The following is a 60,948-nucleotide window of genomic DNA, read 5'->3' on the forward strand; positions in this document are numbered from 1 at the left end:
TGTACAACTAAGATGTTCAATGTAACTGTAATTTCTGTATATTCGTTTTACATACCTAGTTAAATTGTTTTAAAATGTTTTTAGCAGGTGTTGCAACCAGAGCAATTGCTACCCCTATTATTTTTGGCTTGCAGCATTCGAAATTTGAGTTTCATTTTAGAAAACAGTTATATAAAGGGACTGAACACTCAGTTTACAGCGGTGCAATTACAACCGACATCGATTGAGTTTACTGATTAATGTCAGAGCCGTTAATAACGTCTGCTATTTAAACCAGCCCAGATCAACATAGTATAATTTTTATTTTCGAAAAGAAAACCTTTGAAAAACAAACTTCTATCAAAGAAGCTCACGAAACAACTCAAAAGCAAAGGCAAGTGGGCAAAAGGGAATGCAAACTTATAAGTCCCTTTTTGGCAGCTGCCTTGGCTACCAGAGTATTTATTTGGCCGGGACTTCAGAAAAAAGTTCATTAAAATTATGCCCTTTTCTAATTCTGAATTGGTCGCTAGAAAGCAGGACGCGTTTGAGGAATAGGAGGACCACAGGACAGGCACTTGTTTAGGCTTCCTCGTTTTTTGCTTTTGATAATAATCACTGGACTGTTAATTTATTTCCATTACAAATTTTGTTTGGTGTTCGTGCTTTGCTTTTCTTTCCATTTGAAGAAACTTTGCGCATGCAAATCAAAGAAGAAAAGTTTTGATATGTCAAAAAATGGTTAATTTCGTCCTGGCGAAGCTGATATATCTTTGTATTTTTTGCAGAAATCTATTATACGAGTAAATCATATAAACCTTAGAAACTGTATGGAGTTCCCTTAAAAGACACATAGTTTTTGACCATTTCTTTAAATGTGTACCATGATTAACAAGAAGATACAAGGGCCGGTAGGTATCATAACTATATTATAATATATCTCAAGACTTTTTTGTTTCTAAAGCACTGTCAAAGTGTATAAAACTTGTTTAACTTCTAGGTGGGCTGCAGCTGGGTGGGTGTGGCAAGCGCTGCCACCCTTATTTAGCGGAAAGGGTTAACCAGCTGCTTAAACCTTATTGGTTGGTTGGTCACTGCCCACTGGGCAAGGGTTGAGTTAAAAAGGGTTAAATTAAAACAATGGGCTCCTCCCACCTATACAAAAATTGAAACGAGCTGCATCCCTCCTACTCTTTTACACCATTGATATTGTCAATGAATATCTATATATATTTATGTAATATGTTAAGGGAAATACCCCTTGCAAAAAGGCATTAGCAAGTATCACCCTTTGTTATAAAATGATAGGGGCGTGATCAAGTGTACACATACATATATAGTTAAGTTGGTACAAAAGCGCTCACTGTCATTGCTAATATAAAATACATTATTTAATTTGGAAAGTGAATAGAAATATAAAGGATCTGTTTAGTTTAAGAATAGTCTGAAAAAAAAACGCTGTTGCTGAAGCAGTTTTGTTTCATTAATACTGGTTGTGAGAGTTTGCGAACAGAAAAGAAGCTCACTACCTAACCGAACCATCTAACAAAGAGAAATTATTGCTGTTTTTCAAGGGTTGCATCGGTCCAAAAAATTTATGGCTCCCGTGTGTACGTCCCCACGCTCTTCGGCTTATCTGACATGAACTTAATAAGAAAAATCTGCAATTTGCGTATTTCGTGTGCGTGCCACACTCTGTCCTTGTTTTCGCCTGTGAGCACTTTTTGAAAATGTAAACTTCATAAGAGTTGGGTCAATCCCCTCAATTGGTAACGCTTAATGATTCGAGATTTGCAAACCTTTTCTTCCTATACAGATAACCTTACAATTTTAGTGGAAGACTCATAACGATAACATATTTTAAAATAATAAAAAATATTTCTTTCATTAGCATCACCATGCGTGATGATACAGACATAACAGTCTTTTCGTCACGCAATTGTTAGCTTTCTCGTTCTTGTAAATTCTCAGAAATAAAAAATATTTCGATATTAAATTGCTTTGAATAACTGTTCATAAACATATACAAATTTATTTATGTATATTTGAAGCAGTTCTTGATACTCATAAGTCAGTGCAATTAAAATTTTCCATTTCACTCAACCGAAAACCCAAAAAGTTTTACCTTCTACAGTATCTCTTTTTTTCTTTTCTTTCCCTGATTTGTTTATTTGAAGTTTATCAAAACAAGACCGAAAATTTGCTCCTCTGTGATTTGTTTCAAAGACCTTCCGCATATCCATTACCCCGCAGACCGTTCATTTACACTGAATTAAGTTTATCATAAACATGGCTACCCAGTCCGGAGCAAATGAAAGCTGTCGAAAAAGAAGAAAAATTAAAGCGCCTGTCACTTGCAATTATTTTGCCCACAGGCAGATATCCGCTTCAGTTACACCCGGAAATGGAAATAATCAGAACTGATCAACCATTGGCTTGGTTGAGTTGAGAGCAAAGAAATCGAGGTAGTTAATCTGTAATTAATAGTATACTGCAAGTTTCCTTGTCATTAATTTATAAAAAGCCAGTATATAACTATATTTCTCATATGTGGGCGAATTGGACAAGCATGCAAGAATATGACAAAAATCAGTTATTGATTTCTAATTTTACGAGTGATTTATATTCCTCATGATGCCATAGAAGCACAACATGGTTTTTGGCATATCACCAGTACAAAAATATATTCGGCATTTATAACTCTTTGCCTTTTTTTTTAATAATAGATTTTTGACGCTAACCAAAGAGGGTTGCACCCATCGAAAGATTTGAACAACATAAAAGGTCGACCCAATCAATGACCACAATTTATACACAGCCGCTCACCTTTTTTGCTTTACAAACTTTAGAGTTGCTGTAATTTGCATTTGATTTGTATAACCCAAGCCCAAGCCTAACAAAAAAAACTTTTACGTGTAAGGTGTGATTTTGACATGTGGAAAGGTTCGGCTAAGCCTGTAAATGATGTATATGTAGTTTGGTACGGTATGCACATCTCCTTAAATATTTTAGGAAGTTTGGAGAATAAGCCTTAAAGTGTCCGTTCTTATCTAATATAAGGCGCAGTTATGAAAATATCGATACAATTTAATTTTCGTATATGTTTGCAGAGCGTATTTTAATTCAAAATGTTTCTTTTCTAGGTTATTAAAAAGGGAAACTTTTAATTCTTTTTGCCACGAATTCCTTTGAGTTTAATCGATTTTCGAAATTGTTTTAGTGTGTGTCCAAATGATAAAATACTAAATTACACATTAGCATACATTTAAACGTCTAGGTCAAATTTTCGTTGAGCATGAGTACCTGTTTGGAGCGCTACTTTTGCCCCAATAAACCTGTCTGCAGCTCAGGCAGGAGAGCCACCTTTTTTTATCCAGGAGGTGGGTCCTACTCCGGCTACTGGCTATGCAACAAGCACCATGGCTGGGGCGTAAAAAAGACGGCCAAACGAAGTTCACAATATTTTATGGGAAAGAAGCAGCCTGAAGGGCAGCTAGTCTACGAGGGTCACTGGGTGATGAACAAGCGGCAGGGAGTCGGATCGATGCTACGCAAACGTGGGACTGATGTACATCTGATATATTCAGGAAGGTGGTACGACGACATGAAGTGTGGCGAGGGCAAGCAGTTTTATCCCGACGGTTGCGTCTACTTCGGAAAATGGCTGAGAAACCGAAGACACGGTCTGGGTATTCAATGGTACAAAGATGGGAGCATCTATGCGGGCGAGTGGGAGACTGATTTTCGACACGGGCTGGGGGTCATGTTTTACGGTTCGTATATTAAAGGAGTTTAACATATACTTCCCCTATAACATGTATTGTAAAAACCAGCAAATGGAAACCGTTATGAAGGACACTTTGCACGTGGATACAAAAACGGTGAGGGAGTGTTCTATCACATGCTAACTGGTCAAATCCAAAAAGGTATGTGGGAAAACGACAATGTGAAGACATCGGTGATGCAGGATGAACCAAAACTAAGATGTAATGTGGCAGTTACCCCATACCCCATCCCAAGAAATTATCTTAAGTACCCCAATGAAATAATGCGAGAACTTTTTCAGAGATATAAAGTTTTAGGCGATAAGCCCCACCGCAGATTCAACGATAAAGTCAGTCTTGACTTCATTCACCACCACCGCCAGTACGCCTCCTTCGAAGAGCGGTTCGCATCGCCAACAATCGTGGATCTCTACCCTAATGCCCAGTTTGCTTGCACTTGCGACTGTGAGCAGATTGCCAGGAATGAAACCAATGTTAGCCAAATCTAGTTTGTGTGACTTAAATGATATTGGGAAAAACAATTAAATCTCTTACATTTTTTGGTGCAACTAGAACGCCATTTCTAACAAGTAAGCGCTTTATATAAATTGCTTATTAATTATTAACATTATGTCTTCTGCCGTATACATAAGGTGCGCTGTTCCATCAAAGTTTAAAAGTAGCTACTTTAGAACTTTAAGCCGACAGAGTAAGGCTTTTCTCTAATGGCCGCTGAAATACCTGCGTATCCCCATCACCCCCATCCTATCTAAGGAAACGGACTTGCCACGCCCTAAACGAACCATCCACCAACCATCCACCAAAAAGACACCCACGTTTTCTACTTAATGATAAAAGAAAGGACATTAACGGGCCTCGGCGCATCTCCACGTTTTGAGCGTCTTTCAAGTGAAAAGCAAAGAATTAAAAAAAATTAACAAAAAAGGTCGGAAGAGAAAAGCAATGGAAAAAAGGAAGCAACCAAAAATGGGGCCGCGCACAATGAAAGAAAAGAAAAAGATTTAAAACCACCTCCCAGCGCAAGCTCTACGTAATGCTTCTCCTGCTAGCTCCTCATTTATCAAGTTCCTTTTATTTTGGTGCGCGGGCGTAGTTAAAAATTAATAAATGAAATTAATGCCGGCGACACTTTGCAAGGCATTGGCCAGTACGGACGTGTAAGATGTTGCCAAGGTTTTCCTTTGACTTCCTCTGTTTACATCAAAAACATTTTCATTTGAAATATTAAGCGCCTAAAAGTCGATAATGCTTTTTTCTTGCCAGTGACAGCTGCGTCGCATGAATTTAATTAGAGCCAGCTGAATTTCACCAGGGGGGCAACACTTTTTTTTTGGGGTGATGGTGGTTCTCAAGTCCATCCAACGCAATTAACTGCCCACTCCTCACAATGAAAGTAAAAACTTTTAACGAAAAAATCTCTGTAAATTCATCTTTGTCGCTGCCGGTGATTAATCAAAGAAAGAACGCTGCTCGCCTGACCCATTGAACAGGTGCAGAGCTGAAAAAGTGTATAAATGTGCCCTTTAAACTGTCCCCGCGGTGCCGTTAGGAGGTGAACACACATTTTAAAAGTGTAAGCCCAATATGCAAAACCTGGTTTGGTAGTGGATTAAAAAGTTTTGCTGTGTTTTCCAGGAACGCCAGAAGAAAATGGACCTGTGTCAGAAAAAATGGGGAACCAAAAAGTAAGACACCATACCGAATAACAATTATTTTTGCACTGGACTAATATATTTTACAGCCCGAGCTTGCAACGTCGTTTTTCTAGGGCTTACATTATAAAAATGCGAAAAAAATACCGACCCAAAAATCGAAACCAAACTAAAGGTGCAGTTGGGGGATTACGTCACAAGCATTTTGTGGTATACCAATCCGAAATCGGACATTATTAAGAAAACTTATGGGCTTTCAGTTGCTGGATTTAAGCCATTTTCTTAACAAACAATTTTTCGTATTTTTGCCACGGGTAAGGGGATGACAATTAAATTCCAAGGAATCAAATAGATAGTTGGGCTTCTCTGGTCTCCAAAACTATTCTTTGTTTTGCTGTAAGTTGTTTCTTCGCCAAACAACACACAAAAATCATCTAAAATATGGAACAAATTGCATAAAATTATAAAGAAAAAAGCCTGAATCAGATGACATTTTTCGCAAAAAATGATGATACCAAAAATGCAAAAATTGGCTAAAAATTATTAACCGTTCAAAAAGTGTTTGGGCTCGTTAACTTTATTCATAAGGTGCTCAAAACTATGTTTGGTTTCGTTGTAAGTCACTTTTTGGCCTTATCACAAACGAAAAATCTTGTTTTGAATGTTTTTGTTGTTTATTTTACAAAAAAAATTTTCTTTAAAAAGGGTGTAAAATTTTTTTTTTTGAAAATAAATAAATTGCAATCTTATAGAGTTTATAAAATGCTGTCATCGGGGTTTCGAGAAGAGCCCGGGTGTTCAAATATAGCTGGACCGGAACCCGATAATGGTTTTGACGACGGATATGTAATGGGATTAACTACAGTCCTTCCAGGGGGAAACATTTCATCAAAGGTCGCCGTCGCTAGGATTTCATTCGCGACATCCAAAAACTTTTTAGAAAGACCGTATTCTAAGCCTGGCACAATTTCGTTTATATATAATTCCTGATTGTTGTTGATCAGACTGTTTCCCACATCTCCCAAAATCCGATCGCCATTAAAAAGGTTTTCTAGGTTCAATTTAAAGTCCTTGAAATCAATGCGCATGGTCATCTTGGTAAATTTGACATAGTCTTTACCATTTCGCAGATAGCGAGCGCCGCGCATTTTAACAAATGCTTTTGCATTTTCTGGTTTGGAAAGAATACAATTGGTTTTTATCATTATCTTTATAGTCAGGACCTACCACAATGTCCCTGCATGTTTCCCCTTCCCTTTATATCTAGCAGTAGCAAATTCAGGTGCAATGAGTACTTTCCTCTAAAGTCAATGCGTGGCAGGGTAATCCAAAGATCGTAAGATATATCTAACGGCTTGGCTCTTTATGCAAAATATAAATAACTCAGTAACGTTATCTCTATACATATTTGCACGTACATACATTAGACGGTCGATTATAAAGTTACTCCCTCCGTCGGCCTCAAGATCCGTAAAAACTGCTTGAAAGTGACTACTGCGTCCTAGCTCGATATTATCTAGCGACAATGGCTCTAATGGAGGAGTTTTATAGCCATCTCCCAGATTTCCATGAACGAGAAGTGGCTTTATTTTGTAGACAGCGTTAATGATGCAGCGCTCCAATTCAGGATCATCGCGGGCGCATGGTCTGATTGTGGACGCTACCAGGAAAGTTATTAGGTTTTTTTCAGTATATATGCGAGTCCCACAACGATGTTAAAGGCCTCGATCGCCATTCTTAGCAGTTGATCACTTACGCAACTTCGCACGAGTAGGGGTAGCAAGCGCCAATAACCATAACAGTGCCAAGCCAAGACCTTCGCAATACCAATGGGAAAGCATGCTTAAAGTATTGATTTATTAACAAATGTTTTACGATAAGATTTTTGTCAATGTGGGCTTGCGATGAACTGCAGTGTTTGCACTCGAGCGATCAACTAACGAATCATCAGACAGCAGAGTGTGTTTTTGAAAGAATTAAGCAAGCTTAACTAAAGTCTCTCTCGCGACATTTTTGTAGCTTTTAACGAGCAGCTCGCACTTGCTCACACACGCGAAGACTTTGTGGTATCCATTGAAAATTAGGAAGCATACATACCGCTCAGGGGCACGTGAGTTGTCGCCTTGCATGTAAAGTCAAATTTATGTATTTTTAAGTGAATTAAAACAATTCTGAATATATGGTTGTAATGCTCAATAATAAATGCAAGTTAGCCAGCAGCGGAAATTTGAATAATAAATTTGACTACCCTCCTGTCGGGGCACAACTTGGCACTTAGATTGTTAGACACACTCCAGGATAAAACAAAACTAGATTGAGAATATTTTCAACACCAATAAAAAAAAGAATTGTTTATATTTTTTGATGCAAATTCTCGAAATGCTAACGAAGCAAACAAGCTAAGCACAAAAAACACCTCGGGCTGTGGTGTATATTCCACCACCAACTGTGGAGCCAAAAAAGAAATACTTTTCCAAAAGACAGAGAAGTGGAAAATGAGAATTTATCCAAGCAACAGTACTTTTTATTGATTTGATCAAGTTAACTAACTAATTAACTTGATTTACAAAACAGTAAAATTAGAAATGGTGTCAGTGCGCAAAGTGCCCCGTAGTGTTAAATCAAAACGAAGACCCCTAGGGTTAACTTACATATTTTTGGTACAAAGTGATTGCCCTGCTCCGATACTTGGGATACTTTAAATTGACTCCGTGGCATTCCGTGCAGGCTCTTACATTTATATGAAGAAGGAACACGTTCGACATAACTGAAATGTGTGTAAGCTTTGGGGTATAGTGAGGGGAAGGGGAGTGTTAAGCCCCTAAGGTTTCCAATCTTAGCAAAAATGTTATAGTTGGCCCACAACCTCTCAGGTGAAAGCAAAAGTTGACCGATCATAAAACCTGCAACGCATTTAAATGATGGGTCAGAAGAAAAACCGCCCATCAACACAAGCAGCTTCAATTCAATCTCCGTCAACCCCCAAAACTTACCAACAACTTTTTTATTTATGCCGTTTTTAAGAAGATAGGAACACATCAAATTTGTAACAAATTACATTTGATGCATGTAATAAAAATCCCGCACAGCTGGCAAAACAGAAATTCTCTCCTACATCAATAGGCGTTCACACCGCATTTTGGCCTAATTAAGTTTTCAAGTGCAATAAAATGATGGCTGGACTCTGACGGTCAGGATGCTGAAGGTGAAGAAAGCAGTGGAAATGGGGAGACAAACGCCCTATTGCGTGCGGGCATCAAATTTGCGCTCAAGTACATAAAACACAAGTTAAAAACTTTAATGGATTTACCACGACATGAGAAAAAGCGATGATGGAGATGATGATGGTGAGCTTACACGAACACGTGTACCCAAAAATAATAAAATTCCTTTCATTTCTAAATTGGTTAAAATTTGCATTTCGCTCAATCGTGCAATATAAATTTAAAATTTACTATTTTTGGGTTTTCAATCATTTTTCGCAAACTTCTATTATGCCTCCATTAAAGTTTTTACCCCATCCCCTTATGGTAAATGTTTTCCTATACGTGAGTCAAAGGAAAAAGATCAGTGGCTACATCGAGCTCTAGTTATTTGCTGCAAAACGTTTGTTGATCAAATATAAGTATATTTGTTGGTTGCAACTCCAACCATAACCATGGGTTAACATGTTTTCGAATAAACTGGTTTTACATTTTTGAAAACCGGCTTTTTTATTTACAATTACATTTTTCGTATTTTACATGGTTGTGGTCTCTGAAACAGTTGTGTCACAGTTCTTTTTTGTAAATGGAGTCTATACGAATATACCAAAATTTTTGCGCAAGTAGCTTAGACATTTTATTTTTTATATTAACAGAAAAATAGTACAAATATTAAATATTCTTAATGCGCCGATTCATTAGTTTTGGCAGAAAACTCAGTCGTTTTTAGCATTTACGCTGTAAGAGACTCTGTTTTGTACTCAAAATGTTAGAATACAGCGATTTGCTAACATAAATGTTAAGATTTCTAACAGCGATAACGATAGCCCTGTTCCGCATTTCTGTTACAGCCATGTATTGAACCATGGTGTAATAACATAATGTTAAGACTAACATAAATGTTAAGATTTCTAACAGCGATAACGATAGCCCTGTTCCGCATTTCTGTTAAAGCCATGTATTGAACCATGGTGGGGAAAGTCGATGACCGAAATGTGCGCTCTAATATCTAGCCATAAAAAAGCTAAAATGGCAGCCACACTGGTCGCTGTTGGCAACAAAAATCAAAATACAAGCATAAATTAGAAGATATTAATTTATTAACGATAAGTTATTGTGAGGAAGCACTTGTCGAATTCAAAAATGTAACTCGCCAACTTTGCGTGATTGTAACTTCAATTTGGAGTCATGTAAGTAATTCAAACTAACATTTGTGAAAACATTAATTGTTTAATAATTGTGCGTAGGGGAAAGCATAGAACCGCGCAGCAGGATGCCATATTTGTTGCATTTATGGAGCGGCATCCAATCATATCGAAAAATTACCTAAAAGGGGACAAGCAGGCTGCGGAGGCCGCCTGGAAAAGATTGTCGAAAGAGCTCAACAGTGTAGGTCCCCCTGTCAAAGAGGCCTGCGAGTGGAAGCGAGTAAGTCTTTCGGAATCCTATGTACATATAAAAGCCGTCTTCTTAAGTGGCGAGTCCACAGGTGTGGAAGGATTGGAAGAGCTGCATTCGAAAAAAGATTACCAACAACCGTCTAGAGGACTCCAAGGTCACTGGCAAAGGATCTTTGTACCAAGACACTCTCACACCTCTAGAGGATGCAGTGGCTGTGATCTGTGACTTGTACGATATGGCAGACACCATCGTTGAAGCCCGCCCCAAGGCCCAAGTCGAGTTGCCTCAAGGCCAGTCTCGGCAAAGCATAAAATCTGACCACGATGACGCCACATTGTCAGATAATGGTACAAACCAAGGCATTAAAAGTAACACAAGTTTTATTTAACACTTTTATGATTCTAGAGGAATATGAGGATCAGGAAGACGAAGATTTCGAAAGCCCTATCAATAATAGGAATCTGGGTGTAAAGTTAGAGCCACGCCTAATCCCTAATACTCCCCGTATTTCTCCTAAAAAACGAAAGCTGGAGGATGAAGATTCTTTGGAAACGGAGCACCACAACCCTGTTCCGGTATTAATGGACATAGTTAAGGAACTGCGCGATTTAAACAGACAAACCCGCTTAAACGCCCAGCGAACTGAAAATAATACGACGGCATTATTAGCTCTGGGCACTCAAATATCGGAGTTAATGCAACAACAGTTGAAAGAACGCAAGCGCCTGAATACCGTAATGGAAAAGTTTGTGCTCAAAATGGAATCCACAGAGTAGCGCCACACATAAACAAGGTTTTCAATTAAACGACTCGTTTTTAAGGCAAGTTGTATTTAAATATTTTTGTTTGTATGTAGGGTTTAATGTTCTCCCACTGCATATTAATAGATACCGAATGTCACCAAGTCGGATCCGAGCTTGGCGAGCAACTAGGGGCTCAATAAGTGCGCCATTCCTTTCTGAAGGCCTTGATGGAGGCCCACCTTTACCAATCCAGTCCACATCTGAAAAGGGAAGTGCGGCGCAGGCCTGCGCGAACATTGCACCTTAACCTTTATGCCCGCTCAGATTGGAGACCGCGACCACCAGCAGCTTCCAGTAGCTCCGCGTGGCTCCCACAACGTTGCCCAGTTGAGCTGGTAGACATTGTACACATTGTGCGTCCCTACGGCCTATACTTAGCGTTATCACAAGCCCAAAGGAATATAAAAGTAAATGTAAACGTAACTTAAAATGTATTCATTTTAACTATTCATATAAAATTTAAATTTTAGACTTCGGAGAAATGCGGTTATCCTAATTAGTTAAAATTAGTTTTAACGATCCAAACATTTTCCAACTGCATAACTTACTACATAAATTATATTTAACTTCCACAGACCACCGCAAGGATCTATTTTTTTACAATATTGCTTCGATGTTAACGAATCTAGAATGCAGTTAATTTTGTGTTTTGCATCTCAAAGTAGTTTTCGATAGTTTAAAAATAAATAAATGTGCTTTTAAATAGATAGAAGCATGTCAACGAAAATTTTTTAAACACTGTGCAACGCAAGCCAGTTATTTTGCACAAGAATTTACCCAGACCCAACAAACCATATCTTATCACTTTTTACTGATAAGCAGGTTTATTCGAAGCTTGGGCAAGCTCTAACAAGGTAGAAGAGTTGACGTTCAGTACGAAAAGGCGAGCAGGTGAAAAGGTACGATTTTAAAGTGCGTTAAAAAGAACAGTGCCCGTTTTTAAAACATTATTCATCGATCTTTTGTTATTTAGTGCATCTTCGGTATTCTGTGCTTAAAAGTAAGAAGAAAAATACCAAAGAATTAAGGGTTTTTTTTATAAGCATTCGTGTTTTTAAAAATGTTGAACTTGTTATCTAATCAAAGCGCCTTAAATAGGTTGACTTAAAAAACTGGGGCGTTGGTCCTCAACGTTTATTTGTGTATTTTACACCTGACTCATGTTCCTATGTATTGCCAACCGCAAAGTATCGCTGCTATCAGTTGTGTGGTATTACCAATCTTTATGGGACAAACTACGACAGTACTCCCGAAATCGTATATAAACTGATAATTCTCCCGTATATAGTAATACTAAAGTTTACATGACTCATTTGTGTTTAAATTGCCGTTTTCATAAATTGAGATAGCAGGCTCTTTATACAAATTTAAATTTTATATACATCATTTCAATTAAATTAATCTAAACGTTGGATTTTCGTTGCCTAAAAAAAAACTGTTAACAAGTGGTCTAAACACAGATAATAGCTCAAAGTGATGTGGATAATGAAAATAAATTAAAGAAAAAGTTAAAATGGATGTCAGTAAATGATTAATATCTATTGACAAAGTCATCTTTATAACTAAAGCCATCTTTGCATTTCCAAACAAACTCTGTGGATCGAACAACACTATTAAATGATTCCGACTGATTTCAAAATATATATAAAGTATACTTGACTCATGAGTTGCTCCTATCGCGCTTTATTTTTATTCTGATAACACCATATTTGTGAGCGGTGTTACCTTCGTAAAACCGCCGCTCTGCGTGGTCTTGTAAATGCGGAGATGGCCAAATATATAAGCATTTCAAAAACACATCTGTGGGCAGCTATTAATGAAAATAAATATTTCTTTAGTCAATGGCCAAGTATTCGGCTAACTACAGTAAAAAATGGCATGAAAACGGTACATTTTCTCGATATCTAGGTAGATATAGTGAGACATCCAGAGCTAATACCCCTGACCATTGATAAGGCACTTGCGATAGGAAAGCAGTGTGTGTGAGTATTGCCTGCCTATATCAGAGTTACATATGACGATAGTACCAATAAGCTAGAAAAGTTTCGTGTCATGGTCAATTCATAGTTTGAGGTTTATAGGCTGCGTATTCAACTTTCCTATTACTCTATTCAAGGCATACAACGAAAACGAAATACCATGAAAACGAAAAACTTTCTGGCAACAGCCGTCTGCTTGTGCGCGTCCCTTTTCCTGGGCGTTGCACAGGCGCAGGAGAACACGATGCTGCAAATTCCACCATCACTGGTTGAGTGTTACAACACATCATTCTTTATGAATCGGGACAATCGTCTTCCGGCCAACATGGACACGCTCATTTCGCTAATCGAGAAGGTGGAGAACAGCTACGCCAGCTCTTCAGGTGTGCAAGCCGACATCCGCACCGTGGCGGTATCCTTGCTGCACCGTTTCCGCCAAGATGGTATTAAGAAGGCCAATGGAATCAACGCCGGAAACGGAGTGCTTCCGTACAGCCCAACCGGCTTCCAATTTCCAAAGTTCAAAATACTGCTATCGCGCTTAATTCCCGGAAACGCCAACAGCTTCCCCAACAGTTCCCTGACCAGGGTGGAGCGATGCTCGCTGCATTTTATGCTGTCGAGCACCTTCGACACTAACCCTCGCGGCGACGAGAACACTGTGTGCAACCAACTCTCTCAGTACAGAGCGCAGCGCCTGCCGCGATCCTTGAAGAAGGGTTTTGATAACAATTTCGTTGGGGACGTCGAATGGCTAGGGGCCAGTCCGAAGAGGGGACGGTCTTCCGCGGGACTGGAGATGGACTCCGACTGGGCCTATGCCGGCACGGAAGTGATAAGTCAGTGCCCCGTTGAGGATGGCCTCGTTCGTACCCGCTGGGGCACGGTTTCGGCCGGCACCGTTATTGCCGGAATAGCAGCTGGCGTCCAGCAGCAGACTGTCCAGTTGAATACCCTGTTGGCCCTGGCGTCCCAGCGGAACGCGGGCCCTCGTGCCAGACAGTCCCAGACAGGCAACTCCATTGACAATCGGTGGGCGGCTACTTTGGCCGGAGACCTGGCAGAAGTTGCGTTGGTCCAGGTCCCAGGGTCGAGCGGCAATGTAGCTTCTGTCGGAGCCACGGGTGGATGGAATGACACAGTTTTACCCCACTGGTACTTCTTATCGCAAGGCTACAATCTTGAGGCGACCGATGCGGAAATCCGTGGCGGCCTAGATGGCTTGATTCTTGCCAAGAATGTGGCCGCCTGGAGGACTCAGGCATCCAGCCTTAAGCTTTCCCAGTTGCTTCGCATGTACTACTCCACAAATGGAGTCCTCAGTTCGGGGATCAATGCCTGCAGTAGGCAAAGCCAGTTTACAAACGTTGCGCCATCTCAGGAAATGGAGGCTCAGGCTAGCGCCTTTGCTCAAGTGTTGGACCGCGAGATGCAGCTACGGGTCACCCTCACTCCGTCCACTATTGCCCAATTTGCTGGTAACGCCAGCCTATCGTTGGTGACCTATGTGCGTAAGTAATTATTACTTTTTTCAATGTCGATTTCATCGCGGAACCACCTTGAATTTATTCAGAGCCCATGTTTTTTTTAAAGATTCGAATTTCACTGCAATTAATTAACTCGAAATTGTTTGCAAAAATACTGAAAGCCACTTAAATGCAATGTCGGTTTTCGTGTGCATTACGATTTTCGTTTCTCTTGACTTTTCCTGAACAGCACAATCGTTAAATGATGTCTCTTGCACGGCGACTAGCAACCTTGACTTGACGGACGTCATTACACCAATGACCAACCTCTATATTTTCCTGGATACGTCGTGGCAGTACAGCACAGTTGTGGACTATGTCGTGTAAGATGTCTTGCCAACTGTTAATATACATCTTAGTTTAATTTAACTTTTTTCAGTTATGTCATCCAGCAATTAAATGTCCACCCCTATGCCAGCACTGTCACCATACTTTCGGCACAAGACGGATCGGTTATTGTGAACACCACAAACTATATTACTGATGTCTATCAGCAATGGAATGTGACGACGCAGGCGACATGTAAAGCTTAAACTCTATAATAATTACCCTAATTTAAATACTCTTTCTACAGATGCACAGGGGTTCAGTCTTCCTACTGTGCTGCGGACCATTCAGAATCTAACACAAAACTTAATGAATGAAGAAAAAACAAATTCGAGTTTGAGCGGCCATTCTCTGGTGGCTTTAATAATCCCAAACCAACAAACAGTTAATGATGGCGACTCGAGCTACGCCACTACAGAAATTCAGTACATCCAAGAACAAATTCCTGACCTGCGCTTCATATACTATGGCGGTGGAAGCATTCAGCGGTTCTCGAGCTTTGTCCGAGATCCCTCCCAGGATCTTTTCTCCCTGACTTTGGGCAGTACAGCGGCGACATCTGCTGGACCCGTAGCAAAACGAATAATCCAAAGTAGTTGAACCTTAATTCTTCACCTTAAATTTGTGGATAATTTGTATTTTCTTTTGCAGTTCCGCGTCGCATTATTAACCCACGATGTGGATCGAACTGGTACACGAGTAGCTGGGGCACTGACCAAACGGCCCAATATGTGGGACCTGGCAAGGTCAACTTTTACCGAGTCTCTGCCAATTATTTCTTCGGAACTGGCGCCAATCGGTATTTAACCATTCAGTCCCAAAATGGAGGAAGTTACACCATATGTTCTTCTCGTACATATGCATGGCCGCAACAGAACTCAACTACCAGCTCCACATCAACCTCAGTTGATCAGAGTTGTTCGCAAATAACTGGAAGTAGTTATAGTTACGACCTTTCGAGTGCCTGCGACGGCTACTACACTATCACCCAGTGTCCAGACTTGTATTTGTCAGTCCAAGCTACCTCTAACACCACATCCTGCACACAAAACGAGTGCCAAACGCCGGACCAATGGCGTTACATTATGTCCATGGTCAATATGGGATGCTATAGCGGTGTCTCGGGCCTGGCAGCCAGCCTGCTTACAATTGTATTAACCTTGTTGGTTCATAGTCTAATTCAGTGACAGGTGTATTTACTATGATAGCAGAAGAGGTTCAGCAGCAGAGTTCAAAGCCAATCTTCCCGTCCCCATAACATAAACTGATACTTTGCGGTTTTTATTTAATCCTATATTTTTTCCTAAATAAGATCTATGTTCCAGTGCAACAATCGTGAATAAAGTTCCCCACTAGAACACCACTGGCTCTTTTTTATTCAAAGTGTGGTTTCCGATATGTTCAACATGCACTTCAAACACACACTAAAGTACACATTTCTATTACGTTTAGCAATTATGGACTATTTTCCGTTTCAACCATGGAATGATCGGTTCAACCTAACTACAGCTATGACTCATATATATGTGTTTGTCGATACTTACTGGCCGTACAACTTGGTTGTTGATTACGTTGCGTGAGTACTTTTAAAGAACTACTTTATAAGTAGTATTATTAAAAAAAATATAAACAAGCGCAAACTTTTTTGCAGTTATGTTCTCCAGGGCCTAAATATACATCCCCACGCTAGTACGGTGACTCTTTTTGCAGCTTTTGATACGTCAGTGATTGTGAATACCACAGACTACATTATAAACGTCTACGAGAATTGGAATTCGACATCACACTATTGGTGTAATAATGTAGTGAAAGAATGAAATCCTTTTTACTAAATGTATCCGTTACAGACCCAGCTGGTTTTAATTTGCCGCTTATTTTAAGTACTGCGAGCTCTAAAATGGAAGAGCTGCTCAACGCAGACCAGGCTAGCGACAACCTTGGAGGAAAATCGTTCGTTGTGCTTCTAATACCAAGTCCCTTATCTTACGTAGATGAGAAAGACTACGACTATTGCCAGGAATTCATGGAGCGATTACGTTGGCGTCTTCCCAACTTGCAGTTTATTTACTACGGCGGTGGGGCACTGGTAAGATTCCACGATTTTGTGCAAGACCCGAGCAAAGATTTGTACCTTCTAAACGTTGAAAAAACACCAGAGAGCTGTGGTGACCCCGTCATTACACGGATTCGGCAAGGTAAGCCTTCTAGTACCTGCAAAACATTTAATTTATGATACGAACAACTTTCAGTACCCCGACGTATTTCAAATCCACGTTGTTACTTAGACGGTCATATTAGCGAGCTTGGAACCAACTCCCTAGAACAATATATCCGTTTGGGAAGCGTTAATTTCTACAGACTGGATTCACTTTACCTACCAGCTAGGCAGAGCATGCGCCACCTTAAAATCTTACCTATTAGTCACATTACATTTACTGTATGCACATCTCGAAGCATAGAACTCCCATTTAGAAACTTTAGTGCACCAATAAGGGCGGAAGAAACATGCGAGTCCACAGCACTGGGATCATTCAGCTATGACCTCACTGATGCGTGTACTGGCTACGATTTCGAGCCTTGCCCTCCTTTATTTTTTTCAGTGCAGGCTCAAAGCTTTGGCGATATTTCGTGCACAGTTGAGGCTTGCCAAAGACCAGATGAGGCACAGTATATTATTAGCTTAACTAATCTCGGATGTAACGATGCTTCGGTTACCACATATCATCTCGCATTGGCTTTTCCTACAATTCTCCTCTTACAATTTTTTCAAAAAATTAATGTCATTTTTCTTTAAATTTTTAATATTTTAATACATAATTTATATATAACATAAATATTATATATAACTAAACATGTTTTTAATAATATTTTTTTGAAGTACACATTTATAGATTTGAAACTATACAAAAAAAAAAAAATTGCTTTGTCAAGATGAATTTTATATATATATCGTGGCTGCTATAACTAAAATCCATAAATATAGATAATAATCAGTGAAATAATTCTGCACAATAGTAATGTAATATGTAATAGTAATGTATAAGTATATACATGTAAAAATGTTTGAGTCCTTGCTAGCACTGCTTACAAACTGGCTCTGTCTGCTAGACCGTGGAGTAAAATATATAAATATAAAACAATTTAAGCCCTTGGAACACCATTAAGAATATATATTCTTGATCAGGGTCACATAACGAAGTGAGTGTCTGTGTTCCCTATTTTCCATAAATTATAAATAGAGTTTTCGTCGCAAAACCCGGACGGACACTATAAGCGGAGTCGTTATAACAGAATTCTATTGTATTCTTAAACAGCATTGCTAATCGATATAATCTGATCTCTAATATCGCTCTAGCTGCCTTTTTGTATGCCGAACGTATAATCTTCTAGTTCTTGCCAAATTAAGAGGTTAATTAATGGGATGCCAATGTACATTTAAATGACATTTTCCAGGTTCACTTTAAAGCAATTGCCCCTTTCTGTCCCTTTAAACGTCAATATTGTGGAAACTAAAGGAACTGAAGAGGCATCTAAATAGTAAAGAGAGGGTATTTCACAGTCGTGGGATTTTTAATTAATTTAATTAATTAATTATATTTTGTGTTTAATTAATTATATTTTGTGTTATACAAGTTTCTTAAAGCGACATATAACTGTTGGGTCTTTTTCTCTACATATGTTTTGACATCATCTTCTCTACACACTGGTAGGCGATATATTTCTGATTCGTGAGTAAGCTCTTATTTAAGTTTGCTAAACTCCAAAAATTTGGTAGGTGTTAATACTAACAGCCAAATTAAATTAATTGGTGTGTGTCTTATTAAAGTTTGCTTCTTGGTGAAATGTATACTGTTTTTTTAGAAGTTAAATATTTAAGATTTTTTGTGGTTTAGTGAGCATGTAAGAAATAAATTTGAAATATCTATAGCGTACCAGGAAATCGATTTTTTTTTATAAAAAGCGAGGAAAGAAGTCACTGCAATTTGTTTAATGTTAAAGCATAACAATACTCTGCCAAAATCCTTCTATTGTTATATTTTAATAATCTTAATTCGTTGAATCACCTCTTTACCCTCTCACTTTTAAATTCCAAGGTTAACATGGAAAAACACAAAAATTACTTTTTTCCTGTGGCTGTCTTTTCCGCAAACCAAATTTAAAGTACAAAAGCCGCTCCTTTTGTTTAGTCACAAAAGTTGAAGGTGTTTTTTTTTTGGCGCTTTCTAAATCAAGTGAACGGATGAACAGACAGCAAGGGTGAGGGGATGGTTTTGACTAGAGCTTTGAAAAGTAAAAACGTCAAATCAAAACTCCAGCTCATTTGAGACATCAGTCCAAAGTAAGAGTACGAGTATAACAAGTAAGCAAAGGATATGTCGGGATATAACTTGCACAATAAGACATGCGCTTTTAAATAAAATACTCTATATCTTCTGAAATAAAAGTTCCTGGTTTTTTCACTTTTTTTTTTATTAAAATTCATTTGCATTTGTCACCCCCTGCCTTATTGGTCCAGGGAACTGACAATCTTGTAAATGATCGATAAGTGGTGTGGGGCCAGGGAAATCTTGCTCCATTTTAGGACTTAATAAACCTTAAAAAAGGTTGAGTTTTGTATCATATAATCTAAAGAAAACACATATGAATTTTTAAGGCTAATTTTAAAATAATAACGCGTGTAACCTTAATTGTATTTTAATTTCTCGTAGGCAATAGGACTTCAATTTTTTTCCAATTTATATAGTAGGGGAATGTTGTCAGGGTTGGACCGTTGTCAGGCTTGGGCCATCTCAATATTTTGAATATTCGTTCTAGTACCATCTGTTAGTGGGTGTCTAGAAACTTCTATCGGTCACTCGAAACTTTCCACGTGACTACTTATTTCGGGATTTAATTTTTCTACGTGTCGTTGTTCTGTGAAAAAAAAGTGCTCGAAAAAGTTTTTTTAACCTGGCCGAAAATGTGGAATAACACAAGATTACAACACGTCATCCGCAAAGTGAGCATAAAAATACGTTATATAGGTGTTATACTACAAAATACTAAGATATAGTTTCATTGATAGATATAGTTTGGCTATATCATACCATAATAGATTAATACCGCATGTCGTCAGGGTTGGGCCACTTTTGTAGTCAGGCTTGGGCCATCATAATTTTTACATTTTATTCGTGTATTTTCGATTTTTGTTGTAATATTTAAGTTCTTTGTAGCAAAAATATGCAAAATAAATTAAATAGATTTCCTTAAAAAAATATTTTGATGGATTGAAAGAAGATGAATCATTTTTATCTTTTTCTTTAGTGTTTCTCGCTACAAACGAAAAACAACTCTGAATAATTTGATAATTTTACTGTAAAATCCCAAATAATTAAATAAATGAACAAAATAATGTCAGAATTACCTGAATTGAATTTTATTCCACCACGTTACGATATTGTCAACGATTTTCAGAAGGTGGCCCAACCCTGACTACATGGCCCAACGCTGACTACATTTTTTTTTTTTTCAAACGCCTATAACTTTTTTTGTTTTTGTTTTTTTATTTTCTATTTTTGGTGAACACTTTGTCTTGCTTGTACCTTTCCAAAAATGTATAAACTTATTCTAAATTGTCATTCGTTCAGAACTTATGGACATAGGTCAAAATATGGCCCAACCCTGACAACATTCCCCTACCTATTTATTTTCCCTATAATTTTAATGACGGTGAAGCAAATTTGTGTACTGCCTGACGCAAAACTGTTCAGTTCCTTGAGTGAGTTCGTATAGTTTCTTAAAATCAAAAATTAAAATTAATTTTGGAATAAATAAATTTATATTGAAACACTTTTTCTTGGTAAGAGTAACCTTTCGATTTTGGTCCAGCCTGTCTTCTTTATGTCTTGTATCAAAACAAAAAGTTTGCTTGTTTTTTTAAGTACAATGTTCTGGCACCCTTTGGAGGATGTCTTTAAATCTGCCGACAAGTTTGCATTCTACCCTAGCTTCCCAGTTCTGCAGTCCAACTTAATCAAATCTGTCAGAAAAACCGCAGCCTTACTCAACTCATTTAATTTTGGCGACTGACAAACGCTGCCCCAAGATACTGGAGCTCTAGTTTCTGTATGCACTCGACTTCCGTATTTAAGCATCCGAGCATGTGCTCAACAAAGCTACCGGCTGTGACCGCAAAGCAGTGCCCGGACCAACTTATTATTTGGAGTAGAGAATGTGTCTAAGAAAATATTATTGCTGACTGTGCATCCAAGCACCGAAAGTTGGTGAAATACTTAAATAACATAAGGTATAGAAATGGGGTCTGAGTCGCATATCAGTGTCCTGACAGCCGAGCTCAGGACATGCTAAGGACAAAACCAGGGTGACCGCAAATCAAACCGGCTGCTAAAGTTTTTGGCCCAAGGCAATACGTAACATGTGATAAGTTTATTGTCTTGCCGTATGACGAAGACATAAAGAGGAGTGAAAAAAGGGCCGAGAACCAATATCACATTTCATAAGGGAAAATATGCTTTCTTTGTAAATAAATTAAGTTGTCTCGCCCACAAATATTAATTGCTTATTAGCATATGCGTCTGGCGTGACCAGAGAAACCCAAAATCCCTCGTCGAGTTAATGTGGGTTTGGGCTTAGCCCGAATAAATGGTCAGCGGTATTTTGTACTCTCTCGAAGAAATCAAATGTTTTATCAAATCATGTTCTGAATTCAAGCTCTTCTAATTTAAGCTCAAATAATCAAAGTTGAGAATTTCCTACGAACAAATAATTTAATTCAGTGGGATACGTACATTACAAAAAATAGAACAAACCGTGCGAGTAGCGGGTATAAAAACATGAACAATGCACCAAAATTTGACTACATGAATCGGGGGTTGTTCTTATTGGAGACTTTAATTATTCTTGTTTTTGCTTTGTTTATCAGGAATTGTTCTTCGTCTTTTTTAGATGTTTAAAATGTAGGCTATCGATTTTTCAGCCTTTATTTCATTAATACGAAAACCTTGACTGAATAAAAAACGCATCTTATCGGGAAGAAAAACATTTAACAGTTAATACTATAAAGATAACATATAAGACGATAAGACGTCTAAGCAGCTGTATACTTAGTTCATTTTTTTCATATGTATATAGTGTATTATGTGTGTATGCTGCAGGTCTATTGTATTGGGGTGTAAGTTATGGGAATAACTCAACTGGACTAAGTTGAACATTTGTCTCATTAGTAATAAGCGCTCGTGTGTGTTTTTTTTTAATATGGAGATACTGCGTAACAGTCTTCTGTAAGCTAAAAACGAAGCACGTGAGGAGAACCCTTAGAACCCCAGGCCCCTATCCTAGAGTTTTAATTGCAGATACCTAGGAAACCGCAAGCTAACAATCCATTAACTTTTTTCCACTCAACAGGAAAACTAAAGGAAATGGGAGCTGAAGGCAGTTGCCTGGCATGCAAAAACCAAAATAACTTTCCTCACTTTTTATGCTTTGCCTTTAATTTGCAGCTGTAGAGGGCTCTTCATCATCAGCAGCAGTAACAAACAGACCTGCGAATTATGAAGGATAAGGGAGAACGGAACGGGCTAAGGCAAACATACGCGTATATTTCAATGTACTTATAATAAGTTTTTTGCTCGCTGCTTTTACTCGAGGCAACTTCAGTTTTTCACTAAAAGAGCTTTAAAAAGAAATTTCTGTTCGTTTTTGTTAACTGTTTTCAAAAATCAAGAAACCTTTCTTACCTTTAATTACGAAATTTGAATATGCTTGAAAAATAAATTGACCCACAACCAGGACTTTCTTAGCCTACATCATCTGCGTCAGCTCTATGCACAAATAGGCAATCCTGTCACGGTTAACAACCCCAGTTTAACCCTTCCCGTTTTGTCGCCTCACTCACCTTTAAAATTTGGAAGTTACAGTAAACAGCTGTTGTTCAGTAGTCCGTGCTCTAAAAGTAAGCTAGGTTCATGAAGATGGGAGCTTGAATTCGAAATATAGGCATACCAAAGCAATAAGGGATTGCTTGATTATGAGGGTTACAAAACCGGAACAGGATGCTGTGTGCGTGCCTCTAGGCAACACGATATCGTGAACCCAATTTTCAATTTGGCGATTAGCATCTAATAAAACTTTTGCACGCACATGTCTTTGACCACAAGACATTTGAAAACGTGTGCCTAGCCTGGTGTGATTAATAAAGTGTTGACCAAGCCATAATTAATGCGAATCCTTGACTTTAAAAGGAAAGTGACCGGGAGAAAACCCTTTCTGGGAAACATATGTGCAACTTTCTAAAGAACACTGGGATGTGAGAAGTTGGTTTTGGGGCTTGAGGTCCGCATGCCAAGCCATGTGCTAAGTGGCATGTGGTCAAACGGCCACAAGCTTTGGGTCTATGGTCAAGAATAGTTTCAATTTACGCCTTATGAGCAAACATTCATCAAATGTGTTCCACAAATTTTAAATGACAAAAGCCCTTGTGCACACCCGCGCAACTCCTTCACCACAGCTGCAAGTTCAACCCTTATCGATGTAGAAATGGGTTAACTGTCCGGTTTGTGAGTCGAGTGTCCGGTTTTGGAATAATTAATCACACACTCGCATGCGATTTGTAAAGTTAATTACCATGGCGAAAGATCATATCAGGGGATAGGGATCTTTCACTGTGTGTAGAAATCGTAAGTGGTTGGGTGTGAGAGGACCATGTTTGTCTAAGTGCTCGGCATGTCTCCAATTACTGACAGTTTAGCACATATTCCAACTGGACGCTGCTAGAGCATTTATTATTCATGCCCTACCCATTTTCCATCTCCGCTTTGACTTCAACTCAACTGAGTAAACATTAGCCAGTAAAAGCATCGTTGGATGTGTTTCGAGACTCGCATTTGTCTTGGGTTGATTCTACTGCAGTGTTGCTGACGGAGTTTTCCGTGCAATACCACTAGTTGTCTTCCTGCACTCGCTTTGGTCCGAAGAGGTTTTGCTTAATAATGTTCATCAAAAATTCATGGCTAGATACCACATTGCAGCGCTTAGGTGGCAAACAAAGTTTAAAGCACATCGTTTTATAAAGGTTTTTTTAAGTGCAGTGCTTGGTTGATTTGCTTTTGTTCAAGTGTAAACTAAAAATTTACAATTTGAAGTATAATTTTTAACTTATGTTGGTGGTTTAATTAGAGATTTCTAACTTATGAAAGTGTTAACAACTTACTTTTAACAAGGTGCTAAGCTGTGGTTAAAAAATGAAATTGAATTACTAAATGAACAACACCATAACTGTTTTACAATTTACTATTACACCTTTATGGAACAATAAAAAACTAAAATAATAGTTAGGGTGATTACAAAACATTTTTTCTCATTAGACTTGAACTTCTAATAGCGACACGCAATGTTGATCCATAAAGACGTAAAAAAGAAAAAACAAAAAATTTCACACGAAAATTCATAAATTAGTAAAAATGATTGTTTGCTTACAAACGGATATTAGACATTGATGGTGAAAAGGACGCGGCTCACACGCGACACTGACCCCTTTGTTAATTAAATTTCAGAGACAGGGAATAGACACTTCGTGTGTATGCCATGCTTATGTGCAAACAAGAAAACAACTTGGGTTGGAGGAGGATTTTATATGAATAGTATCGTCTGTTCCGATAATCAAGGCCTCCGGTATGAATGTAGGAAAGTAGATACTGTCAAACTGATACTCTTGGATCTGAGTTACTGAATCGTCAAAACAACAAAAAATTGCCCCATAAATTTTCACCCAAAACGGGGAAAAAAGGGGTTGTCGATGACACAGCCTTAGCGGATAGTGTCACCCTTGCAGCCCTTCTAACAGAAGATATATATTCAAATAGCTAACCCGGTAGGACATGGATCTCCTGCATATGATGTTTATCTTGTTGTCTATTAGTACACATAAATTATTAACGCGCATCCGGAATGTGCATGTAGTTTATTAGCACTTGAAGACTTCTACTCCAACACGATTGCGTGTGCCCTTTTGATGTCCTTTGCATGTTTGGGTCTCTTGCCAAAATTATTTAGTTTCACCATTTGTATTAATTTACATACGGCACGCATTCTCGTACTTCTTCAGAAGGTTTAGTGGAATGACACTCTCAATATATACATATATATACACATATATCTATAAGAGTGCGGTTAAATGTTGGGTCGCTTTCAATTAGTTGGTCAAAACGGCTATATAAGGGCTAATGTTAAAAAGGGGTCTATGCGCTGGAACACTTAAAGCAATTACATTTAAACACGCGCTGAGGAATAAGTGTGCATTTGCCTCGCTAGCGTCGATTTAGTTTAGAATCATGCACTACTATGTCAATCACCTTAAGCTAAAGCCAATGAAACCAAACAGAGAGAAATAAAATATTATGAGATAAAAGATAGCTATGCTGCTTCCTTTGATGCGGGCGGCAGGGCAACCCCAAAACCAAAATTGAATCAACGTTGGACAGAAGACTAGGTGTGGGGCGAAGTTCCGACAAGGCAGAAGGACATCGAAAACACGGAGGGCTGGACACCGACTGAGGCAGAGTCCTGTCAATAAATCAACTTATCACCGGCGGATATTAGAATGAAAAATCCAAAGGACCTCACATCCGGGCCCCTCGGGGGACCTTCTTCTCAAACACATTCGAATAATGCAGTTTTGGATTTTTAACTTCTGGGGTCTTATTAAAAGGTGTTCGCGCTTATCAAAGAGAGGGTGGTACATTGAGATGGTCTTCGTAAAGCGAAGTATTCAAGTACTTACACTCTAAACTTTATGTGTCACTTCTTTGAAATGGTTTTCTTTTTGCATCTTAAAGGCCTTTCCACCCCCTTTTCCTTTTGAGAATGGAAGTCCTTGAAAAAGCAAACCAGAAACTCACCGCTCAGCCAGATAGCTAACCTTTTATTTACCTTCGTTTACTTCGATCTGCTATTCAGTTTTTCTTTTTACTTTGTTGTTTCATGCTATGAAGCATCCTTTAAAGTGACTAGGTGCACGTAAATATTTTCTTTGGACAAACTTCACACTTTGGTAGAGCTAAAAGCACGATTAAATTTATTCACGTGAGAACCGGACTTAAAATTTAAAACTGAAATATCCTATTTATAATAAGATGCAGCCATTTTGTTTTTAAAAGCAAATCTGCGTATTTACGAGTAATCTTCGGAGTCGAAAGCCACTTAATTATGCTTATTTGTTCTTTATTTGCGTCTTTATAAACTACAGATATTGTATATGTTCCTTGAAAAGACCAGGGTCGGAAAACTGCATTATATAGCTGTCACAGGAAAGAACTTCAATCGAAGAAAATTTATACAAAAATCTTGTTATGTATTCTTATCTAACAACTTTTTAGATACATATTTCCCATTTTTGAACGGTAAACAAAAATATGTGCTAACATTAGTGTAACTATTATCGGTAGAATATCATACCTCTTAGTATGTTTAATTTCTGAAATATGGTTATTCTTCTTTATTTGTTATTTGGGTCTCTCGAACAATTGATAAAAAGCACTGCCGAGAAACCTAAATCCTAATGTTATTCTATCCCGATAACATAAAAAATATGGAATAAATTTTAACTATGGTAATACCAATAGATAAAACCCAAACAGAAATTCACAAAAATTTTATTCCTCATTTTAAAAATAAAGGAATGATTAAGGTGGTAAGGCAAAAATGGACGATGTTTGATTAATTTTTGACCAATTTTTGGATTTTTCGTAACATTATCATTTTTTGCGAAAAATTATCTTGCTTTAAGAAGACGAAAGATTGCAGTTCGCAGTGAGTACATGAATTAGACAATATATAATTAAGTTATTTATTTTAAGAGGAGGCTAGGTCTTTTTAAAAAGGAATCAAGAGCAACAGTTAAAAATCTTAACCCTGACACATGAAAGAAATTCAAAAAGTAAATTTTGTCAAATACTGAACTTACAGTACATGAAAATCAATTAAAAGTATAATTTAAAACAACTAGGGAAAAATATATATTAATACAATATAAAATATATATATAGAATAGTTGTAAGAATGCTTGTGGGATAAAAAACAACGACGTTATAATTTTTTTTTCACATATTTATTGATCTTATCTATGGTAGCTATATGATAGAGTTATTAGATTTTGATCAAATTGAATTAGAAATTCGAAAGTAGATAAAAAACACCATCTGCAAAAATAAAGTCAAATGATTAAAAACAACGGAGAAATAATTTTTTTTTCAATCTCCTGTATAGGAGCTATTCGATATAGTCGGTCGATCCGGCCCGTTCCGACTTATGTACTGCGTGCAATAACAACACACCTTTTGGGAAAGTTTCATCAAGATAGCTTTAAAACTGAGAGGCTAGTTTGCGCGGAAACGGACGGACGGTTAGATGGACAGACGTACAAACGTATTCCGATTCTACTCGTGAAGCTGATCAAGAATATACTTGTATATACTTTATGGGGTCTGAGGTGTCTCCTTCACTGCGTTGCAAACTTCTGACGGAAATTATAATACCCCTTTGCTCTGCAAGGGTATAAAAATAAAATAACTGTAAACTTACTTTTTGTCCTTTTTTCTATCCTTTTTATAATATTTACATCCTTTTTTTCCTGTTTTTTTTTATTCTCAATCTGTCCTTTTTTTTCGAAAAAATTTTGGCATCACTGGCTGCTCGCAGGCAGCTAGCTTTCAACCCCCGTTTATGCTTAGCTTCTTACTCTCTCGAGAGAGCACATCCTCTTTCGAGAGATCAGAAGTGTGACCAACGCTAACAATATAATCTAATAATATAAAATAATGATATCAATAATATAAGTTAGTAAACATAATTGAATCCCACGAGCATGATTTTCAAAATATAGAGTTTTTTAATAACCCTTGAATTGAAAAAAAATTTCATTAAAATCCGACAACGTGAGCTGCCATAGAAAAGATCAAAAAAACTATACAGAGATAACGAAAATAAAATTATAACATCGTTGTTTTTCATCAGACAAGCATTATTTTTGAATTTCACATATGATAATAGTTCTTGTTTATTGTTCACTTACCACTTATTTCCTTTGGATTTATAGATTTAAAGTTTTTAAGTCCATCTCTTAATGAATTATATACACGGATATTATTAACACTTTGGCATATGTCAAAAAAAGTTGCCTGCCAGCGCTTTTTACCCTGTAAAGAACACTTTGTAAATATGTATGTATGTATGTAGATATGTGCGTAGAAATCACCAAGTGCACACATATGCACCTACATACGTACTTGTCCCGAGGAGCACCTTTGCATCGAAGCACCGAAAATGTTGGTTTAAACGCGAAACATTGACCGAAATGTATTTAAACCCCGAGTTTTAGAATGTTTATTGCCTTTTTTACATTTGCAGAGATCGATTTATATAAATTTAAAGACTTTTTCCGTGGGGGCGCGTCACAAAATGGCGGATGGTTTGCAATAAGAAGAAGAAAACTGCACTTGGCCTGAATTGCCGAAAAACACTTATTTTCACTATTAAAATGATTGGATTTTAATAAAACTTATTACTCACACCGAGTATAAGTTGCACTTGCACTGAATATTGTTTTTTTATAACTTTTTAACACAAAAATAACCGGAAATTTAATTAAAATATATTTTAACGGAGCCTAAGCGATGCTCCTTTCAAGAGAAGAAAACTGACTGACAAAAAGAGAAAGAGAGGCAAATCATACGAGAGAGCTTTGATCAAAGAAACAGTTAAAGCTGCTGTGCATATTTGCCATTCCTTTTGCCAATCCTTCGTAAGAGAATAAAAATTGTAGGTGTAATGAAAACAAGGAGAAACCAGCACTTGCAATTTTAAGATAAGCTTGATTAAATTCGTTTGCGAAATCAAGGGAACAAAAAAATTGCTTTCATCTAAAATGTGAGTGATAAAACCTATGAAATATCAGTTTAATTTCAATATCATGTGGAGATCAGACTGTTAGGCGAAACCTGTGACGACCCGAGTACCAGAATCAGAACCAGACAATTGTGAAAAAATTGTGTTCAAGGAGCGGAAGTAGAAGGAGCGAATGAGAACTGTGACTCATAAAGCCTATTAGAATACAAGTGGAATAATTGCAAAGATCGGATGTAATCTAAATTATTTTAAAGGTATTAGAGAAGATTCATCGAAAAACAAATCTTTTACGATTTACTTGCACTCCCTCTTTTGGTACTGAACACGCAATTTTAAAATTGGTTGTTTTTTTGAATTAACAAGAAGGGAAGCTTATATACCCTTGCAGTCATCAAATATGTCGAAAAAAATACATAAAGGCTAAACAACATCGAAGCTAAGACGATTTTTCTATTCCTTTTCCATATGGGAGCTATATGATATAGTTGTTCGATTTTGATCAAATTTAATTCGTAATTCAAGAGTTGTTAGAAAACTTTATATTCCAAAAATCATGCTTATATAACAAAAAACAACGATGTTATCATTATATTTCCGTTATTTCTATATAGATTTTTCGATCGTTCCTATGGCAGCTATAAGATATAGTTGACCGATTTTTATGAAACTTTTTCTCAATATAAACGTTGTTAAAAAACTTGATATTCAAAAAATCATGCTCGTGGGATAAAAAACAACGATGTCAATTTATTTCCATTAATTCTATATATAATTTTAGATCTCTCCTATGGCAGCTATATGATACAGTTGTCCGATTTTGATAAAATTTAAACCGAAATTCAATAGTAGTTAGAAAATGCCATGTGGAAGAAATCAAGTCGATCTGATAAAAAACAACGGCGTAAGATTTTTTTATTTCATTCTATCGTATGGGAGCTATCCGATATAGTCGGCCGATCCGCCCCGTTCCGACTTATATACTGCGTGCACTAACTACACAACTTTTGGGAACGTTTTAGCAAGATGGTTTGAAAACTGAGAGACTAGTTTACATAGAAACAGAAAGACGGACAGATGAACAGACGTATTTCGATTCAGATCGTGATGCTGATCAAAAATATATGTATATACTTTATGGGGTCTGAGGTGTATCCTTCACTGCGTTGCAAACTTCTGACAGAAATTAAAATACCCTTTGCTCTGCAAAGGTATAATAAACATAAAGTACAATATTGACATTACATATGTATGTAGTATATGCCAGCGCACACCAAGTACGTTTACTGGCTTTTATTTATACCATTGCAGAGGATTTTTTAATTTTAGTCGGAAGTTTGCAACGCAGTGAAGGATATTATCATAAAGATGTGAAAAACATCGACTCAATAATGGGAACCAAAATTGTTTATATATATATATATATATATATATATATATATTTTTTTTTAATATTTGGTTGAAAAAATCGACCCAAAAATCGAAACCAAACTAAGGATGCAGTTGTTTAGGGGACTATGTCCCCTCGATTTTTTGATCTTTTCTATGTACATATGTCGGCTATAGTTGTCTTATTTTTATGAATTTTTGTTTTCCGACTGAAATGTTAATACAATCTGCAAGGGTATAAAAAACATCATAACTTCGATGTTGATTAGCTTTTATGTTGTTTGTTCGACATATTTGATGATTGCAAGGGAATATAAGCTTCGGTTTGCCGAAGCTAGCTTTCATTCTTGTTTCTATATCACTCTACTCGGTTTGTGTTTTGCTTTTCGAGGATTCTCCAAGTTCACCCCAAGTTCGTTAGTTATGTAAATGACTTTGCTTAGTCTTCTTCCTTGGCATCCTAAGTAATTTTACCAACAGACTGGCAACGCCGTTATTACTAAAGAGCACATACATACATACAATCCACGCTCACGCATGTTTACGCTTTTTGAAAGGCGCAGATTTTAACCCTTTGGTAGCATTACCACCCTGGCAATTGGAAGCCCTATGTAGTAACTTATGTACTGCCAAAGAGGGGAAATTTCCAGCACATCACGCATGAAAATCGCGTTTATATAAGCAACTTTGAGTCTGTTTATGTACTTTGCATTTGAGTTGGCTTATGTGGTTGTGTACGTATCCGTTAAATTTTATTGTGCGTATCTGTCTTTTAGCTTTTTCACCTTTTGCTGATACCTTAAACATTTAAAAATTTTATTCAAAAGTTATACCTAAATTTCTTTTATGTATCTTTGGTCAGTTTACGTAAATTATTAAAAATTTAAGCTGAAGATTTGCGGCACCTTTTTTTCGCATTCTAGTAGTATAGTAAACAACGAACTATACCCAAATACCGATTGATATATAACTTAAATAAAATTTATTTGTATCTCAATTTCAAAACAGAAAAAGTTTTTTTAAGGTATTTAAAAATACTTTACTGATGAAGAATTTAGCAACGCTTTAAATTTGTTGGGCTGCACGGTTTTTCCGATGAAGAAAAAAAGGAAAAAAAAATCATATTCAATTTTAAAACTAATAGAACATTTTTGTTTTATTAATTTGACTATTAATTTATAAAAATGGTTATCTCTTAGTGATGGGAAGCAAGTGAACAACTTAAATGAAAATAAGAATAACAAGAAGATTCACATCGTCATTTCATTAATCCAAGCTTTTTTCCACCCACTCTTGCTCTAAGCGAAACATAAAAATTTAAAAGAAATGAAACCCCAAGGACAAAAAGTCTGTGCATGCGGACTTTCAGTATTTTTCTAAATTCTGCTTTGATTAACATTCGTTTATGGGTGGAGGCACTACCTCCGTCTGGAACAAGACCACGTCTTTTAATTACTTTTGGGGGTAGTTTTTAATTCTGCTTTCAGTTTTTCTTTGTACACAGAAAACAAGAGAAAGCACGAGACCTAACTTGAAGAAAGTAAATTTTTCTGAGAGGGGTTTCATACGTCCCTGCATATGTACCAACATTCAATAGCCATTAAGCGTTTTTTCTTAAATTATCTTGGAAATAAGCGCAATTCAATTACAATGCTGTATCTATTTTTGTCGCATAATTACATCGAAAGATAAAGAAGAGGTTGTACTCAGTCTGGTTTGCCGCCTGTGGGTCATATTGTAACAGATTCGTCGACCGCTTAAACATGATATACGTTTTTTCCCCCTATTGTCCTCTTGGAAGCGGAAATAACATAATTGACCTCAGGGAATGGACAAACACCGATGAAAGGGGCGGTAGTGTGGAAAATCGAATGAACTGACCAATGCCCCGGAGTGATTTAGCCTGTTGCGCCGGGCTACGCAAATCCAAACTGGACAAAGAGGGTCGTCATATCCACGCAGTCCACCCCTTGCCTTGCGAACTTCCCTGGAGGTCAGTATCTGTTTGCGCTGAAGGGGGCTGGTCAGTAGGATGGTCAGTTTCATGTTTAAGTCGCGTGTGTGTCGTGTAAACAAATCCATTACAAACGCTAAATGCGTTTATAACCACTTATTCACATTTGAATTTTAAATTAGCACCATTCCCCTGCATGGCTTTATGGTCAGCTTAGGGGTCACTCCATTCATGCATTGGCCAGGGGTTTTTTATTGTTATTTAAGTGGCTTTAAAATTACTGATAGAGCTGTCTTTTAGGGGTCAACGAATGTTGTCCGATTAGAGGTAATTAAATCGTCACTTATGAAAAGTCCCAATTTTCTGCTTGAGTAACCAATCGCCTTCATAAATTGTTATCAGCATATCATCTGAATGCACCATTCAAACCAGGTTTTCATGTGCAAAAAAATGCGCTTTTATTGTACACCACTTGACTGAAGCTCAACTCGCATTCAGAGAAGTCAAGTGCGAAATAATACTCTACCCCTCCCCCTTTCACGGGCCCTCGGTCGCCCTGCTGTTGCAGCAACAGCGGACTGCATACTTGCAGCCTGAAAGTCCTTTATTACAGTTAACTGAGAGTCAAACGAAGTGCAACAGTCAACGTGCTTGTGCATATGCATTTTAATGCAAAGCAAAGGCTTCCTCAGCCCTGCTACCCGAGGTGTTGCACATGCGGTGCAGACTCAGCCTTGAGTTACGTTATCCTTTACAAATTGTTGGGTGACTCCCCTTTTACTAAGTGATTCAATGGGCTGGCTGGGTATGCCAGTGGAAAGAGAAAATTGGGTCAGGAGAGGTACAAGGCACGGCATTTTGCAGTTTTTGCACTTCAATTTTGGAAGGGAGCATCGCAACAGGTGGGGCTGCTCACTCATGTAATTTGGTGGAGAAGTTCCCCAACGAAAACAATCATATTTATTTGGGGGTCCTGTTTAAGTTACTTATTATAAGGTATTCAAAAATATAGATAAGTATCATAACCAATTAACCGATCACGTTTTCTGCTAAGCTACGGACTACATTCTCATCGTAATCTTCGATCTCATCGTCTCCATCATCAATGTCGACATCACTCGGTCTCACTGGATAGCCTTGCTCTGGGGGAACGATTTTAACTCCATGATCCCCGAACAAGAGACAATCAAAGTTTCTGAAATCGAACAAATTGTGTGTCATATAGGATAGATTTCTCACACATCTTTGATATCATACCTTTCGAACAACTCAAAGCCCTGAAATTCTCCAGACATGTACATACAGACATGCATGTTGCGTCCAACAAACCAAATATCATGGAACTGAATACAGGCTTTAGCAAAGTTAAAGCGTGGCGGTCGGAAACAGAATGGAGGAGGATTTTGGCCGGAGACCTTCTGCCGGAACCAAATATTGTTGTTAACGCGCATACGCAACTCAAACGAAAATTCATCGGGACGATATGCGACCTCAGTGCAACTGTTCATGCCAATTACCGAAAGAAAACCTAAACGCAAACATAGAGACTTAGTTTGCCCACAATTTTACTCACATTTGTAACTAAAACCTACCAGCACAGCACTTGCACAGTCCAGTGTCACAGCTACAGGGTATCCGGTTTACCAGGTTACCTAGTGTTATGTTGGGTAAGCTAAGTTGTCTGGACTCTTCCTCGTGGTTGAGAAGATTAAGGCGATGGTTAAGTAAGCCAAGCTGCAAGGCCGCATCGTATGCCAAATCTTCGGTTGGAGGTAGCAATGGTACTATGGATTCATGAGATTTAGCAGCAGAACTAAGAACCAGCAGATGCAAAGGTATTACGCTTCAACCTGCTTTTTATTCGATTTTGCTTATATATAGATGTTAGTAGTTCAAGTCTATTATTACATAAAAAAAAACTTACGGAGAAGAAACAAAAAATAAACAACCAATTTTGACCAAGCATCCATATTGAACTTCCGCGTGTTATGCTAAACAGTTCCGCATCAAGCTTACTGACGTAGCCGGCAAGCCAAGAGTCAGAGCTATCGTCTAACAGTTTCAACTATTAACCTTGGGAGCGCAAACGAGTTCTGTGAGCCAAAGATGTGAGCGTGTTTTGATGTCAATGAAACCGTCGGAGCGGCTTAAGCGAGATTGCTTTATTGAGAGTTAGGTGGTCAAGATCATGGACAGCAGAGAGTCGGCAGTCGAAAAGAAACCGAAAATAGCGGTTGCATTTGTTTACTGCGGATGCTCGTAAGCTTTGTAAGTGAAAATAGTTGAAATTGACGTACTTAACCATTAACCACCCAATTTGTTTAGATAAATGATTATTTTTAAAAATTTTAAAGAAACCGTTGAGTAACGTTCATTAATCATGAAAATTAGTTTATGAAATAAAAATACTGGTAATTTATTATGAATCTTACTGTGATCGATTTGGCTTAAGTATAGAATGCAAATCCCACACCAAACATAAATGAAACCCAATTTAGGAATTATAAAATTTACAAAAAATATATACACGTAATATAAATAAAACACCATCACACATATACGTACAAGGCAACGATCTTTATTTTAAAGTTTAAATAACACAGTAATGGTAATTATTATCACAAATTTAATTCTACACAACTAAATATATATTTTTTAAAACATCTCTCCACCAACTTCTTTTATTATAAGCCTTAAAATATTTACAGGATTAGGAGATAAAAATAAACTATGTACAGTTGTGGGACCCTACTGAGTACATCGATATTCGATGTACACAACTACTATACTTTACATTCTATACATTGTTTCACGTAAGACAAACATTTACAAAACGAAAAAATATCGGCATGGCAAACGGGTTAATAAAGTTAATAATTAAATAATAGAAGTAGGACATAAAATGAGAGTTCTTTGTACTACCGGTGTCCGATTTGGAAACGGCTAGAAGTGAAGCAGCACATAGTATATAAAAGAACAGACGTGGATTGGAGCTGGCCGCTGGCATCTTGGCACGACGATCAGACCGGGAAATCAATTGAAATGAAGGTTGCTATTGACCTGCTTTGGTGCCCGTGATTTCACACGCTTATATATTTGCGTCGCGTTAAAAGTATTAAAGGTATATTTGTTTGTGATCGTCTTCTCTTGCTGCCTTTCCTTCGTTGTTTAGTATTTCGATTTGTATACACCAAGTAAGAAACTCGACTGTAAAACGAACTTTCGCTTTTTTACAAAAACCGACGAAAGTTTGTTGAGCACCAACTTTAATTTTAGTTTCTATAAAGCTGCGTTTACTGGCATCTATATGTTTTTCACACTTGGCGCGGACTCAAAGCGCGGACCCAACTCCGTACGTGCTAATGGCCAAAATACAACTGGCCAAGAAAACGGTAGCGCATGCGCATGCTAAGCGAACGGGTCAGCAGACGCCAAGCGATCAGGTATTGACCATCGACAGCTCCCACTGCTCGACTTCAAAGGCAGAGTCGGGCGCCAGACAGCGATGACAAGTACGAAGTGCGTTAAAGTCGAAGGCAGTCGACTCTTTAAAGAGACAAATCTACCCTTCGGAAAGAAATATTGCCTACATTAAAAAACTTGCAGTCGCATGGAAAACTAGAACCTGAAACGAATGCTGATTTTGTTTTTATTTTTATTTTACTGAGTTTTACTATGCTTTTCTATGATAGCTGCTATACAGTTGTTTTCTTTTGCACAAGGTATAAAGTATTCGGTTTGAAAACAGTAAAAGAAACCAGTATTTTATGAATAGGTTTCTTTATCAGCGGTCGGCGGTCTGTTTTAATTTCTCTCAGCTCTCCTTCATCTTTTGCTGTTGGGAGACTCTAGACTCTCACTTTTCTCTGTTTGGTTCAATAAGGCAGTGGTTGGGTTGTAAAAATATACAGTTGTGACTTGTCTCGACAACAGGTGTTTTGATCTACCAATTTCCTATAAATACCCAATTTTGTAGGAGTTTTTTCTACCATAGTCCTATCAAAATGGATCATTGACAATTTTAACTGATCTTTGGCTAACATTTTAAAATTTTGTGTCTAGTAGACTCTGCAAATAATATTACGGAATAATAAATAAAGTGGGAAATATAAAACGAAATTTCAGCTGCTGAAACCACTAAAGAACCGAAGACATTTGATATATACATAAGTATCTTCAGAGCTACAATCAAAAATTGATTTGTGAAAGCTGCCTCCCCAAACAGCAGCTAGAGCACGACAATCCCGGCTTTTTTAAGCCGGAAAAATCTGCAGGTAAATCATGTAAACTCAATTTCGTTTGCTCAATTTTCCACTTTTGGCAGATATGTCAAAATAGCTCTGAGAGGCCTTCACTTAAAGTCGTGAATAAACATTTGCTGCGGCAGGCTCGCCATGTCCGTGGCTGCTATTGTTTGGTAGCTTTGGTCGTATAATAACATGTTAACTTATAACATGCCATCAATCACTTAAATTTCGTTCTTTCTTTCTTAGTATGGCCACGGGCTCGAGATGTTATTTGGCCCAAGGACCAGACGCAAAACAGGAATGTCCACTTGATATCATGCATGCGAAAATAGCAACTGGTCTGAGCCGGATCCCGAGTAAGCGATGCATGATAAAAAATACTTGTGGGGGTTCAATGGGTTTTAAATTAAATGTATGGAAAAAATCGATGTACAGATATATTTTTTTAGCTTAACATGCAAGTCCTAATGTTATTGTAAAACTCTTATAAGTAAATACATAGCATATATTTTTTTATTTCTGTGCAATATTGTAAGCTACTTTAAAAATCTTTTTGTGTTTTTGCAAAAAAAAATATCCACTTGAACTCCCTTTAAACCATTCTTCGTTAGCAATTTTTGGGGGTTATAATTAACCCTTTTGCATGAGCAACATGTAAAAGGATTTTTCCATCTCCCTTAACCATGGCAACCACTTATGGCGTATATCTGAAAATTAAAAATATGAGAACAACAAGTCGGAAGAGCAAAAATTAGTTTTTTCTTTTTGGCAGAAACTGCCAAAAAATGAAAAAAAGAGTGCAATATGCAGGCATATATTCTCTAAGGACACTTGACTTTCGGCTTCTTGTTGCCTTTTGGAGCTGCAGCCAAACAGAGGGGGCGCTACAAAGGCTGTTGACAGCTCCCTTGCGTTTCTATGCCGCAGTCATAGACTTTTTGTAGACTGTAGACATTTGGCGGTGCCAATTAATTAAGCGAAATAAAGGCCAAACAAGCTGCAACTGCAGAAGAAAGCGTTCATTAGTAGCTTCAGGGGGTGGCAGTAAGAGTGGGTAACTCCAGGACGATGTAAAAATTGCACAGATTTCGCAATTTCATTTGAAACCCATGCACTTTTATTCCTTCAAAATGCCGAGCTTTAATTTGTAATTAGTGCAATTCAATCAGCGAAGCGCCGATCTGGGGGCGATGCGTTTGGTTGCTGCCATGGTCTTGCCGCAGACGTAGACGGTTTGAGAATATCCTCGACGCCTTTTACCACCTGCGGCTTGCAGTGATTACGAGCAACATGAGCATAAAAATTGCTTGCGCTTTGTAGACACAAGTCTACAAGGGGGAGTCTGCCGATGGCCTGGTGGTGCCGTTCATGGAAGTCGAAGAACTGGAACTGAGCCCTGATCTGCATCTGTCCGTCTGCGATGCTGAGATCTTCAAGAATTCAATAAGCGCGTGACAGCCCGTGAAATCCAAATCTCTTTGTCTGCTTGCCAATTTTAAGGCGTCTGCGTTCCTTGTTACGTATGTATGTCCTAACTTAAGTCCTAACTTAAGTCGGCGTCTTGCAACTTTCTCATGTCACATTATGCAGCTGATAGAGGTTTCCACTCGACCGGCTATCGACAGTCTTGAAACGGAGCGGAAAAAGGTGTATAACTTAGATTCGATGCTGTTAATTACTGATCAATTTTCTACTCTCCCAATGTACTTTAAAAGTTTTTTCTTTAAGTCACTTTTTGTCCGATAGACATTTATTCGTGGTCAGCTTTAGACTCTTAGACAAATAACATAACATCGACATTTTAAGTTGGCTTGTTCAGCAACATTCAAAATGAGCATGCATGTGGGTTGAAAAGAAGGTAAGTACAAGTGAGCATCGCTTAGTTTGATACCACCTGTTGGCCCTTTAATAGGGGTCATGTCCGCACTGGGGAGCCTTTGAAGCACTCCCCATAGCTTGTTTACCTGATGGCCCTCTACTATTTAATGGGAGTTAATAATTTTTGGAAATTTTGTACCAACTTGACTTGCCTTAGGCGGTGTTTTATCTTATCAATTACAAAATACACGCATTGTGGACTGTTCATGTGAAATATTTCTCCGACAACTTTTTACCTGAGATCAACTCATTTCCATGCGGATTCAAGGCGCACTCTTGTTTAAATTTCCGACAATCTTAACGCAGTCACGTCCCGTATGATGACGATAAAGTCAGAGCAAGGCAATCAAAGATGAAGGAAAACTAATCAACTCAGCAACTTAGATGGCCATTGAGCAATCTCTCACGTATGTAATTCCCATGAAAAATTTTACAGGAACCTATTGGTGATGATGAAGATGTTGGGGACGGAAAGCACCGAAAACGGGAGCCAAATTATTGAAGGCGGAATAATAATTTTAGAAACTTAAGGGAGACGCAGATGGTCAGCTCGTGAGTTACATGCTCGTGGATTAAAGCGTGGCCAATCGATTCGCCAAACGCAACGCACATGATTGAATTGCACCAGTTGTAACGTATTTGGAGCTCTCCGACTGCGTTGGTAGTGCGGTAGTTCAACCTTAGGTTCAGCACAATTTGCAGCGAAGCAAATAAAATGCTATCTGCACGATCTGAGCAATCGATCGGGCACCAATCGCTGCCCTCTGTGCGTTGCTGTAGCAACACGTAGGGACCGAATTTTTTTAGCATTTCGCCAGCTACTTGTTACGGGTCAGGCGGGGAGCGGAGCCATCATCAATTTCGTTCTGGCTTCTCAGTCCCTTAATCCCATGTTTGTTTGCATTAGCCACCGCAGACAGGCAGCAATTATGTCGTTTGGGCTTCTGATGGCAACCGGGACTGTGACGGGCTTCCTGACTTGTGAGAGGAGCGCAGCCCCAGTTGATTTTGGGGTGAAGCAAAGCTAGCTAGTTTCTGCGAGCATTCGGCTCACAGAAAAAGAGTGCTTACACTTTGGTATTGGGAATGCATAACGAGTAATGAGGAGATCCCATAGTCTGGTACCAAGCAATCGGAAAGAGTATGCACTGTTTCACCTGGCTGACTGCGTACTTCCAATTTGATTGCTTCAGACTTTGTGGCGCATATGAATTATGGGTTTCGTTTGGTTTTCAAATCGGTAATCGAGTCACATTCCTTTGGTCTGCACTTTGGCTTTGCGACTCGGCTATATTCTGTGCTTGTTTTCACGTTCCCATTGTCGGTTAGTGGGCCATGGGAAATGGTGTCCTCAGCGCCAGACTTATTATGGCGCGTAGCCCCATCTTTTCGTTTCTTTTTTGCTTGCTCTCTACACACTCTCGGCTACACCCACGCATCTCGAATTTGCAAATATGCGTATATTATGCGGAAAACAAAGGAAACCCCTTCTTAATGGATCCCTTTTTTAACGCTCTTAATGAGGACCAAATTTATTCTTTTAAGTCTAGGAAATATTTTCCGAAAATGTGTATACACTTTGATGCATACATATACTGAATAAAATTAGTAATAACCTTTAACAATTAGGTATCGCAAATTTTGGATCGAACGACTGTTTATTATTAAGTTTATCATTAAGTTCTTTTCAGGATATAAATAACTTTGTTGTCAATTTTAGCACTTTTCTTTAAAATTCGTAGGTAACGTTCTAGACACTTAATTCGTAGGTAACGTTCTAGACATTTCAGCTGCACATCACTTAATAATTCTAAAATCAAGCATTATAAAACGACTCTCCTATAAATTGATTACTCCAAGGACCTTCCAAATTGAGTCTCGAGAAACACAGGCCCATAGCACCGGCTTACCATACGCTTCGACTGGATTCTGTCAGGATCCGTCTTGGTTTGAGAGGAATAACGCACGAAAACCGTCTACAAAAGTCATTAAACGAAACTTTTGCGGCATTCGGGAGCAGGTTCTCGATGCTTATGCCTGACTGATTTGGTAAATTCGCATTTGTATCGAATTTAAATAAAGTTCTCTTCGTCGCAAGAAAAAGTTTTGATTTTCATGAGAGAATGAGTTTGCAATTTATTTCCCAAATTTTCTTGTCTTTCCTCTGTTTCTTTTCTGGAATTGCAAATAATTTGTAATGAATTGACAAAATTTTACTGGAACAGGGTGACTCTTACCCACCTTCTCATATAATACGATTTTAATGAGAGAGACAGTATAGGGCTTTAGCTATAATCAAGCAACTCCTTGGGGGTGTCAGCGAAAGCACTGTCCGCGACCTGTCAATTAAATTAAATGCTGCGTTCCGTTCGAGAGTTCGAGGCTCTGGTTAATTTCGATTACGCATCTTTCTTTTCTTGGCCCGTGGCCTGCGGGTTCTGATTTAAGCAAAGTCATGCAATGACAATACTTGATTACCCCGGGCACGCCATTCAAACGTGGAATGGAAACCGTATAAAATTGTTTGTTCTGACTAAGTTTAATTACTTTCTCACATGCAGCGAGCGTTTGTGCGTAGTTTTCTGTATTCAATCCGAACCAATCTGTTGACTGCTTTTAGGCGGCACTTAAAGTGGCAAATTGTTACAGAAACGACAGTATAATCCAACGGACACATATTATTTGAGGGCAAATTTGGGACTATTTTTATTTAAATTCAAACGAAATGGCTTTGAGAAAACATAAAAATTCAGCAAATATTCAGAGGGAATCTGGTTACGGGCCGTTTAAATTTGAAGGTAGCACAAAGGTGCAAATAATCGACCGGCATGGCAGGCGAAGGCAGATGAAAGTACGCTCAAGTAGTCTCGGTGCTTTCTAGTGTTTGCATCGCTTATTCAACTTTACCCTGTTCCAAAAAGAATAAGAGAATCGCCAGAACAAGTGTCTATGTGAGATTCGGAATGGGTGTAGGCTGGGCGGTCCTCTTGGGCGTCTAGGAATCTCAAAAATGTGCACAGACTCCGCGTCATCCGTTTCCGCCCGCTTATCCACGACGGGATCCAGCAACAACGGCAAAAGTAGCCCCGACCTGAGCATTGCCGACGATGTCTGGCAAGGCGATTTAGCAAATTAAAAGGTTTTTAATGCATGGAGTGCTCCCTTACTTGCTTCATAATTTGATGCCAACTGTGCAATGCAAAAGCGAATACGGCTGAGTCCACAGGACGAGCTGAAACCCTGAATCCGCATTTGCCTCAGTGAGCTGTCTTTTATTTTTAACCAAGACTTATATTTTTTTTTTCTGGAAGGGTTTCTCCGCAGAGTTTTTGGCTCCGTAGGCTCCGTAATTTCCTCGTTGACTTCAGCAGACGAAAAATTTATAAGCGGCAGGATGCCAGGATTTTGTGTATTAATTGCAAAATAAAATACCTGACATGTTTTTGACACGACAACAAGGCGAAAGTAAAAAATATCAGTTTTAAACCAGCAACATTAGAAACAGACATCGCTTGCGGTAATTCAAAAGTTAATTTCCTCAAAAAATAAACGCCTATCGCAGACGTGTTAACATCCGATTAAACGACATTATACCTCCACTCCTGATTTCACCAAATCTTAATGAAGTAATATATTCAAACCCTCTTAAATCGCTACCGCAAATTACACACTTGACTGCGACAGCCTCACAGCTTCGGCACATTGTTACATCGCGAAAAACTGCAAAGGCAAAGCGAAGCCGTATTTTGCAGGCGCATACACACGACAACTGTCACGTGTTCCGTTAAGTGCTATGTTCTGGAAAATTTTGCAGGTCGGAAAATTCGCAAGCAAGTGGAGTGAGCGGCTTACACCCTTAACATGCTTACTTGTTTTTCCAATTCCTGACAGCCAATTTCCCTAATATTGTGTTATTGGCTTGTGTTTTTTTCACGGGCTCAGTCGTAATGGAGATCTGAACATTAGTACACTTTTTGACAACATTGAAGGTTATAAATGTTCAATTTCTTTCTGAAAAAAACCGATCCATTTAAGTACGCTTTGCGATTGCCAAAATGAGAGTTGAATTTTTGATAAATGTCGACGCGTGTGCGAGAATAGCTCGCTGAGGATGAATAAGGGGGGGGTTTGCAGTGCAGATTTTAATGTTTGGAAATTGTCATGCAAGTGAATTTACCCTTCACAAGGCTCTGGGCTATTTTTTGGTTACTTAAGTGCGCTACTTTTACCAAATTAAGCCAATTTTAGTATGGTGGATGTGAGAGCGATTTTATGATAGAAAGGAAAAGGTTTAAAGGAATGAAAATTAATGGTGGGAATCGGAAGGCTACAAACAAAAAAGAAGCTAAATTATTAATATAAATCCATGAGTAGGAGAAAATTCAAACTATTTTATACTTCACAAATAACTTGGAAACACAATTTCCTGTTGTGGGGTTTCAGTATTTTTAGAGCCTGCCCAAGAAACTAAAAGCAGAAGACAATCATAGACATTCACAATAAAGGCAGGCCTTGTGTGGGATAAGAAGGTTTAAGAACAACTACAAATTCCTGGGCAAGCAAATATTAATAATTTTGTGTACAATCCTTCGACTTTGGGAAGAGGTCAGACTACGTCTTTGTTTACGACGCAGTAATATTGAAATCAGGATAATTGTGCAAAAGGATGTGAAGAAAAAACCGCAAATACTTTTGGTCCAGAGCAAAGTGCCAGTTCCAAGTAGTCATTCATTCCGTAACGAAGATATCTCAAGAGCAATTTCAGTGCGACAAAAACGGAGAACAGGGAAAGCAGTGGACGGCGAAGGTTGAAGTGGAGTGAAAAACTCTACCATGCAGAAAGTGGTCAACATTTTTGCCACTGCCATGGGCAAGAATAAAAGACGTCGCCCAGCAAATGCAATCCGAACTCAGCAAAAAGGTAGCAATCATGGTGCCGAGTAGTCGTCGAATAGTAATAACCTCCATCCTAGTTTCTGTTGTGTGCTGGTTCACAGTGGCAGATTTTGCGGTAATAAACTATGGTATAAGACATTCCCCGTGCCCGTGGTATATTCTCGTAAATACAGCAGTGAAAGGCAAACTAAAATGAGCACTCATAACAGAAAAATAAGCAATTAAATTGAGTTCTACTGTTTTGAAAGTTCAAACATCTTTGAATTCGAAATGAGCAATATCGAAGCAGCTTCTACCAAGGCAAATTTGAAGAGTAAAAGCTTTCCATTCGTAAGTTTATTTTCTATTGAGGTACACATTCATTTACTCTTACCCAACAAATGAATGAGTCCTTTCGCTTGCAGCAGCAACAATGAGATTCAGGAGCACCTTAGGGCTCTTCTGCGCAACCCTACTTTAAACTCGAACCCAAAAATAACCTGAAATTAGCATTCATAAAACTCCTCACCAGAACCTCTGTCGCCATCCATCGTGACCGTCAGCGCATCTCAAAGGACGTTCTTTCATAATTAATTCTCGAACAGAAAAATGTTCAAAGATATTTTTGCACTTTTGCACAACCACCCTGGATACCGCTTTCCACTTCCCACCGTGCACTTGCCTTTCAAAATGTTCTGCTTGTGTGGCAACGTCAAAAGCAGCGACAGCCCAAAACAAAGCAAAATGCTAAATGCTAAATGCGGCGAAAAATCAAAAAGCAAAACGCGCAAAAGTAAAACATGTTTACCTCTACAATTTCACTGCTACTTTTTTCATGCGGGTGGGTGAATATGCAAATCGTCTTGGTTTTTTTTTTGTTTTTGGGTCTAGTCTCGCTGCTTTTCGGGCTAACTAACAGCACTGCACTGCCTCGGCTGCTATGATTTATATACTCACGGCGTGCGCGTATTTATCAAACTCTAATTAATCGGTGATAAACCGATCAAGACGCTAAATGCTGCGCTACACGAAGCCGCCAAGACGACGAAGACTCTTGGCGGACTCTCAGAGCGGATCTGCACTTTGCGCCTGCAAACGGGTTTGGAACACCTCTTTCCCTAAGCTGGCTTCGATTGCTTTTACGTTTCTGGTTTCTGTTTCGTTGTGCACCGATTACCATGTGATTCCGACTCCATCCTCCGCGGTCCCCCGACCCCCGACTCCCGTCCCACCCTACCAAACCAACATCATCGCCCACATCTTCAGCCCCCTTGCGTCATCCATTTCGGGAGTACGAATATTTGTTGAAGCAATTTGCTTTCCTGAATCTTGTGGCTGACCAAGGCGACTGCGATGCAATCAATATATGCTCGTGTCCAGCAAATAATAGACTTCAAACTGGCATTTTAAGCGTTCCTTTTTTCATAGCCAGCGTCTCAGTACGAAGTGCGACTGGGTCTGCAACAGCTCACCCAGCGTTTTGGGGATACGATTTAGCTCCTCTCTCCGTGGGCAGACAACTTTTCCCTCAAATGCTCTCATAGTAAAAGGTAAAAATAGTTGGATTTGCGTTGAACGTACAGGGGGCTCCTTTACTGCCAAGCCGCCTTGGAACAGAATCCCAGAGAACCCTTTTCACCTTCAGACTACGAACATCCTGTATATTCTGAAGCAATGAACTCTAATCCACTTTGGCAAATCAAATTATTAGCCACGTATGACTTATGCCTTTTTAAATGTGCGCTTGCATGTGTTGTCTTGTTTAGACTCGAGTGTTTAAAGGCTTGCCAGGCTACGGAGGTGGGCTTACTCGCAAAGTGCTCCCAAACTGAGGAGGCTCAAGAAACTGATGATAACATGGTCTGCGTAGCGCCCTCTAGTATGTAATTTGGTGTTGTTTAGGTATCACGAATACGATTCGACTTTAACTGCGATTTCTCCCAGCCCCATTCCGGTGCAAATAGACCGTAAAATACGAGAACTCGAGTATGGATTTTTGCAATAGTTGCTTGGGTGTAAGCCATGATTATCTCCGCTGTAAATGATATGTGTGAGTTAAATCTAGTTATGTAGGAGAGCATTAAGCGTCGATAGTAAGCGTGTGAATCGAACGATGGGATGAGTGCCCTCCGGTCTGACCTCCGAGCTTATTTATGGGCGCGTAATAGTGACCAGACACAGCCTCCTAATTCAGCCAGCACATCCTTCCCAAGGTCCCAAAGCGTAAAAAGTTTGCATTTTCACTTACCTTACAAGGCGGCGCCCGTTGCCAAAACGGTGGTGGATGGAATGATTAGTTTTTCTGGTTTTACTTTTAGAGCAACTTCCGCCATCAGCGGATCTGCACATAAACGTTGAGTATAAATTGAAAAAGCCATTTTGCTGCCAATTTAGCAAACACTTAAACCAATTTTGCACTTCAATCCACCAACGCACACAGAAAGGCAGATTCTCACACTTCTTCAGTTCCTTGCCAGCTGTAGCCACACATTTGCACATTTTGGATCCCCGGCAAAATGACAGTCCGTGCAGCTTGCATCGACGCCGACTTTGACGCGCCAACAAGGACCATCCAAAAGTCAGTTGCCCTGGCCCACAGGAAGGAATGTGAAGCATCAGAAACGCTGCCAACAAAGTGTGAAAATTTCGAGTCGTAAAATGTTCACTGGCCAGAAGCACGGTTCGGGGGCAGATGGGGTTCGGTCTGTAAGTGAAATACTTGCGAGGAAGTGGGAAGTGGGCTCCAACTTCCTTATCTTCCCAGGCAGTTTTAATTTAATAGTCTACTTTAGCAGTGAAATCTGGACTTGGAGTTGGTGAGAGCTCAGTTACGTAAAGGAGAGAGTAGTGAAACGAAAAATAGTTCTCAGTTAAACTAGCATCTAGTCGCCCTCTTGGGAGAACGTATATACATATGTGTAGTCGAGTCTGTCAGTAATTCGTAAAGTCAACGAAAAATGTCCTGTATTTGCCAATTCCATACGCCAGACGAGGAGACACCAGTGCCTGCTCCACTTGATACTACTGATGATGCCCCCTTACCAACGAGTTCGACAAACGAGTGAGCATCCTTCTGATCACCTTTCCGCTGGCTACTATTTGATTTTTTAGTGCTGCCAAAGAACCACAAGAATCAAACGCTTTCAAGACCGCAGTGTCGGCCTCCGCTCTAGCTGACTGTCGTTCAGAGAATTGGCTACTTAAGAAGAAGTTGCGGGAATACGAGGTTACCATTGAAAATCTGGAGCAGCTGGTGACCACTATAGTTGAGAAGCAGCATCAGATCTTAAGCGAAATGTTTTATCTCCGTAAGGAGAACCAAGAACTGCAGACCGAATGCCATCTGCAACGCGAATATCACTCAATGGAGAGGAATGCGCTGATGAGGGAGCTGCACGACGCTCAGACTTTGTGCCGCAGTCGAAGTTTTCTATTGGTGGGTGTGCAAAATTAGCCAGAAATATTCTTGTACGTACATATACCTATAAATTTCTTATAAATATTGACGATCACAGGAAAGTAAGAGTGGTTCGAGCTCAAAGCCTAGAGCTCCACCTTTTAACTGCGAATCCCCTCATGGTGCAGATGCATACACGAGTGAATCTGATCAGTGTGACAACGGTTGCGGCAGCAGTGAAGATCAGGAATCGGATCGCGAAGAAAATTTTGAGGAACTCTCAGTTTCAAGTTTGACGGAAAGTTCTGAAAATTCTGCACATGAGGGATCAACATCGGGTGACCAGGAGTCGGATGACAACAGATCTCGCGATGACGAAAGCAATGATGATGATACCATTAGTAACAGTGACTCGGACTAAAGCTAAGTGTATATTTTTCTGTATAAGTACTTCTTATCTTTAAAGTTATTCCTTACACCAGTCTTTATTATTTTTATTTATCGCATTAAGTAATCAAAGCCAGAACGTGACAAACGTACAGAGCAAACCAAACCAAACAATAAATTTGAAACTCCGTGACGGCATATCGTCAAACAGACAAGGTAATGCAAAGAACAAATGCATCAAATGAGAAAAGGGAGAAAACCTGTGCAAAGTATTTGCATATCAAAACGCTAAAGGGCTGTTAAAAAACCTTAGTCGTTCGTTGCCGCACAAATATGATTGAATGGTTGGTAAATAAACGGGGGAGTATTTAAATCACTGGCAAAAACGTGTTATGTTAAGTGTTTATCTATCGAAAAAGTTAAACGCAAAAAACAGCAGCAATCCCTTTTATAGCTTCTGGCTGAGCTCAACGTGGACTGGGATTGTACAAGGAAAATGGTAAGAGATCGAGAATGTGTGGTAGTGCTGCTTGTGTTCCGGGCAATTTATCAAGCTCGAAAGTTTTTAGCACAAATGAGTCGAGGCAAGGTAGTCGAAGGTCCCGGCTACCCGTTTGCCACCAGGATTAATGAGTCTCGTGTGCTTCCTCTGCTGCCTTTCCTATTCTATATCCTTAAAACCCGCTTCAAAACACGTACCAATAATCCATCATCAGCCCTATTCAAGTGGCAACTTGAGGAAGCTTTTGGATTGCTTCACAGATCTCTTATCTTGGCTGGGTTCTGTGTGAGGTTCTTGGATACCATTTATGCGCACTGATAACAAGGTAACTTATGTCATAAACGAAACTTCTGGCGTACAGATACCTGTTTCAAGCCAAGAGTCTTAAGTTCTCTGTTCGCACAAACAAAAGAAAAACAAAAATTCATTGTGAAGCATAATGCAGCCCCACAGCAATTATTAATGACCAATAGCTTCGACTCTATGCATATCGAGTCAAGAACTGTTTGCAATATCATTAATCAAGGGAGCATTTTATTCGGATACTTGTTGCGCACAAAAAAGATTTTCGTGTACACGTAAGAATCCCAACGAATGCCTTTACACTGAAAAGCTACTGATGGCTACCGCAGCACAAATGACTCGGGTAAGAGATGTGAAACCAAACAAGCCATGAAAGGAGAATGCGCTTTAACGACTTAAATATATTAACATGCGAAGCCAACCTGGCAACCAAAACGTTTTGCAATTCGCAACTCTTATGTTAAGGTGGCTTGAAACTGCATTGGTGTTGTTGGGATAGTGTCCCATATCGACTTCATGACATCTGCATCTCCCAAGCCAGCAACAAGTAGCTCGAAAGAGTATTTGATAAATCGTCTTCCGCTTTTGGTTACTACCAGAGGTCCTCTTACATGCAGACACATGACAGCAAAAGGTTTATAAGTGCTTGCTTGCTTTCCTTTGCGAATGACTAATATAATTTATGAAAGAGAGGTTGGGCCGTGCGTTAAATTCAGTAGTACAATGCCAAAAGGAGTGCAATCCTTCTGACAGTAAGCTATAAAAAACCGTTTTTTCTGGATCAACGCCTACCTATTTACTCAACCGTGTAAATACACAAAACATTCGCAAAAAATGCAAAAACGGTTTCGCGTGTTCTAAGCAATTTCGATCCAATAATCATTGGGTGTCTTTTAAATTAAGTAACCGGAACCATGCAAGCCAAATATTAAGTCATATTGACTGGCCTGTTTATAGAATGATGATGTGTGTAATGGAAAAGCGGCAAAGACTTTTTGTTATTTTTTCGTTAAACTAATCTAAAATTAAAATCATTTTTTACTGTGCCCGCACGAATAAATGATACATGACGGCTGATAAGTCTTTGGCGAAGTCAAGTTGTAAAATGTACACGCTACCATTGCAAGGTTAGATAAAAGAAGGTATCCACATCTAGACATGTTTATGCTTTAATAAGAATGACAAAACATCTTAACACAGAAAATTATAATTAACGAACCCAGAAAGACTTTCTGATTGCCATGCGGTATATACATTTCCCATATAGAAGGGACGGTTTTCTACCCTTAGTTGACAGTATAATTTAATTCAATGAACCGCAAAGTTAAATAAACGAAAGCCTCCAATAACATAGGCAAACCAAAGTTTCTCTCTCTTAATTGTAAACCTTTTTCGTTTATACTGCGCGACTCTTCTAATAACTTTTGTATTCGCTTAGACACGGCAACTATGCAAACAGCTTTAAGCTGCACCTTTCCCCAGGGGTAAATGATTTTATGTACCTTAATATATACACCCCCGGTTAAATTCGTAGGGTTTCTCATGCATATTAATGCCACTTAATTTTTTCGTTAGCCGAATTAATGAAATCGAAGAGCATTTATATAGCCCAAGCTATGTATATATGTATTGACCTGTTTGATTGTAACCCTTTTCTTTGGCAAATTACCCCATTTTTATACTCTTTTCCCTATGCATATTAATGAGTATGGATTTAATACAAATTTGTATTTATTTGGTTGGTTATAGTCACTTTGTAAGGGTTATAAACATAAAAGAAAATTGTTTTGTTGCTACAGAGGCATCAATTAAACACATCCTACGCCCAAAAAGTAACCATCGTCATGATTCATGAATGCTTGGCAACAAGGCTTCCAAATATTATACAAGATATGCGCATAAGCTTTTAGTCAGATTAGATTTTCTATGTACTCCAAGTCAAAAATGTAACAAGGAGAGCTAACTATAAATTTTTTTTATAAATCATACTGATTTCTGTGGAAAACCCCATTTTCTAAATTAGGGAAATATAATAGCACACAGCGAGGCAAGAGAAAGACGTGGAAAGTGCAACATGTGCTGCGCAAAAAGTACGGGTAAGATTACGATCGTTATCACCAAATCAGCGGAAAGGGTTGATTGAGCTGTACACCACAGGGCGCGGAGGAGGCTAATTCAGTTAACGATCGCTAAGCTCAAAGCCAGGCAAGCAGCACACATGTCCTCTTCTTTAGTCTCCCAGCCCCCGGCCAGAGGATCGGGCCAAATTGCAGTTGCCGTGGAGTTGGCCACGTTGTTTGCAGATCTCGCACCTTGGCTACTAGCAAAGCCAGCGATTGGAAAACGATAATGGCACCTCTGCCCGGTCAGCACTTGCACTTGACCACACTTATCCATCTTCATCGTAAAATGTTGTGATAAAGCGAACGGCAACCAGGAAGATCGAAATCGCCAACTCGCTGTGCAATACTTAGATTATGCTTAAGTAGACAGCAAGCTACTTAACCCCCAGCTAAAGCGGTTGACTTTGACCATCAGCTCTTGCTGAAGGACGGGAGGCGTAGAGTCGATTGCGGATTGTCTTGTTTTGGCAGGGCGTCATTTTTTAGTAAATTACTTTAATAGTATAAACATAATCATTTGTAATGCTGCTGCTCAGCTCGGCAACCAAGTAGGTACATGGCAACATTTAAGCGCAAGCTGCAGACGCTCACATTTTCGATGGTAATAGTAGCGAGCTCGTGCCTATGTTCTGGTTGTAATTTCACTCTAGTTTCGGAGCAGTCGAATCACTGTTATCTGGGTAACAGTGAAAAATTGAAAATTAATAGGAGAAAAGCTTTGTGTAGAATTTGGCTTTTATACCCTTACAGAGAGTCTAACAGTATATATTTTAATGTATATTCTAGTCATGTATATCCATAATCAGCATCAACTGCTAACATGCGTATTTTGGTATAATATTAAAAACTAGCTGAATTTTATGTTTTATGAGATATTGATACTTAAGATTAAAAACTTTTTTTAACACGAAACATAAATTACTAGTACTTTTTTTATTTAACGGATTTTATTCAAATTTTTAATTTGTCTGCCTCGATGAGGTTTAAGTTCAAGAGGTGAATATAACAAACGGAAACCTACGATGCACAAATTCGAGACTTCGAAACGCAGCTGTCATTTTTTCCTACCATTCACAAAAAGGTGTCCCCTGGCAAGGACCTCATTTAAATTTTTAATCAAGCCCATTTGCATACGCAGCATCCGTATGTGTGTACACATATATCGCTTACCTGGGCATTCAATATCAGTAGACAAAGATCCCCGAGGATCGCCCAAAAAGGGATTAATTCAAGCAGCTGGATGCTGGGTCTATTCAGAAAAGGGTTGATATCCCCTTTCGTATTTTCCTTTCACTATTGCGCGTAAAATTTTGTTTTCCTAGAAAATAAAAAATGCACACAAATTTGAATAAAACCGCAAGTAAAATGTTGCATTAAGGAAGAGAAACGACCAGAAGGAAAGCGCGAAAACCCCGAAAATTTCTGCATAATTTATTGAAACTTCGTGCCACAGACAAAGGAGTCGAAGCAAGACAAAAAACCTTTGCCATCACCCCATCTTAAAATTGTATAAAATGTGTTTCTATTTTCCCGCTTCTCCGTGGCGCTTCTCTCTGCATTATCCTTTTTGGCTTGTGTGCATTTATTTTTCATTTGCATGAATTTTTCATTGTTTTTCCAGACACGAAAGGAGCTGCCGCTAGGATGCACTTAACGCTCCGTGGGATCAAGGACAAACACGCAATATTTGTCAGCGGAAAATCAGCTTGCAAATCGGGCTCAGTTCACTTTTGTTCTCGGTAGACACGGGCTACCATTTAGTCATTCATTCTTTTTATATACTCGGAAGCTTAAGTAAATATTTTCTTTATTATAGAGCAAAATCTATAATTTTTTCTAGTAGCGTGCGGAAAATTGTAAACAAATTTTCAGGCAAATTGCTGTCACTTTATGTAAAGAGATTTTAGAAGAGAGAGATTTTTAAAAAATCAAAAGTTATTTAAATTTTTTTTCTTATTTCGAACTTTATTTGTTGTATGGTTTTTGGTGCTAAAATACTAAATAAACTCTGGGCCGATTTCAAAGTGGTATACCTCAAAAAGTTTATTATTGAGTCCTTTTAAAAACTACATTTTGATGTCAGATTATTCAAAATTTTCCGCTAAGAAACTCGATTCTCGACCGCCACAGCCTACAACTTTGGCAATTTTAGTCCGATTCCAAAGTGGCATACCTCTAAATGTTTCTACTCGCATCCTTGAGTAAACTACATTCAAAGTTTTCCTTTTTCTGATGGTCGATATTTTGACCTCTGTTCATGTCAGATTTCTCCAAGTTTTCCGATGTTTTTCGAATAGGAAACTTAATTCTCGAGACCCGCAGACTATAACTCTGCCAATTTTAGTCCGCTTCCAAAGTGGCATACCTCGAAATGTTTGTAATCGCATCAATGAAGAAACTGCATTCAAAGTTTTGCCCGTTTCTGATGGTCGATATTTTGACTTCTGTTCATGTTTCCTATGTTTTGCCAATAGGAGACTTAATTCTCGAGACCCACAGCCCATAACTTTGCCAATTTCAGTCCGATTCCAAAGTGGCATACCTCGAAATGTCCGTAATCGCATACTTGAAGAAACTGCATTACAATTTTTTCATTTTCTGATGGTCGATATTTTTACCCCTGTTCATGTCAGATTTTTCCAAGACTCTGATGGCTTATGAAAACTAAAAAATAAAACAACATCAGCCATTGTTCTACATTTTGGGGTGAAGAGCCTTAGATTCGATCTACAGCTAAATCCTTTACACGAGTGAGTCCATATCCTAACAACAACAACGGAAACGCATGCTTACCCCACCCTCGCCATTGCATTTATCTAGGAGAGGGTGGTAGCTTGTGTTGGTGGTGGTATCTTTGAGAACGGTGGTTGCTAAATGCAATTTATCATAAAAAGCAAAAAAAGATAGAAGCTTTAAATAGAAGCAGACGTCCCCTTCGAGAAAAGGGGGCATAAGAGTCAAAGTTCGTTGGGAAGGGAGGGCGATTGGGTAAGGGTAAACATGGCACACATAAAAACACCCACACGCAGCTCATCTAATAAGACGCATTTAGCGTCTGTCAGTCTCGAGTGTGGAACGATGGGCGAGCGAGGAAAAAGCAAATAGGAAAAAGTTATGGAGCTGTAATAAATTGGATTAGTTCGAGAAGCGACGCCATTTTGTCTTCCACACTGAAATTTATAAGCACTCAAAGCGGCATGAGCTGCAGTAGGGAAAAACAGCGTTTGCCTGGCCGCGCGCTGTTTTTCATTTGGAAGAGATTATAGCAGGAACTTCAGAGCTACAAAGAGAGGGGAAATAGCAGAAGCGCAGGAGCCAACTGAGTGCCTCAGAGCGCCACTTTTATTGATGTACGGATTGAGCGACCGTCACTTACCTAGCTTTAGGCTACGTGCCAAATCAAAATCAGACTCACATTATTTTTCCTGCGTCTTTCTCGAATTGCACTTCGATTTGCATATGAAAGAGATTTATTTTTTTATTGTATATCCTTATATTTGGCACCTTTACAGTTTGGTACGCTATATGATTCAATTCCAAATTTAAACGAGTTACCCTCTGGAATCATCCCATGTCACTTCTCAAATGTTCCCAATTCTATTCAGGCCAATGATTTCTGCTGAATTCAGCTATGTACCTTCTGTCGATTTGTTGTTCCTTATAACGTTCTTGCTGAAGAATTGATTTAATTTAAAAAAAACTGTTACCTATTATTAAGCATTTTTACAGATTATTCTCATTTTTTCACTTATAAAAATTAATTTTTCCTTTTGTTGATAGCATAAATTTATATAGAACATCTTTTAACTCTGTTCTTGTTTTCTATTTCTATTTTAGAAAGAAAGCAATTGTTCCTATTCGACGGGCGGATATGAATCGCTAATACAGAACAAGCCATAATAAGTTTTCGACTACACCTTTCTTTATACATATCTTTTTTTCTGTTATTACATTTAATTTTTTATCCACATCTCTCAATAAAGGCAAAGTCCCGAAGCACAGAATAAGTAATTTATCCGTCTTTGCCCGCTGTGTGCTAATTTATTTAGCCACCGAGCTTCTACCCCACATTTCAAAGCTTTGTTTTTCATCAAATGGATTTCATTTTGAAATCCAATAGCTGCCAAAAGGTAACTTTTTAACTATGACAACCCTTTCAGTTGCTATCTACTCTTACAGAGCTTGGTATATAGCATAAAATGAAACAATTTCGGTGTATATAATGTAGAATGCTATATGTGTGTAAGTACTCGTATACAGACACACTGTATTTTGCACTTTACGCAATTTTCCCCGCCAGCGCGAAAAGGGTTGAAAGTGCGTATGAACATAAAAGAAGAAACACCCCAACAACGAACGTACGCACTCGCGTTGTGGTGTTGCCAGATTGTCACAGCAAGCATCCCACGTTTATCGCTCTTGGCATCATCTTCGCGTCCGAAAACCCTTTCTCTGACGGACTCCGTTCCGCGTTGGCGGCCATTATTGTGTTCTTTCCTTCAGCTCTTTCCTTGCCATGGACAAAATCTTGCGTCAGGCCCTGGCCGTTTCCTAGCTCGTTTGCCTAATTTTCTTGAAAATATTTAACAGTAAACTTTCTAGATTTAGGGCCTTTCCGGCAAAACCATTTCAAAGGTTTCGTGGTTTGCTTTACTGCGGCTTTGAGTGAACTCTTACAAAGTCCCACCAACTTCATCCATATTATCTGAGGCGACCAGAGTTCTCGCGTTCTAGGCTCATTTTGTAAAAATAAATTTCTTAAAAGATACACTTTTTCTGCTCAAATGCGTTATACTGGCCTTTTCAATGTGAATTTTCGTTGGGATCTTTTTGGCTTTTGTTGGTAACCATGGCCACTGATGGGGCGATACTGCCCCACTGCTATGGGAAGCGATGTACTGGTAACTGGTAACATTAGTGGACGCTAGATAAAAACTGTTATTATTAAAATTTTCTGCAGAACAAACTGACTTATGATGTGGTCAGCTAAGCCGCTTGTAAAACACGAGATTTAAAGAGGTAGCTATTACTAAAACAAAACAAAAAAACGACAACATTCAATCCAATGAAGTATTACTTAAATTGAAATTTTTATCTTTGTATCAAAAAGAAAGAAAAATAGCAAAGGAAACAGAAAATAAATGTCTGAGGTTGGTAAAAACGCTTACCCCAAATTAGTTTTGACTTAATGAGTAAACATACATACGCACACGCTACGCAAAGAAATTATAAAAAAGGCTGTAAGGGCCCTTTGCCAAGTGCCCAGAAAACAAATAATTCCTTCTTGTCATAAGCGGCGTTCGTATATAAGCAAAAAACTCGTATACATTCTCAAGAAAGAAAAGAGATGGGTAAAACCAAGTATATTTTTAAATGTTTCGGGAATGACTCCATATAGTCTAGCTCCAGGGGTTGATTCTTATTATTTCTCTCGACCAGATCTTTAAGCTTCTTTGGCGGCGGAAAACAAATTAAAGAAAAAAAGATTTTTTGAGTTGAGAGAGATTACTTGAGTTACAGACAAAAATCAATTTTACCCAAAACTAGACTTCTACGGCTCTAAGTTTCACCGATTTGGAAAAGATTCAAAAGTAGCACAACTTTGTTTTGTTTATTTTGCGAACTGCAAGTTTTGTGTGCGTTTTTTGTTAAAATGCAATATAAAGTCTGCAGAGACGAACATTAATAAATTAGCACTGGCAGTCAAACACATGTCGCCTTGTGCGTTGCCATACTTCGTTTACCCCCAAAAAAAATTATTGTTACCGCTAACCATTTTTTGCCTTTAACACACAAACGTACCCTCTCACACTTTGCTCTTGAAATAAATTATTTAGACTCATTTAATGTGCCACTGCTGAAACATCGCCTTTTTACGATTTTCAATTCTTGTTTTTGCTTTTCCTTTCCACCCTTCAAATCCGTTTTTGTTCTCTTTGCGTTCATTAAGTTTTGGGTTTTTTTTTTCTGGAAAAAAAGGAAAATTTTGTTGAAAATGTGTCCCTTGTCGCTCCCAGACGGGACTATACGTTGTAGATTTTATGGAAGGAAAACACTCTTACTGCTTTGCTGGTTACTGCTGCTAGAAGAATATTTATTAAGCAAAAGAGAACCTAGCTTTCAAGCTGTTCAACATTACACAATAATTTCTAAATACATTTCGGTTTCATAACAAAGTTATTGCGTCACTAAATATGTATTTTAATTACAAAAGTACGTACTTAAAATACAGAAACTCCAATTATTATCTATTCTCATTTCTCTTAAAATGGAACCGATCCCGTTTATTTATGGTTCTATTTAATGTTGACTACAATCAGTTGAAAGCAAAATACCCCTCTTCTGACTACGCCGGACTACCTACCACCTACCGCCACTTGATTTGATAATGAGGCTCATGTCATGTTTGCTTTGCCACTTAACCCCCCAATAACACGCTCGTTAATTGCTGTTCACACTGACCGCGGTAAGCAGCCAAAGGGTCAAGGTTCAAAACAGGAAGTGACCAGGCCAGGCAAACCAATTGTTAGGCGGTCAGTTTGGTCAACTGGTTTTTAGCTGACCCGCTGACTCGTTATGTTTGTCCTGCTTCAGTTTCCCTATTTGACTTTTTGCTTTGCAGTGCATAAATTAGCATTAACATTATCCGTCAGAGGCTTTTATATAGCGGTCATTGGACTATTAGCACCGTAATTGATGGGTTAATGCAGTTACTCAGCAGTGGAAATCCTATCTACACACATGAAAAAAGAGGATATTAGTCCTACACCTTTATTGCAGCTTGATTTTGTAGTACGGTCGATTGAGCGCCGATCAACAATTCATATTGTCCAGAGTTTAAGAGTAGCGCACGTTAACAAGACGGTCCGCAACTGCTGCAGCACCCGCCCCCGCAGCAAGGTCCGCACGGACCACTATAAAATCCGCATCTGGGCCCGAAACAGCGGCCACTGAAGCAAGGGCTACAGCACGGGTAGTAACAAGTTCCACAGCAAGGGCCGCAACACATGATGAATTTTAGAGTTTCTAAGTACAAAGTTGTTATATAAAAAACATGTTAAGTATTTCTCATTTTGCTTACTTAAACAATTAAATCCAAAAAAAACACTGAACAATTAATTTTGATCTTGTCGCGCTGAATGCCGGGGTAAGACTGATTTTTTCTCGGCTTTTCAACCGATACTCATATGTGACAGACTGTGAATAAGGGTTCAAGGCTAATGTGATAAAAAACTTAAAGTTTTCTTCTTTTATAAACTAAGACATTTATTTGTTTTTTATTTATGGCCTTTTACCATTAAAATGCAAAAAAAAAATACAAAAACTTGCTTTCGGTACAAAGTTAGTATGTAGGGTCACTTATGCAAATTAACGGAACTATGAATATAGCCAAAAACCTTGGATAATTACCCGAGTCCATTTAGTCATCGCCCTGGCTTCATATCGGCCATTACCTTGAACGCATGTGGTACATGCAAATAACCACCACTTGACCATTTAGCAAGACCGTACTCGGCACGCGTCCTGTGATCGCAAATATAATTCCAACCATAATTACCACTACGCACTTCCGCCGCGACCTTACGGAACTACACGACTCTCTTGCCTATTTCGTTTTTAGGCATTAACAAACAGTCAAAACGGACTGAACCAACACATTTACTAAAGGTTGCCGCATATTAAAAAGTCATTTTCCAAGCAAATGAGTTAACATTTTCCTTTAGTTGGCTCTGCCAAATAAAATCAAGTTAGGAGCGAGGCGCAATAAGGAACTAGACGGAAGCACATGCTGTTCGACATGAGCTTGACCGGAACTACCATACGTGCCGGAAATGCGTGATTTTCGGTGTGGTAGCGCATTATTTACCGATCGATATGAGCTCCTTTTTTATGCCCTTGCAGAGCAAAGGGTATTATAATTTAAGGCAGAAGTTTGCAACGCAGTGAAGGCGACACCTCAGACCCCATAAAGTATATATATTCTTGATCAGCATCACGATTTGAATCGAAATATGTCCGTCTGTCGATTTCTGCGCAAGCTAGTCTGTCATTTTTAAAGCTTTCTTGCTGAAACTTTCACAAAAGTTGTTTAGTTATTGCACGCAATATATGTATATGTCGGAACAGGCCAGATCGGCTGACTATATCGGAAAGCTCCCATACGAGAGAATGAAATGAACAATTCTCACGCCGTTGTTTTTAATCAGATCGACTTGACTTCTTTCATATGGCGTTTTTTAACTACTATTGAATTTCGGATTGAATTTTACCAAAAACGGATAACTCCATCATATAGCTGTCATAGGAAAGATCGAAATATATATGTATAAATAATGGAAAAAAATTATAACGTCGTTGTTTTAAATCCCACGAGCATGATTTTCAAAAGATAGAGTTTTTTAATAACCCTTGAATTGAAAAAAATTTCATTAAAATCCGACAACGTTAGCTACCATAGGAAAGATCAAAAAAACTATACAGAAATAACGAAAATAAAATTATAACATCGTTGATTTTTATCAGACAAGCATGATTTTTGAATTACACATATGATAATAGTTCTTGTTTATTGTTCACTTACCGCTTGTTTCCTTCGGTTTTATAGATTTAAAGTATTTAAATGCATCTTTTAATGGATTATATACACGGATATTATTAACTCTTTGGCATATGTCAAAAAAAGTTGCCTGCCAGCGCTTTTTACCCTGTAAAGAACATTTTGTAAATATGTATGTATGTATGTCGATATGTGCGTAGAAATCACCAAGTGCACACATATGCACCTACATACGTACTTGTCCCGAGGAGCACCTTTGCATCGAAGCACCGAAAATGTTGGTTTAAACGCGAAACATTGACCGAAATGTATTTAAACCCCGAGTTTTAGAATGTTTATTGCCTTTTTTACATTTGCAGAGATCGATTTATATAAATTTAAAGACTTTTTCCGTAGGGGCGCGTCACAAAATGGCGGATGGTTTGCAATAAGAAGAAGAAAACTGCACTTGGCCTGAATTGCCGAAAAACACTTATTTTCACTATTAAAATGATTGGATTTTAATAAAACTTATTACTCAAACCGAGTATAAGTTGCACTTGCACTGAATATTGTTTTTTTATAACTTTTTAACACAAAAATTACCGGAAATTTAATTAAAATATATTTTAACGGAGGCTAAGCGATGCTCTTTGCAAGAGAGGAAAACTGACTGACAAAAAGAGAAAGAGAGGCAAATCATACGAGAGAGCTTTGATCAAGAAAACAGTTAAAGCTGCTGTGCATATTTGCCATTCCTTTTGTCAATCCTTCGTAAGAAAATAAAAATTGTAGGTGTAACGAAAACAAGGAGAAACCAGCAGTTGCAATTTTAAGATAAGCTTGATTAAATTGGTTTGCGAAATCAATGGAACTAAAAAATTGCTTTCATCTAAAATGTGAGTGATAAAACCTATGAAATATCAGTTTAATTTCAATATCATGTGGAGATCAGACTGTTAGGCGAAACCTGTGACGACCCGAGTACCAGAATCAGAACCAGACAATTGTGAAAAAATTGTGCTCAAGGAGCGGAAGTAGAAGGAGCGAATGAGAACTGTGACTCATAAAGCCTATTAGAATACAAGTGGAATAATTGCAAAGATCAGATGTAATCTAAATTATTTTAAAGGTATTAGAGAACAACAGCTGGGTATTAACTCTAGTAAATAAACATCGTATTCTCTTTTTAGTTCTTAACACAATGATTACAAGCTAAGCCATACTTTGCCCCCTTACACTTATTAAACTTCGAATTGGTTTCATATATCACGAACTGCTGCGATAATCAGTAATACTGTAGCCATAAGAAACCCGTAAAAGATAACATTTTCTGATGCACAATTATCATAATTTTGCAGCGATCATTTGTCTTAACAGCAGTCGACAAAATTTTTCCCTGATCTGTCCTGTTTTTAACGCTTCATCCGGAAAAAATTGAAAATCATCCGCATACCTGAAATCTGTCCTTTTTTTTATTTTTCATCCGGAAATCTGTCCTTTTTTTTAAATCTAATATTAATTATTTTTTATTCTAAAATAGTTGCTTTCGCGCTCCAATTTAAATTTATTATCAGCTGTAAAATATGAAACAGGTGACAACTTTTCGTCTGCCATGCTTAGATCGACAGCATGGTAAAAGATTCATCGAAAAACAAATCTTTTACGATTTACTTGCACTCTCTCTTTTGGTTCTGAACACGGAATTTCAAAATTGGTTGTTTTTTTTTATTAAAAATGCCAAGCAAAAGTTTCGGGATGTCTGGCTACTGCAGCCCGATTTTAAAGATTGGATTAGCCGATATAATTCAGACATTAACAAGGCTTATTGCAAATACTGCAAATGCAGTATTAACTGTAAAATTGACCAAATAGAGCGCACATAACGATAAAAAAAACATGCGCAAAATACATAAAGTTTAGTGAAATAAAGTAAAATTAGTTTCGCAGGGCCGGAGAAACAGTTTTGAGTGGGGTGATGACCTCACAAATTTTCAATATCCCCCCCCCGCCCCTTTTGTTTCAAAATCATTCCAAATCATGATGAGGGAAACACTGTTGACATAATATAGGTAAGTATAAATTTTAATAAAACAACAACACCAATCAATCAAAATCCAACAGGTAAAAAAAACTATTTTAAATGTAAAATGTTAATTAAAATCCATTTAATATTAATGTAATGTTAATTTAATGTTAAAATAATGTTAATTTAATATAATGTAAATGTAATGTTAACTAAATGTTAATTAAATTAATATGGCCACGTCAGCGACAATGATAATTAATTATTTTTTTCGTTTTCTCGCACCTATAATTCCCAAGTGGTTCTGGCTGATTCGTAGTGGGATACCCCTTGATTTTGGCCAATTTCTCAGTTCTCCGGGATGACCGGCAGTTTCTCTAAGAAACTTTTTCCGGTCTCTGGAAGTGTGTGTGTGTGTGTGTGTGTGTGTTAGTGACGTGGTTCCAGAGTGGGAGAGAGTATCTGGCCAACTCCTCCTACTGGAGTCCACTCCCGGATGCAGTGCATCATGGGTCGACTCCTCCTACTGGAGTCCACTCACGGATGCAGTGCACCATGGGTCGACTCCTCCTACTGGAATCCACTCCCGGATGCAGTGCATCTTGGGTCGACTCCACCTACTGGAGTCCACTCCCGGATGCAGTGCACCATGGGTCGACTCCTCCTAGGGTGCACTGCATCATGACCTGACTTGGCATGAACTTAAAGGTGCCCGATCCCTTCCTGCATGTAGTGGACTCCAGGATGCAGGGCATCCAAACCTGAAAAGGTGAGTTGCAG

General features: G+C 38.4%; 7 protein-coding genes and 1 long non-coding RNA gene across 12 annotated transcripts in view; 5 read left to right on the top strand and 3 right to left on the bottom strand.

Annotated features, from left to right (window-relative positions):
* The window catches only part of LOC108095248 (protein takeout), an 11,730-nt gene extending 4,386 nt beyond the window's left edge, over positions 1–7,344 (bottom strand). The window contains exons 1-4 of one of the 2 annotated variants that reach the window (XM_017196275.2): positions 7,173–7,344; positions 6,839–7,076; positions 6,644–6,777; positions 5,998–6,587 (exon numbers count right to left, since the gene is read on the bottom strand). In XM_017196275.2, coding sequence (XP_017051764.1) covers positions 6,172–6,587; positions 6,644–6,777; positions 6,839–7,076; positions 7,173–7,257 — 873 coding nt within the window. In that variant the 5' untranslated portion in view covers positions 7,258–7,344 and the 3' untranslated portion in view covers positions 5,998–6,171. Of the gene's footprint in view, positions 1–5,997; positions 6,588–6,643; positions 6,778–6,838; positions 7,077–7,172 lie in introns of those variants that run through there. The other variant, XM_017196276.1, reaches the window with a different exon arrangement.
* Positions 3,234–5,005, top strand: LOC108095247 (MORN repeat-containing protein 3). The gene is made up of 3 exons (XM_017196274.2): positions 3,234–3,752; positions 3,813–4,333; positions 4,397–5,005. Exons 1-2 carry the CDS (start codon positions 3,275–3,277, stop codon positions 4,250–4,252), a joined length of 918 nt encoding a protein of 305 aa, XP_017051763.1. The 5' UTR covers positions 3,234–3,274; the 3' UTR covers positions 4,253–4,333; positions 4,397–5,005.
* Positions 7,345–9,649: 2,305 nt separating the features above from the next.
* LOC108095205 lies at positions 9,650–11,530 on the top strand. Its single transcript, XM_017196212.1, has 6 exons — positions 9,650–9,809; positions 9,867–10,047; positions 10,109–10,367; positions 10,426–10,841; positions 10,908–11,230; positions 11,294–11,530. Coding segments are annotated over exons 1-4 (813 nt in total). The 5' UTR covers positions 9,650–9,807; the 3' UTR covers positions 10,797–10,841; positions 10,908–11,230; positions 11,294–11,530.
* Positions 11,531–11,683: 153 nt separating this feature from the next.
* Positions 11,684–16,018, top strand: LOC108095203. Of its 2 annotated transcripts, none has more exons than XM_017196211.2 (6): positions 11,684–11,823; positions 12,940–14,313; positions 14,519–14,651; positions 14,708–14,850; positions 14,903–15,247; positions 15,307–16,018. In XM_017196211.2, exons 2-6 carry the CDS (start codon positions 12,963–12,965, stop codon positions 15,840–15,842), a joined length of 2,508 nt encoding a protein of 835 aa, XP_017051700.2. In that variant the 5' UTR covers positions 11,684–11,823; positions 12,940–12,962; the 3' UTR covers positions 15,843–16,018. The 2 variants fall into 2 exon arrangements, with proteins under 2 accessions (XP_017051700.2, XP_043064121.1); XM_043208186.1 differs by having other exon boundaries at positions 11,699–11,722.
* A 15,159-nt stretch (positions 16,019–31,177) lies between these two features.
* LOC108095119 lies at positions 31,178–35,308 on the bottom strand. 3 transcript variants are annotated; one of them, XM_017196059.2, is made up of 4 exons: positions 34,715–35,308; positions 33,487–33,678; positions 33,152–33,422; positions 31,178–33,089 (listed from the first exon to the last, which is right to left on the bottom strand). In XM_017196059.2, the coding sequence occupies exons 1-4, from the start codon at positions 34,899–34,901 to the stop codon at positions 32,924–32,926; spliced, it is 816 nt and encodes a 271-aa protein (XP_017051548.1). In that variant the 5' UTR covers positions 34,902–35,308; the 3' UTR covers positions 31,178–32,923. The 3 variants fall into 3 exon arrangements, with proteins under 3 accessions (XP_017051548.1, XP_017051546.1, XP_017051547.1); XM_017196057.2 differs by having other exon boundaries at positions 34,814–35,306; XM_017196058.2 differs by having other exon boundaries at positions 31,180–33,089; positions 34,817–35,304.
* A 505-nt stretch (positions 35,309–35,813) lies between these two features.
* Positions 35,814–36,680, top strand: LOC108095139. Its single transcript, XR_001771609.1, has 2 exons — positions 35,814–36,168; positions 36,388–36,680. It is a non-coding gene; the product is annotated as an uncharacterized LOC108095139 (long non-coding RNA).
* Positions 36,681–45,777: 9,097 nt separating this feature from the next.
* LOC108095136 lies at positions 45,778–46,772 on the top strand. The gene is made up of 3 exons (XM_017196074.2): positions 45,778–45,955; positions 46,006–46,330; positions 46,410–46,772. The coding sequence occupies exons 1-3, from the start codon at positions 45,852–45,854 to the stop codon at positions 46,710–46,712; spliced, it is 732 nt and encodes a 243-aa protein (XP_017051563.1). The 5' UTR covers positions 45,778–45,851; the 3' UTR covers positions 46,713–46,772.
* A 9,591-nt stretch (positions 46,773–56,363) lies between these two features.
* On the bottom strand, positions 56,364–56,800 carry LOC108095128 (male-specific sperm protein Mst84Dc). Its single transcript, XM_017196068.2, has 2 exons — positions 56,688–56,800; positions 56,364–56,632 (listed from the first exon to the last, which is right to left on the bottom strand). The coding sequence occupies exon 2, from the start codon at positions 56,613–56,615 to the stop codon at positions 56,460–56,462; it is 156 nt and encodes a 51-aa protein (XP_017051557.1). The 5' UTR covers positions 56,616–56,632; positions 56,688–56,800; the 3' UTR covers positions 56,364–56,459.
* Positions 56,801–60,948: the final 4,148 nt, after the last annotated feature.

This window comes from Drosophila ficusphila, unplaced genomic scaffold (assembly GCF_018152265.1).
Source record: "Drosophila ficusphila isolate 14025-0441.05 unplaced genomic scaffold, ASM1815226v1 contig_414, whole genome shotgun sequence".
In the NCBI taxonomy this organism is placed as follows: domain Eukaryota; kingdom Metazoa; phylum Arthropoda; class Insecta; order Diptera; family Drosophilidae; genus Drosophila; species Drosophila ficusphila.

What these genes read in the sequence shown, in the direction of transcription:
- LOC108095247 (XM_017196274.2), top strand. Translation starts at nt 3,275, where the DNA reads ATGAGTACCTGTTTGGAGCGCTACTTTTGCCCCAATAAACCTGTCTGC. An exon ending in GCTGGGGGTCATGTTTTACG is followed by an intron (nt 3,753 to 3,812) that starts GTTCGTATATTA and finishes TGTAAAAACCAG; the next exon opens with CAAATGGAAACCGTTATGAA.
- LOC108095205 (XM_017196212.1), top strand. An exon ending in AGGCCTGCGAGTGGAAGCGA is followed by an intron (nt 10,048 to 10,108) that starts GTAAGTCTTTCG and finishes GCGAGTCCACAG; the next exon opens with GTGTGGAAGGATTGGAAGAG. An exon ending in CGCCACATTGTCAGATAATG is followed by an intron (nt 10,368 to 10,425) that starts GTACAAACCAAG and finishes TTATGATTCTAG; the next exon opens with AGGAATATGAGGATCAGGAA.
- LOC108095203 (XM_017196211.2), top strand. Translation starts at nt 12,963, where the DNA reads ATGAAAACGAAAAACTTTCTGGCAACAGCCGTCTGCTTGTGCGCGTCC. An exon ending in ATCGTTGGTGACCTATGTGC is followed by an intron (nt 14,314 to 14,518) that starts GTAAGTAATTAT and finishes TTTCCTGAACAG; the next exon opens with CACAATCGTTAAATGATGTC. An exon ending in TGTGACGACGCAGGCGACAT is followed by an intron (nt 14,851 to 14,902) that starts GTAAAGCTTAAA and finishes CTCTTTCTACAG; the next exon opens with ATGCACAGGGGTTCAGTCTT.
- LOC108095119 (XM_017196059.2), bottom strand. Translation starts at nt 34,901, where the DNA reads ATGCCAGCGGCCAGCTCCAATCCACGTCTGTTCTTTTATATACTATGT. An exon ending in ACTGTGCAAGTGCTGTGCTG is followed by an intron (nt 33,423 to 33,486) that starts GTAGGTTTTAGT and finishes GTTTGCGTTTAG; the next exon opens with GTTTTCTTTCGGTAATTGGC. An exon ending in GGCTTTGAGTTGTTCGAAAG is followed by an intron (nt 33,090 to 33,151) that starts GTATGATATCAA and finishes GTTCGATTTCAG; the next exon opens with AAACTTTGATTGTCTCTTGT.
- LOC108095136 (XM_017196074.2), top strand. Translation starts at nt 45,852, where the DNA reads ATGTCCTGTATTTGCCAATTCCATACGCCAGACGAGGAGACACCAGTG. An exon ending in CCAACGAGTTCGACAAACGA is followed by an intron (nt 45,956 to 46,005) that starts GTGAGCATCCTT and finishes TTGATTTTTTAG; the next exon opens with TGCTGCCAAAGAACCACAAG. An exon ending in GCAGTCGAAGTTTTCTATTG is followed by an intron (nt 46,331 to 46,409) that starts GTGGGTGTGCAA and finishes TGACGATCACAG; the next exon opens with GAAAGTAAGAGTGGTTCGAG.
- LOC108095128 (XM_017196068.2), bottom strand. Translation starts at nt 56,615, where the DNA reads ATGTGTTGCGGCCCTTGCTGTGGAACTTGTTACTACCCGTGCTGTAGC.